General features: G+C 38.5%; 7 protein-coding genes across 7 annotated transcripts; 1 reads left to right on the top strand and 6 right to left on the bottom strand.

Annotated features, from left to right (window-relative positions):
- Positions 1-6,276: 6,276 nt before the first annotated feature.
- On the bottom strand, positions 6,277-8,460 carry LOC125479583 (probable phospholipid hydroperoxide glutathione peroxidase). The gene is made up of 6 exons (XM_048589078.1): positions 8,307-8,460; positions 7,708-7,784; positions 7,563-7,624; positions 7,198-7,316; positions 6,677-6,844; positions 6,277-6,560 (listed from the first exon to the last, which is right to left on the bottom strand). The coding sequence occupies exons 1-6, from the start codon at positions 8,355-8,357 to the stop codon at positions 6,528-6,530; spliced, it is 510 nt and encodes a 169-aa protein (XP_048445035.1). The 5' UTR covers positions 8,358-8,460; the 3' UTR covers positions 6,277-6,527.
- Positions 8,461-21,032: 12,572 nt separating this feature from the next.
- LOC103932089 (probable phospholipid hydroperoxide glutathione peroxidase) lies at positions 21,033-23,420 on the bottom strand. The gene is made up of 6 exons (XM_009341640.3): positions 23,264-23,420; positions 22,669-22,745; positions 22,273-22,334; positions 21,929-22,047; positions 21,389-21,556; positions 21,033-21,265 (listed from the first exon to the last, which is right to left on the bottom strand). The coding sequence occupies exons 1-6, from the start codon at positions 23,315-23,317 to the stop codon at positions 21,233-21,235; spliced, it is 513 nt and encodes a 170-aa protein (XP_009339915.2). The 5' UTR covers positions 23,318-23,420; the 3' UTR covers positions 21,033-21,232.
- Positions 23,421-23,966: 546 nt separating this feature from the next.
- On the bottom strand, positions 23,967-25,886 carry LOC103932090 (probable phospholipid hydroperoxide glutathione peroxidase). The gene is made up of 6 exons (XM_009341641.3): positions 25,617-25,886; positions 24,964-25,040; positions 24,717-24,778; positions 24,483-24,601; positions 24,222-24,389; positions 23,967-24,122 (listed from the first exon to the last, which is right to left on the bottom strand). Exons 1-6 carry the CDS (start codon positions 25,869-25,871, stop codon positions 24,090-24,092), a joined length of 714 nt encoding a protein of 237 aa, XP_009339916.2. The 5' UTR covers positions 25,872-25,886; the 3' UTR covers positions 23,967-24,089.
- A 3,383-nt stretch (positions 25,887-29,269) lies between these two features.
- Positions 29,270-31,423, bottom strand: LOC103932091 (xyloglucan-specific galacturonosyltransferase 1-like). Its single transcript, XM_009341642.3, has one exon. The coding sequence runs from the start codon at positions 31,004-31,006 to the stop codon at positions 29,270-29,272; it is 1,737 nt and encodes a 578-aa protein (XP_009339917.3). The 5' UTR covers positions 31,007-31,423.
- A 1,281-nt stretch (positions 31,424-32,704) lies between these two features.
- LOC103932092 (FT-interacting protein 3) lies at positions 32,705-36,828 on the bottom strand. The gene is made up of 2 exons (XM_009341643.3): positions 36,703-36,828; positions 32,705-35,941 (listed from the first exon to the last, which is right to left on the bottom strand). Exon 2 carries the CDS (start codon positions 35,917-35,919, stop codon positions 32,884-32,886), a length of 3,036 nt encoding a protein of 1,011 aa, XP_009339918.2. The 5' UTR covers positions 35,920-35,941; positions 36,703-36,828; the 3' UTR covers positions 32,705-32,883.
- A 1,764-nt stretch (positions 36,829-38,592) lies between these two features.
- Positions 38,593-43,437, top strand: LOC103932093 (glutathione S-transferase T1). Its single transcript, XM_009341644.3, has 7 exons — positions 38,593-39,416; positions 39,571-39,644; positions 40,287-40,347; positions 40,439-40,492; positions 41,010-41,089; positions 41,916-42,121; positions 42,916-43,437. Exons 1-7 carry the CDS (start codon positions 39,313-39,315, stop codon positions 43,126-43,128), a joined length of 792 nt encoding a protein of 263 aa, XP_009339919.2. The 5' UTR covers positions 38,593-39,312; the 3' UTR covers positions 43,129-43,437.
- Positions 43,438-44,298: 861 nt separating this feature from the next.
- LOC103932097 (probable copper-transporting ATPase HMA5) lies at positions 44,299-53,267 on the bottom strand. Its single transcript, XM_048589206.1, has 6 exons — positions 53,010-53,267; positions 46,120-47,511; positions 45,745-45,999; positions 45,526-45,648; positions 44,946-45,425; positions 44,299-44,843 (listed from the first exon to the last, which is right to left on the bottom strand). Exons 1-6 carry the CDS (start codon positions 53,265-53,267, stop codon positions 44,424-44,426), a joined length of 2,928 nt encoding a protein of 975 aa, XP_048445163.1. The 3' UTR covers positions 44,299-44,423.
- Between the last annotated feature and the right edge of the window lie 17,484 nt (positions 53,268-70,751).

Genomic DNA, 70,751 nt, shown 5'->3' with positions numbered 1-70,751 from the left:
CTCTGCTCGTGAACTTTGGGAAAAATTAGAATCGTGACTTGCGACGGCTTCGCAATCGCATGTTCATGAACTTCGATCTCATTTTCATAGTATTTAAAAAGGTGATTCCACTACTGCAATCTATCTCCAATAGATTGAAGAGATCGCTGATGCTCTTGCCCGTGTTGGATCTCCAATTGATGATGCTGAACTCATCGCAGTTACTCTTCATGGCCTTCCTCCTAAGTACAAATTGTTTTTGGATGTGATTCAATTTCGTCTTGGATCAACTCTTATCAATGAACTTTATAGCTTACTTCTCAGCAAGGAGATTCAGTTGGCAAACAAGAAGAAATCTTCTTATTTTTCTAGTTTCCAGGCCTTCAATTCATCTACTGGTTTACTACCTACACCAATAATATGTTCCAATTCTCAAGCATTTGTCGCTCAAAATGCTCATTCTTTCAATCCACAACAAGGTCATAGAAATTTCTCAAACCCTAGAAACAATCAGAATTGTGGTAATTTCTCCAACTATCGTGGCAACAACAACAATCAGCGACACAATCAACGATCCAATCAAAGGTACAATCGTGGTGGTCATGGTGGATTCAACAATTATGCAAGAAGGCTCACTTGTCAAATCTGTTAACAGATTGATCATGGGGCTTATGGCTATCCACACTGTATGAATCCTACCTATGGTAACAAGAATGGTCCTTCTGCTATGTGTGCTACCACTTCATTTGCACAACCTACTTGGCTGTTGGATTCTGGTGCTAGTTTTCATATGACTAACTTCATGGCGACTCTGCAAAATCCAGAGCCTTATGCTAGACCTGAGCAAGTCTTCATTGGTGATGGCAAAGGTTTGCCTATTTTACATTCTGGTTCTTCTACCGTCTCTACTCTTACTCATCAATTTGCTCTTAAGAATGTCTTGCATGTGCCTCATTTAAATCAAAATTTGCTTTCTGCAAATCAGTTTAGTCTTTATAATTGGTGTTCAATTCACCTATATCCTTTTCACTTCACTATGAATGATCTTTCTTTGGAGAATATGCTCTTTAGAGGCACTGTGAGAAATGGTTTCTATCATTTCTCTGTTTCTCTTCCATCTACTGGACATCATCATCTCTATGCTACATCTACTAAAGCTTCTTCAAAGATTAGGCCATCCTTCTTTCAAGATTTTCAATAAGTTGACTTCTAATTCATGTATTCCAGTTATGAGTAGTTATGTGAAATCTTTCTGATCTAGTTGTGTACTAGGCAAAAGCTCCAAGCTTTCCTTTGTATCTGTTTTCAGTACAACTTGTAAACCTTTAGAGCTATCACATACAGATGTATGTGGACCTTCACCTATCTCATCTCTCACTGGTCATAGATACTACATAATCTTTGTCGATGATTACACCAAGTATTGTTGGTTCTTCCCTCTAAAGTGTAAATCATAGGTGTTCAAAACCTTTGTTCATTTCAAATCCATTGTTGAAAATATGCTGAGTACTTAGATAGTTATTATCCGTTCTGATTCTGGTGGTAAGTTTGTCAATCATACAATGTATGAATTCTTAAAAGACCATGGTATTCAACACTAACTGAGCTGCCCTCACACATCTGAACAAATTGGGTGTGCTGAGTGCAAGCATAGACATTTGGTAGAGACTTCTAGGACACTTTTAGCAGCTTTTGGGGTTCCTCATGTGTACTGGGTAGAAGTGTTCTCTACTACTATATATTTGATCACCAGGATGCCTACAATGTCAAAACCTTCTCCTTGGGAACTTCTCTTCAAGAAATCACTAGATTACTTACCTCTTAGGATTTTTGGATGTAGTTGTTTTCCTTGGCTAAAACCCTATACCACATCAAAGCTTGAATCAAAAAGCAAGCCTTGTGTCTTTGTTGGTTACAGCTTAATCCACAAGGGTTATAGGTGTCTTGATCCCAAACCAACAGAGTTTACACATGTAGGCATGTTATCTTTGAAGAAAAACCTTCCCATTTAAACAATTTGGTTCCTCAATCTCTGTCCCAATCCAACTCCCTACCTATGTTCCCATCTCCATTCCCACTACACTAACCTTTTCCTAGAGTCATTCACCAACTTCATCCCTATCTTCAAATTCATTACCTATCACACATTCTAATCCACAACAAGCATTCGTGTTAGCCTCTGTGTCTTCCAATCAATCTTCAGACTTACATGTTAATCCTCCATCATCTTTACCAACTCCAATTCAATCATCTAACACTCATCCCATGCAAACAAGATCAAAATCTGGTATTTCTAAATCCAAAGCTTTCACAGCCACCAAGCATCCTATTCCACAACATCTCATTGAAGATTATGTCCCAACTACTTATCTCCAAGCATCTAAGCATGCTCAGTGGAGACAGACAATGCAATAAAAGTATAATGCTCTTCTCAACACTGGTACATGGTCTCATGTGCCTTTTTCACCCTCTCAGAATCTTGTAGGCTGCAAATGGATGTTTTGAATTAAGAGACAACTTGATGGGACTATTGATAGGTACAAAACGCGTTTAGTTGCAAAGGGTTTTCATCAACAAGAAGGGTTAGACTATACAGAGACATTCAACCATATTGCCAAACCAGTTATTATCAGACTTCTACTCGCATTGGCAGTTCAACATGATTAGTTTTTAAACCAATTGAATGTTAGCAATGTCTTTCTACATGGCAATCTCTCAGAAAATGTCTTTATGAAACAACCATCTGGTTTTGAAGATATCACAAGGCCTCACCATGTCTGCCAATTGCATAAATCACTCTATGGTATAAAACAAGCTCCCAGAGCTTGGTATGAAAAATTATATACTGCCCTACGCTTTCTTGGATTCAAAGGCTCTTAGAATGATCACTCTTTGTTTGTCAAAAAAGATCCATCACTGGTCTTTGTTTTAGTCTATGTGGATGACATTGTTGTGACTGGTCCTTCTTCCCAATCTTGTCAAACTATTATCTCTCAGCTCAGTACTTTGTTTCCTATCAAAGACCTTGGGCCACTTCTTTATTTTCTTGGTCTTGAAGTCAAGAGATCTTCCAAATGAGTGTTCATCTCTCAGACTAAGTATATTCTGGATCTTCTCAAAAGAGCAAAAATGGATTGTGCAAAGCCTTGTTTAACTTCACTTAGTACTTCCAAACTGGATCACTCAAGTCCTCTACTTTCCCATCCTGCTAAATATAGGTCTCTTGTTGGTGGGCTGCAATATCTCACATGGACTAAACCTGACTTGTCTTTTGCAATTAATCTTGTATGTCAATTCATGCATAATCCAAGGGAATCCCACTTTCAAGTAGTTAAACAGATTCTGTGATATCTCAAGGGGTCTTTGGATCTTGGACTTTGGTTTTCAAAGTGTTCAACTCCACTAAGTATTAATGCTTTCTCAGATGCAGATTGGGCCGGATGTTCACTTGATAGAAAATCAACAAGAGGTTTATGTTTGTTCTTGGGTAATTCTCTCATCAGTTGCAATGCCAAAAAGCAACCTACAATGGCTAGATCATCTACTGAAGCAGAGTACAAATCCCTAGCTAACACTGTTGCAGAACTTACATGGATTTGCAAACTCTTAGTTGATATTGGTTTAACTCTTTACTGTCCTCCCAAGCTCTGGTGTGAAAATATTTCAGCAACATCCTTGGCCAAAAATCCTATCTTTCATGCCAAAACCAAGCATGTTAAGATAGACTACCATTACATAAGAGAAAAGGTTTTGTCCAAAGCTGTTTCTGTTCTATTTGTTTGTTCACATGATCAAATTGCAGACATTTGTACTAAGTCCTTGTCCAAGCTCAGATTCTTGCAACTTCGAGACAAACTTACACTTCGAGTTCCTCAGTTTAATTTGAGGGGGAATATTAAGGACAATTCTTTTGTAAAAGATAAAACTTAGTCTTGACTAATTTTTTTGTAATCTGTTGATAGTGGTGTGATTAGTTAGGCTAAGTTTGTTATGGTAGTTAGGATGAGTTGGCGGCGCAAGTATGTGCGCTATGCCATTGTATAAATACCAAGTGTAAGCTTATTATTTGTTATCAATGAAAAGATATTTCTTCAATATCTACTACTTCCCCTGCCACCCAGCAGCAGCGCCCACTGCGAGTCTATACCCGTAGACCTAAGCCTATGTCTCATGTCTTTACTGTCTAGCCACCACCTAATCATGTCCTTCCCTCAGCCCTCCCTCCTCGGCACCGATTTCATCTACTCTAGAGGTAAGTACTTCAACTCATCCCATGGTTACTCGATCAAAGGCTGCACTTAGTAAATCTACTTCGAAATATGTTTTTGCTACTACTATTGATCACGATTTGGTTGAGCCTACATGTTTTAGTCAGGCTAATAAAGTTTCAGAATGGCGCATTGCTATTGCTGAGTAGTTCAATGCCTTGCAATGGAATGGCACTTGAACTTTGGTTCCTTTTTGCCCCAATATGAATGTTCTTCCAAATAAATGGGTTTACAAGATCAAGCGGCGTTCCGATGGATCAATTGAGTGCTACAAGGCACCTTTAGTGGCTAATGGGTTCCATCAACAAGAAAGATTGGACTACGGCAAGACGTTTAGTCCCGTCATTAATTATGCCATTATTAGGTTAATTCTTTCCATTGCCATTCACTTCAATTGGCCTCTTCGGCAACTTGATGTACAAAATGTGTTCCTTCATGATTCTTTGACTAAAGAAGTATGTATGCGACAACCACAAGGATTTATTGATCCTCGATGCCCCTTCCATGTCTACCAATTGCATTGGTCTCTATATAGTCTCAAACAAGCTCCTCGTGCTTGATTTCAGTGTTTTTCTCAACATATTCAAAATTTGGGTTTCATCTCATCTCATGCTGATTCATCATTGTTCACCTTCTTTGATGGCTCTGTGGTTATCTACTTGTTGATTTATGTGGATGATATTCTGATCATCGGCAATAGTATGTCGCATATTACTCGCATGATAAAACAGTTAGGCACATTGTTTTCAATGAAGGATCTTAGGCCTCTTTAGGCCTCTTCATTATTTTTTGGGCATGGAAGTTCATCGTACTACAACTAGTCTTCATCTCACTCAAACGAAGTATATCACTGATCTTCTCAAACGGACTTAGATGCTAGACTGCAATCTGATCTCTACTCCTGCAATAAGTGGTCTTCGCCTAAGTCTGCATAATGGCGAACCATTGTTTTATATCACTGAGTTTCGTAGTGTCATAGGTGCCTTGCAGTATCTCCTCTTTACTCGTTCTGATATTGCGTTTGCCGTCAACCAAGTTTGTCAGTTTATGCATAAACCAACAACGGCACATTGGGTTGCTGTTGAGTGTATTTTGCATTATCTCAAGGCGACTCCCAGTCATGGCGTTGTTTATTGTCCCAATTCACTCACACTAATTGCTTATGCTGATGCGTACTATGCTGGCGATCCTGATGATCACCACTCTACTTGTGGTTATTGTATTTTTCTTGGTGACAACCTAATTTCTTGGAGCTCCAAGAAACAGCGAGGTGTTTCTTGTTCGAGTATACAAGATGAATATCGTCAACTTGCTTACACTGCCGCTGCCTTTCTTGGTATCATACTTTATTCCGCGAGCTTCATCTTCCTCTTGATCCTTTGCGGTTATGGTGTGATAATATCAGTGCCATCTCAGTTGCCTCCAACCCAGTTTATCAATAACATATGCATCATGTTGAAATTGACTATCACTACATTCGTGATAAGCTCACTCGTAAAGAAATTTTGGTTGGCTATGTCTCTTCCACAGATCAGTTGGCTGATCTGCTTACCAAGGGCCTCTCTGCTGTTCGTTTTGCCTTCCTGCTGTCCAAACTTCCCGTTTGTTGTTGACCGCTCAGTTGGCGGGGGAGTGATAAACCGACTGTAATACCACCTGCACAACTACAGTCCTGTCCCAATACGGATTCCTCAGACCATGCGGCTGCTGCAGATCAAGTTCAATCTTTATTCTGTTTTATATTTAGATCACATGCTGCTATTTATTTGTAACCTAATTCTACACGCATATCAATTCTACTCATATAAATATCAATGCAATCGGCTCACTCATTAATTGAGTTGAGTTCTATAAACATATTAGATTATCTTTCATATATATCCCTATGTTTTTATAGCACTCATCTTGATAGGAAGTCACCTGATGAGTGTTATAGAACACAGGGATATATCTCCGGAGAAATAGACAGCTAAGCCTTTCATACATGCTCAGAGAATGCAATCTGTGATCAAAATAACCAACATCCAGATTAGGAAAGATCTTTGAATCCTGGTTAATTTTCATCATCCCACAAGGAACATAAATGGTTTAATCAAGTTTAAAAAACAAACAGGGACTGCAACTGCTTAATGTTTTCTTAATTAACACCATGCCTCCATCCTTAACAAGTCTTGAAATCACACTGTTATGATAAACATACACAAAAGCAAGCTTGAACTTTTTATTCCAGTTTGATACACAAAAGACAAGCATATGTTGAAATCTTCACATCTCAGCAACTTATGCGACTCCCAACAGCGTCTTGATGTCATGCTGCGGAAAATGTATAATGTCAGAAGGCCAGAAAAATTGACAAATCTACAGAGCAAGATGATTAATCACAGTAAACAACAGAGGCAGCATAACATGATTACATTCGAGAAACAGACCTCGATGCTAAGGGGGGGAGTGGTTGGGTAATAGCGGTGAGACGCTTTGCCTTCTTTGTCAACTAGAAACTTGGTAAAGTTCCACTGAATATCGTCTCCAAAGAATCCCCACTTGCCTTCCTTCAAGAACTTGTATACTGGAGCAGTATTATCTCCGTTTACTTCAATCTAACACAACAACAAGGGCGGATTTAGAAAGAAAGATCTAACATTACTGCAAAACCGTCCTAGCTCTTAGATGCAGTTGAAATATCTGTGTGGAATAACGCATGTGAAAGTTCTAATTTGCAGGAGTTCAAATAGAATTAAAATAAGCACTCATTACTCATTAGATAGTTTTTTTTTTTCACTTCAACTATTAAAGTTTCAGTAGCCTAAATGTATCAAATTTGAAAGCCTTGAAAGTTGGAACTCAAATTTGTAAACACAGAGATCTTCAACCACCTGCTCATAACTTATTACAAAAATGAGCTGCTGGAAAATAGATACAATCAAACATAATCTATTGTTTCGGGATCTACCTTGTCAAAAATGGGAAACTCCGATTTGAAACGAGTGCAGACAAAATCTTCAATCTCCTTGTTACTTCCTGGTTCCTGACTACCAAACTGGTTGCACGGAAATGCCAGAATTTCAAAGCCTGCATCAACCTCCCAATATATCATACAAAGGGGAAAATAATAGAAAAGGTAGGATTTCTGCAAAACTTTTGAGGGAATTCATGTTTTTCTAATACACATTAGATCATTGCATATGCAAGACAGTATATTAATTTGAAAGCAGCAGATTAGCATGTACCAGAACTCAACTTGTAAGAGAAGTAACTAAATTGATAGATGTCAGCTCAAGAACATGTAAGAATACAATACAAGTTCTATATGCAAACCTTGATCTTTATACTTTCGATACAGTTCATTCAGCTCATCGTAATTTGAGTTGGTCAGTCCGCTGCCAGGAAAATCAGTAAAAAAAGCAATGAATGAAAGCATAAAACGATAGGGACAAAAAAGAGGGTGTATAATGTATATTACCATTTGGAAGCAACATTGATGACCAGCAGAACTTTTCCCTTGTAAATGCTAAGATCGACATCATTTCCCTTAACATCCTGCACTTAAAAAATTTAAAACCCCATCACAAGAAGTACAAGACCAACACACACGAATCATATTTCTCAGCTGAATCTCCAACATGGGTTCAACAGAAATTAACATATCTTCTGTTCCCAATATTTGTCTAAACTTTTAACCTTTCAGATATACTTTTTTTCTTGGCATCCAAACAGGACAAGGAAAATTCTCAAAACATGCCAAAAATGAACACCCAAAATTCCCATATGCTCGTTATTTTAATTTTGAACACATTCAACAAAATCACGGTACTCAAGAAACTACTCATCTTCTGCAAGTGGTGGATTGAAAATCCACCTGGTGGTTAGGACATTCATCCTTAACCAACTGCGTCCCGGAATTCAAACCATCCCCTCCTCCCTTCCTCCCTTCCGCCCCTCCTCTCCTTCCGCTTAATATAGTTTAGAGTAGTAATATCGCCTATATTACGAGAAAACTTACCGATCTGCTACAAATTAAGAAAATTAATCATAAATTAATTGAGGATAGAAATGATTTACCTTGACAGTAAAGTCATAAAATGATCCAGTGGCTGGGCGAGGACTTGCCATTCTTTTGTTTTTCTGGTATCCACTGTTTGTCAAGCAAAGCTCTCATGTATCAGTACCAGACCAGAGCAGGGTATTTTATAAGGAAATATTTTTGCTCATCACTATTTAGTATGATTTATGTTTATCAATCTATTTATTACCGTTAATTGAGTTTGAATTTTAAGATTCGTCTAGTGGATAAGCATAAATCTCAAAATTCAAACTCATCTAATAATGATAAATAAAATGATGAACATATACTACATAAAACAATAACGAGCAAAAATGCACTCATTTTATAAAGGAATGAGAAACAAGTGACGTATGGATAGGGAATAAAATGATGAACATATACTACATAAAACAATAGTGAGCAAAAATGCACTCATTTTATAAAGGAATGGGAAACAAGTGACGTACGGATAGGGAATCATTGGTGCGTGACTTTGGAATGATTGGTCTCTCCCTTGGTTATTTACTGTTTTACACCTCTGGATGGGCTAGGGATTTGCTTCCTTTGGGGCTTCGGTTCAAACTTTTGTTTACAAACCTCTAGCAACCTGGAAGATCTTGTTGAGGGTATCTTGGCCCAAAGAGTTTCTAGTGCTTCCATACAAAACTCAATATTACGGGATGGTTTGGAAATCCTTATTTAGAAAACACTTTTACTCATATCATAAACGCTTTTGAGATAGACGTCAATGTAGAGTAAAAAATAATCTCAAAAATCATAGAGCTGACACGTGGATTATTTCTCAAGAAAGACAAGATTGCCCCTATTAAATAAGCAGATAGCAGCTGAGGTAGAGCAAGTAGAGATCAACAACTGCTCAAGGCATCCCTGCTCGTGGAAAAAGTCAAAGGTATTTATGATAGAATGGTCCCATATTCTTATCATAAATACATTCCTAATAAGAGAAAACCTCTTTCAAGTAAGTAATTCATTCCATTTATTTAGGATATTTACCTAATTACTCCAAGATATTTATTTACACAAATATCTTGTAATTTTCTCACCCAAAAATATCACATAGGGCCGACCACCCTTAAACCCTAGAGGGCTGGCCCATCTCCTCCTTTTTTTCCTATAAATACACACTTTATCTCCAAAATTTAGTAAGTTTTAGCACCCTTAAATAGGCTTTTTGCTACCCATAAATACTCAAACACATTCTTCTCAAAATTCTAACTTTGGCATCCAAGATTCTTCGGCCAAAGCACCTCCCCCATAATTCATTGTAGGCACGTGAGGCTTTTGGCCTTAATCTTGCAGGTACAGATTTTTCAATCAAAGGAAGGCGAAAATTTGTATCCACAAATTAGTGCTTTCATTTAGGGCTCTGGTTCGAAGACTCGAAGAAGACTCTTACTTTCAACTTCCTTCGTTCGTAGATCCACAACTACGATGGCAGGAAATTCAGAAATGACAACCAATGGGACCCTTTATGTTGAAGGACTTGGACTAACTGACGGAGATTGCGATGTGGCTCCATGCCGTCGCTCTTCAAGGCTTACCATGACAGTGACCACTCATTTGCCTCCTCTAAGAGCTATCGTGGCCATGCTAGTAAAGGTAGCCGCTGTTATAGTGGCCCACGGGGCAGCCTCCACTCAATGCGAAGAAACCCTAGGGCATGAAGCCCATGGTGCAAGCAGCCAGCAGACATAGGCTCAGGTAGCTGTTTGCCCTCACCAACAACCCTTAGCCTACTACCTTCACTTGGATGCGAGCTGCACAAACTGAGGCAGTCCAAGCCGCACTAACCATGACGCAAGTTGTAGCCCGGAGTGAACCTAACATGCCTCCAACTTAAGGCTAAGCAGGACAAACTGAGGTGGCCCAGCGCCCATACGCCGGACTTGCTCCTGCGGCCCTCCAAACGATCCAACACGGTCTTATACCAGTTTAACCAGCCCAGATCTAGATTTCGAGGCCAACAGTTAAACTAAGGGTATTTTTCACTTCACCTTACTGCCGATTTGACCAATCATGGCTCAAGCTTTACACCCGGAGTCCATTACATTTCCATTACTCAAGCAGATGTCTACTATTCAAGCTATGCCACTCCAAATGGCGAATAACACTTATCCCGACAGGTCGTCAAACTGGCAAGCATTCTCGCGCAACAAACTACCCTGGTGAATCAGCTCCTGTAGTGTGCCCTAAACGAGGTGTCCCAAAATAGGACAAATGCAAGTGATGGCGTTTCTCTCCAGTAGCGTCCAGGTAAGTAAACCCTCGACCAGTCACGAACTAAGCATTATGGCAGTGTACACTCCCAATTTGGCTCCCGAGATAACGTATACATTCATCTTAGCGCGTGGAAGAGCATGCATTCTTGATTAGGTATCCGGACGAGCATACATTCACGGTTGGGGCCATACTCCTATAATTAACATGGACAAACTTCCAGGCGAAGCGTTCATTTGCGGTTAGGCTCGCAAAGAGCATCTTCCACCTCACATTGAAGTAGGCATCACGACAAATGGAGAAAAGCAGCCACTCAATCTGGCTTAAGTTCAATTGGAAGCCTATGAGTAATCTGCTTACCTGTCAGGAACGTACCACATGCACTGCAACTGCAACATAGACGAGTCAAGCATAGAAAATAGCAGTCGAGACCAGCAGGTCATAACCGGGGGCAGCCAGAAGCCCCACTGCCCCGACAAAGGCAAATTGAAGAAAAAGTATAAAGGCTTCTGACTGAGCGATTGCGCAAATTCCAGCGCATTGAGACCACAGACAAGGCCCTTCGTAAGAATGTGGCACACATGGGTAGATCACCATTCACGGACGAGATCGAGCAGACGGAGACCCAGCGTAAGTTCAATACGCTATATTTCACTTTATTTAAAGGAAATGGAGACCCGAAAAGGCACTTGAAGCACTACCACAGCGTGATGATCCTATACATAGCTAATGACGCTTTAATGTGCAAGAAATTCGCCATTACTTTGCAGGGTGAAGAGTAGGATTCGTTCCATACCATGCTTCCACAGTCCATTTGAAGTTTTGACAAGCTTTCTGTAGTTTTCACTAAGGAGTATGCATCCTACTACTCGATTAAGAAAAAGTACAATTATCTTTTCAAAATAAAAAAGAATCCGAAGGAGTTGCTTCGCGACTATATGAAGTGGTTCAAGGCAGAGAAGGTGAAGATAGTCGGCTGTAACGACTCGATCGCTAGTGTAGCCTTCCAAAAGGGACTCCCATCATATCATCCCTTATTCGGAGAATTGATCATGAAAGAAAACCTGACTTTGGTAGACTCATTCGCTATAGAAGAGAAGCATGTGCTTTGGGATGAGGCTCGATGAGTAAACAAAGCACCTGAGCAGCCTTAGAATAAGTCTAAGACAACTCAGAATAAGGTGGGCAAGAAGCAGTCTAACGACCGAAGCAGGCGGGGGGCCAAGCGCAAAGATTGGTCCCCGATAAAAAAAGGTCAGGCTACCAAGAACTATACCAAGTTCTCGACCTCAATCAACCAGATCTTCCACAATCTCAATAGTGAGCCTTAGTTGGTTCAAGCTGCCAAGATAATCCAAAAGAGACACCTCCAAGCTGGATCACACAAGTATTGCGCGTTCCACAGAGGTCTTGGTCACACGACCATCAACTGTTATACCTGGAGGGATTACCTAGAGATGCTGGTGAAGGAAGGTAAATGCGATAAATACTGGGACAAGCCAGCTGCGCAACCTAGGAGGTACGTAGATGCAGACGAGGAATCGTCTGCCAAGACCATCAAAATCAACGACATCTTCACCAAGTCCGAGTACTTAAGGGCCATAAACAACTTCAAGAAGAAGAAGATCCAGCAGGCTATATCAATCTTCCAAGTTTAGGCAGCTGACACCAAACCTGGGCCTATCTTTGGTTTCACCAAACAAGATGCTAAGGGAGTTGACTTCTCACACGACGATGCTCTGGTAGTGCCCGTTTAACTAGCACACACTATAGTGGACAAAGTGATGGTGGACAATGGTGGTTCAGTAAATTTACTTGAGTTATCTGTCATTCAAAAGATGGGTCTGGAAAGCACGATAATATGCCAAGCAGAGGTACTCACCGGATTTAATGGATACACCTCAACTATTATTGGCAGCAGCACACTCGATGTGAGAACACCACTAGTAGTCTAAAAGAAAACATTCATTATAATCAGGGACCCGTCTCCCTATAACGAGATTCTAGGAAGGCCCTGGCTGATGGAACTGGGTGCCGTAACCTTTGTCGAGTGCCAAAAAATTTGATTCTGCATCCTAGGAAGAGAAGTCGGAGAGATCAAATCTGACCATGTCGCATCCCGACAATGCATGGTGCAAATGTTGAAGCAGTCAAAGAATAAGTCTTTTACCCCCGTAGAAGCTAAGGTTCAGAAGGATAAGTCTGCTATCAAATAACAACCATAGCAAGTGGATCAAGATGATGACATGCAAAAGGACATGCTAACAGAAAAAAAAACGATGGAAGCCAGATGATGACGCTGAATACATCAATTTTAATCCTAAGTTGCCGAAGAAAATAGCTAGAATCAACTCACGATTGAGCCTAATCTCACTCAACTGTTTCCTCTCGCGCTCAACCAATCGATACAAGCCATTTTTCAACACCATCAAGAATGCGCAAATAGACAAGTAGGACGACGAGTGCAAGAAAGCATTTCAAGACTTGAAGAAATATCTAACTTCCCCTCCGCTGCTATCCAAGCAGGAAACAGCCGAGGAATTATAAATCTACTTGGCAATCTCAGACATAGCAGTAAGCTCTGCCCTCATACGAGAAGAACTCAAGGCCCAACTAAGAATTCACCACAATTCTAAAGCTCTCCTCGATGTGGAAACAAGATACCCGAGGATTGAAAAGCTAATTTTGGCGTTAATCATTACAGCTTAGAAGATCAGACCATACTTTCCAGCACATACGGTCATCGTTTTGACTCAGTATCCCTCACGATCTATCCTACATAGTCCAGATGCTTCTCAAAAAGTGATGAAGTAAACATTGGAACTTGGCCAATACGACTTGGTTCACAGACCCCACACGGTGATAAAAGCTCAAGCTTTGGCAGACTTTATAGCAAAGTTCACTCCCGACCTAGAAGATGCAACAACACAGCCCAAAGACGCCCTCAAGCACACTCTGATCGAACCAACCTGTTTTGACAAAAGCTTTTGGCGCCTGTACGTCGACAGTTTTTCCAACTACAAAGGTTCTGGACTAGGCTTGGTTCTCATTGCTCCAGAAGACTCAATGCTCGAGCAGGCAATCATTTTAGCTTCAAGGCATCAAACAACAATGCAGACCTTATTGGCAGACCTCCGAATGGCACAAAATCTGGCAGTCAAGAAGTTCACGATCTATTCTGATTCTCAGCTCATCACTAGCTAGACTATTGGGGAGTATGCAGCAAAGCATCCAAAGATGGCACTATACCTCGATGTGGTACGAAAGTAGCTCAGGCATTTCAAACTTACACTCTCACACAAGTGCCACAAGCAGACAACACTCATCTAGACGCCCTGGCAGCCTTAGGCTCTGCTTTGGACTAGTAGTTCAAACGCTCCATCCTGATCGGCTATTTGGGAAAACGGAGCATAGAAGAAGAACCAGTAGTCGAGGTTTTACAAGTCAATATAACCCCAAGCTGGCAAGATCCCATCATTTACTACCTAATCAATATGATACTCCCTGTAGAAAGATTGAAAGCTAGAAAGCTCCAGATAAAGGTAGCACACTACTATATGTGAAACGACATTCCTGTCCGAGTATCATTTTGAGGCCCATATCTCCCCTGCTAGCGCCTCCCGACGACTTGAAAGTTTTAAGCTCGATCCATGAAGGCAATTGTTGGAACCACTCAGAAGGCCAATCCTTAGCACAATAGGTCTTCAACACCAGCAATTACTGGCTCATCGTGCATCAACACACTAAGGAATTTTTTCAAAAGTGTGACAGCTTCCAACGCTTTAAGCTTATACCCGCACTGCCTATTAGCGAGCTCCACCCATAGACAAGCCCACAACCATTCATGCAATGGGAATCGTCCTGGTAGGGTCCATGTCGCCCACTACTAGGGCAGATGCATAATGATCATGGCTACCAACTACTTCACCAAGTGGGTAAAAGCCGAGTCCATGACCATCACTACTCAATCAGACATAGAGCGCTTCATATAAAGGAACATCATCTGCTGGTTCAGCATCCCTCAATTTACCATCATCAACAACGGCCTATAATTTTTGGGCAAAAACTTAGCGAAGTTCCTCCAGAAATATGGAATCAAGCAGCACATGTCTATGCCTAGATATCCCCAAGGCAACGGGCAGACAGAGGCATTCAACAAGAAAATCATAAACAATCTCAAGAAATCCCTCATAGATAAGGAAAGAAAGTGGCTAGACGAACTTCCTAATGTCCTATGGGCGTATCGCACAACCAAACAACGAGTAACCGGTGAAACTCTTTTCTCCTTGGCATTCGGTTCAAAAGTAATCATCCCTCTCAATGTCATCATGTCGAGCATCAGCACCATACTGCTAACTTTGGAGCATAATATAAATGAGATAGCCACAAATCTAGATATGGCAAAGGAAGAACGCGAGAAGTTCATCACCCGCATTGCAACTTACCAGTAGCAGCTTCTCTTCAGACAGTTTCAGCCTGGAGATCTAGTCCTAAGAAAAGCATTCATCACTACCTAAAGAGAAGGCTCCAAGAAGATGAATCTTATTTGGGAAGGTCCGTACAAAGTTAGCATAGTAGACGGCAAGGGTAGCTACACCCTTACTAACATGAACGACAAAGAGATCGACAAGCAGTGGAATGTCTATAACCTGCGGAAGTACTACATATGACCTCTCACTTCTCCTTAAGCCATGCTCAAACAAAATAAAGCTCAAAGACTCAAGCAGCTTGACGAGCACTACCTTGCAAGCCTACGACTATCCAGTTGTTAAGTAGTTTTTACCTTTCAGCTAAGTTTGATATCATTCTTCTCATTTTTTAACGCCCTAGAAGATCAAAGCTAACAACTGAGCAGTAACGCAGACTTACCTGCTTTTATAAGTAAGGCGCTTGACTGTTGGCTCTCTGGTGAACAACTTCGCAAAAGTCCTAAGCCTAGATTGGCAATCACATTGGTCATGCAAACCTGTCTGCTTATTAAAAAGCAACACGCTTCGCTAACGACCTTGTGATTAAAGATCTAGTGGACCATTGATACGAGATATACAACTACGGAGGTCATTCGGCCCTGCAAGTTAGAAGTTTCAAAAGATGCCTTAAGCAAATGAAGATTCACACCCAACAACCCGAAGTTGACGCCTAAAGCAATGAAGATAGGCTTCATTGCTTTGTTCAAAGCAGCATGCTCGATTGTTCATTCTACGGCAAAAACTTGAAGCAAGGCAAAAAGACGGGGATGAAATAAAACGAAGAAAAACAGTTTATTAATTTCTAGCAAATTGGTAAATTGGCATGAAGGCCAACAGAGTTCAAGCATAAGAAAAAACAAAGCAGGAAAGGCAAAGAAGGTAAATCCTAAAGTTTATAAAAAAAAACTACTCATCAGCAGCCGTATCACTCCCAGCAACATCAGCTGCCCCATCCTGGGTAGCACTATCATCAGCCGCCCTTACCTGGGCGACACTACCTTTTGCCGTACATGCCTTGGCAGCTTAATCCTCAAGTGCTCCACTAACGGCGTTCTTGAAGGAAAACTTTGGCAAATCCTAGGAAGAAATAGCAAAAAGCTCGAGGTCTTTATCAAAAAATGTGTAGTCAAACGGCATGCCAAGGAAATGAACTCTGTAACCAAGCTTGTAGAAGTCAGCTTGACTTTGGGCAAGGATAACCTAAAGACCGGACTTCTCGCTCTTCAGCTATTTATTCTCCTTAGTCAGGTCAGTATGAGCACTGTAACTCTTCTAGTTTATTCTTCAAGTTCTCATTAACAAACAATGCTTCTTGCAGCTCCACTTCCTTATACTTAAGTTAATTGACGGCCTTCTTAAGTCGAACAACGTCATTATGCATGGCGAGCAAATCTACATCCTTGGAATCATGGGCGAACCAAAATTCTAAAATGGCACGCTCAAGGTCATGCATTAGCAAAGCTTGAACTTCAATCTCCTTCTCTGCAACGCCATACTTCCCCCGGATCGCGTCAAGCTGAGTCTTCAAGTCATTGATCTTTTGGCGAGCAGTCTTAAACTGTTGAGCAGTGGGGGCAGAGATAACAGATCTTTTCAAAAAGACAAGTTCAGACTCGAACTCTTTAATTTTCTCAACAACCGAGCAAGTTTCTGCTACCATGGCTGTAGCTATCTCCCTAGTAACCTTGGCGTCATCCTGCTCTATATGCATGTACTCAGCTGCCAATATCACAGATTTCTGCATCATAGCAAGTAAGGAACCTTTTCATGAGTGAGCTGCATTCCTTACGAAGAAATGAGAGTCGACAACCTTGCTTACGCCATCAACAAACTTGGCATATGCTTCCGTGTCCTTAAGAAGATCGAGCTTTAACAGCGCATGGATCTCAAAAAACTCTCCTAAAACTAGTTTGGCAGGCTGTTCACGGCTACTCATATAGGCAGAGGCTTCATTCTCAGCATAAGACGTCGACCTTGGCACCACCTTGATAGTGAAATCACCATCATCGTTTTTTGTTGTTGCACGCACTTCTGGAATCAGATCGAACTTGGTCACATAATACTGTCTTAGAATAAAACCAGGCATAGGGGGCAAGGCAGAATTCGTCCACTGAACAATTTTGTCAATAACTATTATAGCAACCTTCAGAATAACAGGCTTCACAGGCTCAGATCCAGCAGCCTCTTTCTTCGCCTTGGAAGAAGTTAAGTCAATCACAAACCTCCCAGCAGTGGACGTACTTTCGCGAGCAGCAGAGGAAGTCCTCAGCTTTTTCTCCACTGGTGGTTTTCTAGCAGACGACAAAGATCTTTCTCCCACCTTCATTTGCAACAGGCTCCACAGTGGCAATTAGACGAGAAAATGTCTCACCCTTGATCTTCCAATAGGGGCAGCCAACCTTTCTCCTTATGAAGAAGACTGAGCAGTCAATGCCACTCGCGATATTCAGCAGGGATCCCCAAAGCGATGTGCACCTTCTTCATGTCGGAAGGAGTCTTGGGAGTTGAACAAAATTTTGAATCTACATAAACAGATGAAGACAAGTCGAAGGCAACTCAACAAAAGTATAAAGTAGCTTAGAGACTAATCAGCCTACTTACCATCGATGAAAGCAGTCGGAATGCGAAGCCCAGGCCAGGAGTCAAATTTCATTTTCGCTGATCTCTGGGGTCTTTCTAGACCAGTCATGATCCCCTTTGCTCAAGTGATTGAACAGCCTATGACGGGTCCTCAGTTACCCAACACCATGATGTGGCTTTTTTCAAAAAAGTACCAAAACTCATTGGCAGTCAGGGCCAAGTCAAAGAACCTGCTCAAGTTGTGGAACCCTACCATCACGCAGACCGCATTTGGAGAGCATTGAGTAGGAACACACTTAATGGAGCAGATCAGATCTTGGAAGAATCGAGGCATGGGAAAGATGAATCTTAACACAAAGTAGTAGGGGTGAAACTTGATAGCTTTCCTAGACCCATACGGTTAGCGGCTGCTACCATCATTGGCCTGCTTCACGCGAACCCCAAACGGAATTGTGTGCTTACACATATCGAGGAAGTCTTTGAATTCCTCATCAGAACCTACCTTGACATGAGCAGCCCTGAAGTAATCTAGCTTACTTGCAGATCCGCCATGGCGATACAACAACGGCATAAATTCATCACTCATATGGCTTAAGGAAGGCATGTTCAAAAATCCTACAACGCGCAAGGAAAAATTATTAGAAGGCTGCTTGATGAAAGAAAAAATAGAAAAAATGGTCACAGAACCTAGCGCACCATGCAGCAACAACACCGCATCATGCCGCAACACACCATCCCAAGTCCTCGACCCCTCTTGAGCCAAAAATTCAAGCCCTAAGGCTCCACAAAATCAAGAAGAAGGAGAAAATTTAGAAAATTGAAATTTTCTTACATTTGGAAAAGAAGAAAAGCAATGGAACACATTACATGGCCAAGCGAAGATGATTACTAAAGAAGGGGGAACAAATATCCTCTGGCTTTCTCTCTTTCTGTGGGGTTTTAATTGCACTCCAAATTTATTTAACCCCCTACTTGACGCAGACTTAAATATGTTTTGGTGGCAATTACATTCCCTTTCCTAGAAGAATTTAAATTCCAAGTCAAAGTGGAGATCTACATCAAATTGGAACACAAACTCTGTTGCAGCTTTGGATTCCTACACCTCTTGCCCTTTTCTGCGAGTAGCCAAGTAGGTGTAGGGGCATTTGTGGAGCCAAAGATAATCCCATAAATCATGGACCTAACATGTGAATTATTCCCCCAAAAAGACAAGACTGCCCCTATTAAATAAGCAGGGAGCAGTCTCATTCACCACATGTAGCTGAGGTAGAGCAGGCAGAGATCAACAACTACTCAAGACACCCATTCGCGTAGGAAAAGTCAAAGGTATTTATGATAGAATAATCCCTTATTCTTATCATAAATACATTCCTAATAAGAGAAAACTTCTTCCAAGTAAGTAATCCTAATCCTATTTATTTATGATATTTACCTAATTACTCCAAGATATTTATTTACACAAATATCTTGGAATTTTCTCACCCAAAATACAACATAGGGCCAACCACCCCTAAACACTAGAGGGTCGGCCCATCTGCTCCTTTTCTCCTATAAATACACACTTTATCTCCAAAATTCAGTAAGCTTTAGCTACCCTAAAAAGGTTTTTTGCCACCCACAAACGCTCAAACACATTTTTCTTAGAATTCTAACTTTGGTCTCGGAGATTCTTTAGCCAAAGCCCCAATTCATCGTGGGCTCGTGATGCTTTTGGCCTTAATCTTAGGTGTTATTATTTTGCAGGTGCAGATTCGTCAATCAAAGGAAGGCGGAAATTTGCATCCACAGTCAAACTTTTAATAAAAATTTAACCTTCCTAAAGAATGCTAGATTGTTCATGTGCCATTAGGGTTTAGTTTAGGGGAGTTTTAATGACAAGGGCTTCTCCTAACTCTTTATTAACCAAAAATCATTTAATAACTTTATTTAATAAAAAATACTTAAACTTTAATGAAAATAACAAAATAATTTAATACAAAAAAAAAAACTGACATGTGGTTCCACTCAAATCACACACACACTCTCTCTCCATCCCTCCCTCACTTCACCCATACAAATCATATTATTTAACTATATATATCTCTCTCTCCTTCCACATATTCCTCCCATCAACTTTCTTTCTCTATTCTCCTCTCTCCCAACCTATCCACATCAACTTTGTCTATCATCTCTCCTTTCACATAATCCCACCCTCTCATGTCACCATAAATAACATATATATTTTTTTATTATTTATCCACGCGTCAAATCACTCACTCACTCTCTTTCTCACTCTCCACCTGTATAGATCATATTATTTAACTCTATTTCTCTCTCTATTCTTTTACATTTTCTATCTCCACTCTCCTCTCTCCGCTCCCATCCACATCAACTTTGTCTATCACCTCTCATTTCACATATCCCCACTCTCTCATGTCACCGTAAATAATATATTTTTTATTTTTTGTTTATTTCAACATTGTTTCATGATTTTTTTAGAACAAACTAAGTAGTAATATTACAAGACCAACAAAGAAGAAAATTTTCATTTTTCAGTTTTATTAACTATGCTAATTTTAATTTCGAAATAGTGATTTTAACTTTAATTTGGATAAATTATTCAGTTTGTGTCTTGGATAAGTTATTAAGTTTATATCATGTCGTATGAACAGTGACTATTTTTAGAACTGAAGATTGATTATTTCAAAAATTGAACACGAATATTTTTAAGAAAATTAATGAAAAAGGCTTCAAAACTTTGAATTTTATCCAAAAATCATCCAACAACTTTAGGTGCGCGCCACTCCGTGTTTAGTTTCAGAAATAGTATTCATGTTTAGTTTCAGAAATAATATAACTCTCACGTTCAGTTTTAGAAATAGTGATTATACTAGTGTTTAGTTTAAGAAATAATGATAGTACATGTATTCAATTTTTAGAAATAGTCACTGTACAGTTCAAAAATAGTGTGGTACATGTGTTCAGTTTTAGAAATAATCAGTGTTCAGAGATCAAATGCAGGGTTGGTTTTTTATTGTGTTACTATTTCTTCACTACAAATAAATGCAAAAATGTTCTTTATGTTAGAGAAAATTAGAATTCACGCATTCTCCAACATGACTTCGCATAGAAAGCAAGACGTAAATTTGTACCTTCCAAAAATGTTTACCGTAAGACAAATATTTATACCTGTAAAGTGGGATGAGTTTTCGCTTTTGCAAGTACCATTGTAGCATAATATCCAGAATAATATTTGGATCAAATGAACTCGAAAGATCCCTTAATAATCTTGAAAACAATGAATATACATTCGGTGTCCATATAATTGAAGGGGGCTTGGGAAATGAAAACACAAATATTTGTACTTAAAATAGTGCATTTATGGAGACTTTTTGTCCACTCTAATTACTTGATCACCACTCCAGTGTATGGTTGCATCATCTACCTTACTCATCTATCATATAGAAAACAATCAAATAGACAAGTTCAATCTCACGGTGACATTATCATTTAAAATAAGAAATTGGTCTTGCTCAGTTTATTGAGCATAATATACAACACATCGGCACGACGTTAGGTCCTAAACCAGTCTTGGAGGCACAACAACACACAAAAGCAAGGCTTTTTTCCCCTCCCGCTGGAGAAAAGGAAAGCATATGCATACCAGCATTCAGCATTCACAGGACTCCCAATAGCTTCTTTAAATCCCGCTGCAAAAGAATTATGTAAGCAGAAAGCTAGCATGATTACACAGATCGAAAATACAACAAACATCAAAGGTAGCACAGCACAATTATATTTGAGAATCAAAGTTCGAACATCCAAGTTTTTACCTCAATACTAAGGGGGGGAGTGGTCGGGTAATAGCGATCAGAAACTTTCCCCTCCTTGTCAACTAGAAACTTGGTAAAATTCCATTGGATATCATCTCCAAAGAATCCCCACTTGCCTAACTTCAAGAACTTATACAAGGGAGCAGCATTATCACTGTTTACTTCAATCTAACACAAGAGCGAGAGATGGTGAAATTACAAACCAAATTTCACATATTACAATACTCCATTCTCTCAGATGTAGAGGAAATGGCCATGGGGAAGAAGATATACAAATTCTAAATTGCAAAAATTCTAAACTAATTTTAAAACTGCATGTAACAATATAGCAGTTAATTTGACTAGCCTATCATTATCTCAAATCTTGAAACTAAACTTGTAATCTAAATATGGAATACCCTTCTCCATCGTTTTACAAAGAGAATAAATAATAGACAACCTTGTGGTTGAACCCTTTTGGCCGGCCTAAAAGTGCAATAGGTTTAACAGTGTAAGCTGTTTGAAAGTAGATACAAACTAATCTACAGCTGCTTGATTTACCTTGTCAAAAATTGGAAATTCAGATTTGAAACGAGTGCAGACAAACTCTTCAATCTCTTTATTACTTCCCGGTTCCTCATCACCAAACTGATTGCATGGAAACGCCAGTATCTCAAAGCCTGCATCAATTCCCCAGTATATCACACAAAGGCGAAAAACAAAAGGGTAGAATTATATGTTGAATTAGTCATATTACATTGATCTTTCTCTTATTTATCTTTAAGAAAAAAGGACTTCTGTATTTTACACCGAGGAGTACTTGTTTCTATGATGAAAATGAGACTGCCACTATTGGTTACCAAAACGATAGGCGTGAAAGAACATTTTGAGATCAAAATGCAAACCTTGATCTTTATACTGTTGGTATAGTTGATTCAGCTCTGTGTAGTTTGAGTTGGTCAGTCCACTGCCACAATTAGTGAAAACCAGCATCGTATAGATACGTTTAGAAAGGAAAAACAAAAACAAAACAAAAATAGTTTCCCGTATTAGCCCTGAATAACATCACACCTTTAGAGAAACACTTCAAGCTCAATACTTAAGAGAAACACCCAATTGAATATGCAACGGGAGAAGGGCACCAAATGAATTTTGCAACCAGCAATCAATCAGAACATGACAAGTGACTAACTGCGGGTTTATATCTCCAATTAAGCTCTCTAAGTGTTTATGTATGAAACTTATAGTTGTCAGGCGCAAAAAAGAAAGAACAAAGAAAGTAAGGAGACGAGGAATAATACCATTTGGAAGCAACATTGATAACGAGTAGAACTTTTCCCTTGTACAAGCTAAGATCCACATCATTGCCCCTTGCATCCTATACAAATATAAACACAACTATCAAAACCAAGATTCAAAAACAACACTTATTCATTAACCGAATTAATTCCGACATAGATTCAACACAATAGCAACATTTATTTATTTATCTATCTTTTTCAGAAATAGTGGGGCAAGCCACGGTTATCCACTGCTTCCAGGCCGAAGAGGCTATGTTTTACAATATTCCTTTTGTTTTTCTTGGCAACCAACCAGAGTCCAGAGTCCAGAGTCCAGACAAAGGAAAAATCCCAATTCTCCAAACAAGCCAAAAATAAGTAGTACCCAGAATTCAAAATTCCTTTAAATTGATTAGTATTGCAAGAAAAGATGAAAACTTATAACACAACCAGATGATTCCAACACTACCCATCTTCTACTTATTATTTAAACAACAAATTTTTGAAGAATATGTAGAGTCTTTTTACATCGCAACCTAAAAATTGAGCAGAAAAAGCATAAACTAATTGAAGATATGCAATTATACATAGATGAATGACATAGATGGGGAGTTACCTTGACAGTGAAGTCGTAAATTGTTTTTGGGTTCTCAGTTGCCTGGCTTGTCATCCTCTTCCGCTCTCAACTCTGAACAAACTGAAACACCTGAAGGTCCACAACGTTGAAAAATGCCGTTCTTTCCATATTCAATGTTGGAAGCTGACCTGCTAACAAAATGTTAATGACGCTTAGGCCCTCATGTTTCTCCTTGGGCCTTGGTCACAACCGTGGGCTAGGCTATGCTTATACTCATTGTTGCTCGGGGTTCGCTATAGTCTTACATGAGTGGATAAACGTAACTTACGATCAGTTTTTTATTTTTGCAGGTTCAAAAAAAACAAAAAAAAAACATTGATTTTTGAGTACGGTGATTCATTTTTTGCAGACATTTTATTTTTACTTATAATGAATTTTCTTCAACCAAATGGAGAGGGGTGCGGCTAGATCAGATGATTATGCAGAATGATTCATTTTTTTTTACAGGCATTGTGATTTTCCGTTTAATGAATTTTCTTCTAACCAAGTGGGGACGAGTGCTGCTAGACTAAATGATTGTGTAGAGTGATTCATTTTTTACAGGCATTGTGTTTTTCCGATGAAAGCGCGACGACAAGGGGCAGGGGAGCAGGCGCCACCACACAGGGTGACTCCGAGGGTAAAAAGCCACCACAAGAGTCAATAACAAACGAAGCTTAAATGCATAATCTTTCCTTAAACATCAACAGAACGCAACCCTTACAAGATGCCCAATAATACAAATAGATGCATCTTATTACAGTAAGTGCCTTTTATTCCACTATTAATTTACTCTCCTCTCATTTCTTCATATAGAGCTGCCCGTTCATGCGACCCCCAGCAGTTTCTTCACGTCCTTCTGCAAAACAAGAAGCAAGACAACAAACCAGAAATTCGTTAACCTAATTCACTTTCTCAGTTCAATGTAATTGTCATGAATGTATGTACGATTTCGCACCTCAATGCTAAGAGGAGAAGTTGTAGGGGCATAACGGTCAACGACTTTCCCTTCTTTGTCAACCAGGAACTTGGAGAAGTTCCACTTGATGCTGTCACCAAACAGTCCACCCTTGCTAGACTTCAAGAATTTGTAAATCGGAGCGGCATTGTTGCCATTCACATCCACCTAAAATTGGAAGAATGTAAATCTCCAGCTCTAGTAAATGAACGAAATGAAGACGCTTTCGCTGCTGATATGACATCCTAAGGAGCTCTTTACCTTGTCAAAGATGGGATACTCAGCCTTGAAGCGAGTGCAGGCAAACTCGACTATCTCGTCATTTGTCCCTGGCTCCTGAGCTCCAAACTGGTTGCATGGGAATGCCAAGATTTCCAAACCTGCAAGTCCACAGAAGCAAGTGTGAGCTACAAGCCTACAAGGCAACCGAAAGACTCGGAGTTTCTACAAAAACAGCCACGGGATGAAGTACAAACAGGCAAAAGGAAAGCAGACCTTGAGTTTTGTATTTCTCATATAACTGAGCCAACTCTGTGTAGTTTGCATTAGTCAAGCCACTGCATCAAAATAAAAAACCAAATTATATAATACGCTCACACTTCAGATTACGAAAAACAAGAGCGGCAAAAAATGCATCCCATTACATGAGAAAATAACCATATTTATCAGATTTTCATTCCATTTGGTAAGTATGTATGGATTGCACATAGAATCTCAGAAGAAGAATGAAGATATAGTGTACCATTGCGACGCAACGTTAACGATCAGAAGGACCTTCCCTTTGTAGGTGCTGAGATCAACATCATTACCCTTGGCATCCTGAAAGTAAACGGATTTACATTATACGCATTCAATTCTCAGTTTGCGGATGAAGTTTAAACAACCTACAGCCCCTATAGCACATGTCACTTTTGCAACTCAATCCCATCAATTTTTTTTGGGTCAAATTTAAAATAACCCAAATTCATTTTCTATTATAAATAGTAAAGGCGATATTCTTCACTAATCTACGCTACGTGGTCGGGGTGGTTTGCACCCGGGACAAAGCGGATTGAAGAGGATGACCCTAACCACAAGGGCCACCCACCAATGCGATCAGAACCCAGATTCTAACATGATCAATTAAACCCAAAATAGATTAAAGAACGGACCTTTACATAAATTACCCGAATTCTAATACAATAGGGGAAAGCCAAGTCAATACCCCTAATTTTAACATTTTTTTTTGGACAACCGATAGATTTTGTTAGATCAGATGTTAAATTAGCCACCGACGAGGTATGAATCTATGCCGTCCTGCTAAACAAACAAAAATCCCCAATCCCAAATGGAAAATGAAAATAGTCAAAATTGACGCAAAACTGTAAAAATAATCAAAATTCATGAAAAGACCACCTTGACAGTGAAATCATGGATTGATTTACTCTCGGACTGGCCAGCCATTGTACGATTCAACAGCAAAGTAGATGCAACCGGGCTTGAAAACTCGACCTTGATAGACGGCGAAAACAGAGAAATCCGCGACCGTGGCAAAAGGGTCTGCAAGGAATCGGCGGAGAAGTGCTTTTGCAGACGCTGAGACGCAGATGAAGCGGCAACGGTGAGTTTTCGTCGGAAGAGAAAACGAGTAGAATTGCAGATGCAGGGCATTTGGAGATTCAAGGCAGAGAATGGGCCTTTATTTATAGCTGTGGAATGCGATGATCTGTGAGCGCACACGTGGAGGAGACTCGGTTGACACGTAGGTGGTTTTGTATGCGCACACGTGGAGGTGTAAGGACAAAGCGTTTGGAAGTGGGGAAACGGCTGGGATTTTGCATCAGGGAATACGTCATGGGTTTCAATGGTCAGATTTTAGTTGATTGTTGGACTTAAATAAGTGTGAATGGTGTGAACTGTGTATGTTTGGATATTTGACATATTTTTGGTTTTCTCTTAACTGTTTTGTACTTTTGTGATAATGCAAATTCTTATTTGTCTTTGATTCTTTACTTCTGGATTTGGTTAGTTTTTTAGCGGACAAGAATTGTTTGCCCTATCATTTTCGATGATCTCTTGTATCTTTCTATTTGTGTGGTTACGATTAAGTTACATCAACATTTTATATTACTATTCATTTGTATCTTATTATCTTTTAAAAAAATAATATAAAATATTGACGTGATTTAATCGTGACCACACAAAACAAGAGGACGCTGAAAGTTGAAGGGCAGACAATCATTGTCCTTTTTCAGCGGATCTCTTGAAAGTTACAGTTTTCTTTATATATATTAGATGGATGTTGTGAAACTGATGTGATGTGTGGGTGGAATAAAATAAATAAGAAACAATATTTATAATATTTGACAAATGTGTTTACTTCCTTAGAACAACAGTAGTAAAAATAATAAAAATACAAAATAATTCTAATTATTTTCCAGTCTTCTTCTTCTTTTTCTATCTCTTCTTTCTTTTCCTTTATTCTTCAATACTTTATATGCAAAAATCAAGACCTAACAAACCCATCATATTTTTACCCAAAAAAAAAAAAACCCCTATCATATGGGTTATTTTAATACATTACTGGGAAGCACAGTCATCAAGTGAATAATAAATTTTAATGATCTTTCAAATTCTTCATTAATATTGTTTTTTCAGTGAGCATTCACACTGCTTTTATTGTCCCTGGTCTGAAGGAAACAAAAAAGATATTTTGCTTATGTAGCCAATGTCATACTCTCAGATGCTCTACCTAATTATAATAAACCTAGATTAACTACCTTGTCATCAAGCGGATGTGTGTCGATGCAAGCTTTGAACTTCTCAAGTGAAGACTTTGGAAATATGAATTTTTTTAACTAATACGAAGATGTACCAACAAATGTTTGTTTTGTTGATCATTGTAGAATCAATCTATTTCCATTTGTAAGGAGGATCTCAATGAGTTGAGCAAAGCAATTCTCAATTGTTGGCAAATATGGAATGAAAGAAATAATCTGGTGTTTTTGGGGGCATCAATCTTATCCATACTCGCTGCCTTGCCATTGCAGCTAGTGTGGATTCTTCGTTCTTCACCGTTAATTGGAGCAGCCCCCTTGATCAAGACGTTATAAAGTTAAATTTTGATGATTCTGTCATTTTGAAGAGAGGTGTTGCTGCCTTCATGTTAAGGAATTTTGAGTGTCGGGTTATTGGTGTTGGTGCCTTCAACCTGGACGGAGTAACTATTTCAATGGCTGAAGCTATAAGTTTGGGGGAAGAATTAAGGTTTGCTAGACATGAAGGGCTTCAAAACATTCTGGTGAAGGGAGATTCAAAGCTAATCATTTGTGCAATTCAAGGAAGATGAGATGTCTCTTAGAACCTAAATTCTATTATTGAGGATGTTCGTTGGATAGCCTCAGAGTTCAATCACATCGAATGAAACCATGTTTTCGAAGAAGCAAATTTTGTGGTTGATAACCCGCATTTTTGGGATCATTGTCTCTCTTTTGTAGTGTTTAATGCCCTAAACTTTGATTGTTTGGGCATCAGTTGTTGCAAAGGTTTTTTTCCTTTAATAAATTTATTTTTCTTCATAAAAAAAAAAAAAAAAAAAGAATAGGGTGTGGTTTTGGGTCTTGCAGAAGGAGCTTAATGCTGATCGCCAATTAGTGACATCAATTTGGTCACCCTATTAAATAAAAATGCTTATGCAATTCAAATTTTGAACTCTTCCATTATAAGTACCTTTCTAAACGTAATTGCTTTGTTTTCTTGAAACAATTGTTTGTTCAAGTTGGTGGGATTTTTTGCTATAGATTAAATCACCCACCACATTTACAATGAATTTGAGCGATAACTATATATGAGATTTGTAGGTGAATGGAGGCTCACTGGTTGTATTATGTTTCCACCTGTATCTAATCCCAAATTAATTTTTATTTTTTGGTTCTTTTTCAATTTTTGAAGAATTAGGCTGTTTTGTAACGATAAAATGAACGATGGTGTTTTTTTGTTGAATTTCTCTTTTGCAATTTGGGGTTTTTCTTTTTTCTTTTTTTTTTTATTTTTTTTTATTTTTTTATTTTTTATTAATTCTATACCATCCTGTGGTGGTTCATTGCACGACAAGAGTTTGATTTTTTAAAAAGTAAGCATTAGAATGATGTGACAGTAATTACAAGTTAAATAAAAAATACGTATTGTTCTTGTAGGACTCAAATATTCCTTTTCCCTCTCCACAATGCTTTGTTTATGAGTAGGGGTGGGCACGGTGTGGTTCGGTGCGGTTCTACCCCTAAATTGGAACCGGAACCGAAATATATTAACGGTTCGATTCGGTGCGGTTCCACTTAAATTTATGACTAGAACATTACGGTTCGGTCTACACCGGTTCCGATTCGGTTCTTGCCGGTTTACGGTTCCTAATAATAAATTATTTGAACACCAAATCATTATGCATTCAAATACATCTTCTAAAACTGATTACATAAAGTTGCATACAACACATCTTTTTTAATGCAAATGTCTTTGGTAGTGGCACCAAATCAACAAAAAGAGACAACTAAAATACATATGCACTGGTCAATCAGTCAACAAACAAAAAAATGATGAAACAAATTGCAAGTTTTCAGACTTCAGAGAGCAAGCAAGAAGCAGCAGCTCCTGTACACAATTTTTCAACCTATTTTTCAACCTATTATACCATGACATGTGTGTGTGTATATTATTTATTTATTTATTATTAATAAAACGGTTCGGTTCGGTTCGGCCGGTTCTTGGTCATTCGAAACCGGAACCGGAACCGGTTTGAACGGTTCGGTTCGGTTTTTCACTCAAAGTTGACTTTTCCGGTCAACACGGTTTTTTTTCTTACGGTTCGATGCGGTTTTGCGGTTTGGCGGTTTTTATGCCCACCCCTATTTATGAGTTCAAAAGTGAGACAAAAATAATGAAAGAACCAAAAAAAAAAAAAAAAATTTGAATCTTTAAATTTTGGTGCAAAACAAAGCACATCGGCGTTGTATGATTCATAACCGACCCCACTTAACAAGATAAGGGTTGGTTGTTGTTGTTGTGTTCTCAAATTATACATTTAATTTCAATTTGGTCACCCTCTCCATGAGATTACTCATTGTGATGGAAAATGCATCCTCAAACTTTTCAAATTTTGCATTTGAATCCCCATACACCAAACCAGGCAACAATTCATACACTATAAACCTCCTCATATCATCCCTCTTCTCCTTCGAAATCTTCATCAACATCTCCACCACATTCACCTTCATTCCCCTCACTTCCTCTTGATCCACAAACACAGAATAATTTCCATGATCCTCCGGCAAATGCCACGGGTACTGGTAATAAGCCGTGAAAGGATCAAAAAGCACGGGAATGCAGCCCGCTATCAGCGAATCAAATAATGATTTTCTAGTAGGGCTGTCCCCTGGGGGCTGCAGGCAGAATTCAGACTCTAGGAAGAGGTCAATGACCGTCTCTGGCTGATCACATCTGCCCGAACCACAGTCAAGAAATCGGCATTGGTTTCCATTTTTGGAGGATGGATTGCACTGTTTGATTAGCATAGACCTTATGCTCTCAGCTTGACCAGGCCTTTCTGCACCAGCAAAGCCCACTAACTGTTTTCTGTGCGAGCTTATAATTTTCCATTGCCATGCTATGATGTCGTCGTCTGAGCTTGGATGGAAGGATGTTGGGTGTGGGATTCCTATGTCATTTGGCTGCCATGGCTGCCTCTCAATCAATAGCTTTACCGGGTTTTTCATTTGATCAATCTCCAAGAATCTGGTTCCCCAAGAGCGGTCCTTTCTCCGAAAATCCCATGAAATTTTTCCCAACACAATGACATGATCCTTGCGAGAATTCTTAGTCCATGATCTTTGTTTCTCAAGCCATGTTATGAGCTCCAAACTCAATGTGTCTTTCACGTCGCTGGAGACATTCTTGAAATGCCATCTCAGAATGTCCAAACCGCCGTAAAATGGAATGTAGAAAAGCTTGGCTTCATCCTCATTATAAACCCTGCAAGGATGCTTCATAACCCTCTGATGAAAAATCGGCTCCAATGAGTACTGATGTGTCTGGTACCAACCGTTTCCGAATTTTGGAATTGGTTCTCCCATGGCTTCATTTTTGAAGTACTTGCAGAAGTCCATCCATGGAACCATGTCTCTGCACTGACCAATCAAGTCAAAATTAAACTTGGATGGCAAGTCATACACATATACTCCCCTCCCTTCGCACCCGGCTTGCTTCTTATCCGAAATCCATGATCTGTGCAGTCGCATCTGTTCTTCAACGTCCTTCTTTGCATTCGCAACCTGCTCTTCTCCGTCTTTGTTCTCGCCATTCCTCATAGTTACCGGTTCAGACTCATCTCGGATAACTTCAGCGGTCTCTCTCACCTTCTCACCATTGACAGTGGATTGAGGACTAGTGGAACCATTGCCGCGGTACAAAGGAGGCGACGAGGGAAGAGGCAGGTTCAAACTCTTGTCAAGAGTGTAGAGGTAAATGGAACTATGATTGACGATCGGAATTGGGATTTCAAACTTGGGTTGGGTTTTACCAGCAGATAGGCAGTAATGGTCGTTGAGCTTCCGGGAGGAAACACAAATGTGGACAATGTTGCCGGAGAAAATGGTGGCGGAGGAGGACCAGAGGTAGATAAGAAAGAGAATGAAAAATGCAACCGGGACTCGATAGAGAAATTTGAAAAGAAAAAGGAAACAGTTACAGGATTCTTTCGGGGCCGGTTGCCTGGGGAGTTTTGGTTTTCGTTTCGACATGGAAACACCGACCATTGTGAGAAAGCTTGATGTTTGCACTTGCTCCGCCTCTGGCTTTAAGTTCTTGCAAGGGGAAGGTCGGATCGTGTTCTTTCATGGAAGCACGTTTGAGAAGTAGAATCTGATTTGGTTGCACGTTGGAATGCAATATTTTCTATTACTTTTTTTTTTTTTTTTGGTCAAACTGTTAAGTATTAGTTTTCCAATACTTAATTCTTTGTATTTGTCATTGTATTTTCTAATTAAAAAAATATTTAGGTTTGCATTTGACTGAATTCCAATTATTATATAGCAATAAAGGATTAAAGATGTACCGTACTTATCAAACTGGCTTAGATTTGAGCCAAATTCAGAGCAGGGCCGCCCTAAATTTTAATAACTTTCTGTATATTAATTGTTTAAAAACGTGAACATAACTAACAAATCCGTCCTACGGAGTGGGAAGGCTCTGGTTCTTCCAGTTAACTAGCTCATATTTTTTGTCATAATAAACTAAAATCCTTAAAAGTCTCTACTATTTTAATTTCATTGGAAAATTATCTAGTCATCCATATATATCAAAAAGAAAATTATAATGCAACTTTGCTCACTTCCTTAAGTCATAGACACCACACCATGCTTCATTCTTTTTTTTTTTTTGAGTTATATCAATTTATACACAATAAAAATATAAAAGAAAATATAGCAATCAAAATTTTAGACCATATAAGGGTCTCTGTTTGAGTCTCACACAGGGTCTCCAAAATCTCAGGATCGGCACTGTTTGAGATTCCCACATTGATCGGCCATTGAAAGGAGAATCTAGTCCTTTATAAGGAATGATACCACACACTTATTGTCGAGGCCTTTTGGTGAAACTTCATACCTATTTCTCTTAGGTGGTTAAAGTGGGGGGAATGTCGGCCATACCAACTCATGTATGTGGGACCCATCAGTGTGCTTCTGCACAACAATTGGTATTCGAGCCCAGCAAGGCTTGGTGGATTGATGACTGTCACAGTCTTTGAAATTGGAGAGCTACAATTGGTATCAGAGCCAAGCAACGCTCGGTGGATTGGTGAGTGTCACAATCTTTGAAGTTAGAGAGCTCATTTGGAATTTGATTGCATGTGGTCAAGGTGGAGCTCTATTTGAATTAGGATTGTGAGAAGTGTCTTTGAAGGTAGAGAGCTCATTTGGTGGATTGGTGATTGTCACGATCTTTGAAGTTGGAGAGCTACAATTGGTATCAGAACACAACAATGCCTGGTGGATTGGTGACTGTCACAATCTTTGAAGTTGGAGAGCTCATTTAGAATTAGGTTGCATGCAGTCAAGGCAGAGCTCTATTTGAATTTGGATCATGAGACGTGTCTTTGAAATTAGAGAGCTCATTTGGAATTTGGTTGCATGTGGTCAAGGTGGATCTCCTTTATAAGAAATGGTACCACACACATATTGCCGAGGGTTTTTAGTAAAACCATATACCCGTTCCTCCCGTTGGTGTGTTTCCGCACTACACATAAGGGCGGGATTAACGATCACTTTGAACTCAGCTCATTTAGAGATGTGATTTACAATGTGATAAAAAAATTAATGTTCTTATTGAACACAAACCTTTATACAGCGGGACTAACGATCAGGTTGAATTCACAACGTTCAAATATGTGATTTACAATGTGATCGAAAAATGATATTATCGTTGGTGTTTTTAGTAGACAAATTATAGAGAACGCAAGAATTTTCTTGAAAATTTTATTTTACTTATTCATGTTCCCACATCATCTCACTAGTGGCGGAAAGGAGGCAAGAAACAGGAAGAAGAACAACAATGTCAACAAACATTACGTTCATTGTTCAGCAATTAAAGTTAATAAAATGATCCCAGCAGCGACAAACATTTGAGCTTTAGTTTACAACATACTGTCGGTCCTCGAAGGCAGCCTGCGGAAGAAATTGATGGGTGCGGATGGTAGCCTATTGCGAAATCTCGGATGCCTCATCATAAAGAACCCTGCAAATGCTGCCACTACCTGGAACGGTGTAACGTACATCACCAAGGCAGCTATGAGGCAGAATGTGACAAAAAGTGCCGAAGTGCGTGGATCGCGCCAGCTTAACAGTGCCTGAAACCGCTCCCCTTGGGTAGCTACATCACCAACAACAGTCTGAATTCTACCAGCTACGCTCCTTAGGCGATCATACCTCATTCTCACCAGCTCTGGGTTCTTGCTTGTTGGGAATGTGTCGAACTCCTCATCTAGCTCATCGGGGTGCACTAACTCGGCTTGTGAGATCTTTGTGTTCATGTGGGGAGGATATCTGGGCCTGTAGCGGAAGTTCCATATCCCTATCAGAAACATGTAAAGAAACACTGTGGGCAGAATTAATTCCGGGAAGCAAACAAGCATAAGGAAGAGAACATGAACAAGCACTGTTGTGATAGGATTCTTCCACATGCATATATCAGTAAACCATTTGCCTACAGCAAATACTCCTGAGAAAACCGTCATTAGCCTGAAGAAATTCGCTTTGCTCCGCCTCATACTCCAAAGATGCGAGTCCACGTCAGACATGTATTCCACCACTTCCTTCCTAAGTGGTGGCTCTGCTCGGCCTAGCCTTGCTGCAACTATGTTGACAGCCTGGTGACGTAACATGTCAAGCTGCATAATGTTGAAGGGCCTCACATAATGCATCTTTGGCAGCAGCGGTTTTGAGTATACGAACATCATGTTTACAAAAGAAGTGCATGAAAACCGAATTGCCAAATGCAGCTCCCCCATCTTCTTAACACCAGTTGGGTGAAGAACCAGCAGGGGATAAGAGTGTGTGTATATACGTCCTGCTTCAAGTGTTGAGATACGAACGCGAACCTTCCCAATCTTCAGGTCCTTGTTACCATAGGAATCCTTATCCCCGAGCTGACTGTTGTCGAATACACCTACAGTAAGAACTGTAGCAGGGTCAAATACTTCCCATGTGTACTGCTCATTGTATTTTGGACTCAGGTTATCAATGAGGGTTCTTGTCCGGACCCATTTATGACCATACTTTGCCACACAGTATGTATCTGATGTGCCCTTTTCGTTGCGTGTTTTCATTGGGTGAAGCCCTGATGCATTCAAGATTCCGAGCTCTAGTACCCCAATTGATGGCCTCCAGAGCTGCTTCGCTGTAGGGCGTAAATCACTACTGTAATGAGTTGATTCATCAAGAACATGATAACCTCCATCAAGACAAACTCGAAGATGAAGGCGGCTGGAGAACTTGTCCCTTTTCAACTGATCTATATCAACAGCAACTGGCTTTTCCAGATTAAACCATCGGGAATGGATCATACGATCATCAGCGCGCCTATCTACAGCATTCAGAGGTAATATGACTCTCCCAATGATTTCATCTCTTCCAGGGCCCACACGATCCTCAACTGAAATGATAAGATGATCTTCAAAGGGTTCAGAAGCAACAAACAAAAGATCTTCATTCCAAAGGGGGTTTAGATTCCGAGCCTGAAGTGTCTTTGTTTTCAAAACCTGGTTTCCAAGCTGTACCTTGACATATGATTCCGGAAAGCGATTCTTCTCTGCTGCAAAAAGGTCTTGTGCCTCGATAACATTGACACGCACATACCACAACCTTGGTGCATGATAGACCTTTGAACGTATTAGCGTGGAGGCAGCTGGTGTGCTATCAACAGGAGTAGCTGCATCAGAATGCCATGCATCAGAAAAGGCCTCATCTGCTTGCGTTCCAATCCAGACTGCGAGCATCAGCTCGCTCTTAATCTTTTCTCCCTTCTTGTCCTCAAGCCGGTACCATTCTGGAGCCAGAGGACTATCTGGTGGGACTCTCATCGGCACCTCATTGATGTCGAATCTTACAAGCCCCACAAAATCATCTTTAATTAGATCCTTGTCCTTAATCACAACTTCTAATACAGATGCTTGCATTCGATCCTTTGAGAAGGCAAAAACCTGATTCCATGTAGGATTTTGCTGCTTCTCAAAGTGCTTTGTAATCCCTCTGTAGTTTCCAATTCTGACTTCAACATACGGATCAAGACTCCCAGTGACATCCATGGCAGGAAGCTCGCGAGCCTTAACAACCCTTACGTATAAAAAATACATGCGTTCCACGAGATCATAGGTGCTTGCAGTCTTGTCTCCGTGAATAACACGGCCACCAACAACTCTTCCACCTCCAAGGTAAGGGCTAGTCTCTTTTAGTGCAAAATCAACCGGTTGTGATGATGCAGCAGAGTGCATGCGAACCAGCTTTGCAGGCTGCGGTTGTTCCTGTTTCATTTGATCAGCTTCGTACTTGGGCACATAATGCTCATCAGGTGCAGAAGAAGCACGATGCTGATGTTGTTCGTCATGACTTGGATGAGGAAGATGATGAAAGCTGTGTCTGGTCCCAGCTCTCTCATTTTGCAAAGCATTCATGACAGAATTTGGAACTCCTTCGGCGTGTCCATGAGCTGCACGTGGATCCGCATTTGCGAGGGATTCGGCATTAGGGACTGGGGTGGAAGACCTGATTGACGGGTCATCAGTAACATACACCTTGAGGCCAAGCTCTCCTCTTACACGGGAAAAGATGCCGCGCTTTTCCAAAGGGTAATGCAAGACAACAGCATCTGCATAGGGAACAAATGAGTTTCCGGTGAGGCTAATCTTTCCAAGGAAGGACCTGGAGTAGGTAGCTTTGACATTATTGTAGACATAGGCCTCTAGTGTAAGATAATGCAGGTTTGAAGGATCAGAAATGTTGAAATAGAAGCTCTCGTTCCAAACGGGGTTTAGATCCTTTTCTTTGATAGTGGTGCGGAACCTTTGACCATCAAAGTAAAGCTCCACAAAAGCATTGGATGAACCTTGCCCATCTTTAGGCAAAAGATTGTGCGCGCCAACTACATCTACCCCGAGCTTAAGATTGTTCATCATAGTAACACAACAAAATAAAAAACTACAGGCACCTACAGAGAAAGGAACAATATAAATTTAGACACTGATATAGATGTGTAATTAAAATCTGCTAACTTGCAAAATACAAAAAGTGGGACTTAAATTAAACAAGTCATATGGATTGGATTGGGAAAGCAACAAAGTCAGCAACTTTTTAGCACAAGCATGTGCAGAAGTGGGATGTTAAACACAAATTAAATAAAGTAATTAAGCACAAAAAATAAAGCAACCCTAATGAGATCCAAAAAGCTCGCTTAATACACATGATCTTTTCATTGAATATTCACCACCTAATCAGTCAGGAAAGTACAAAAAGTCTAACTGGGATTTGGGCTTTGTGAGATCTGTTTGGTGATCAAGAAAATGCAGGAAAATGTAACATTTTAATATAAGTCCAGATAATTGAATAGTTTTAAAATGTGAGGTGCATGGTTCAACTATTTTCCTTCCCTTTCTTAGCAACCAAACAGGATCATATCTCACAGAGTTGTAAAGTCCTCAGTTTTTTTTTTTTTCTTTCACACAGAAGCAGAACAGCAAAAATATAGAATCAAGGGGCCTAAAACTCAAAATGCAGGTAAAAATTTCTGACTTAATTTCTCACACATACATGCACTTTGACAAACCAAAATAAAAATTCATTGAAAAAAAGAAGACAAGCAGAGAAGTAAAAGTAGAAGTTAACAAAGCTAGAAGCTTTTTAATACAACGTGTAATACTAAGAGAGTGGAAAATTTGAGAGTTTATAACTTAATTACTTACGTGGTTTGAAGCTAAATGCAGCTGCTTTCAGATTTTAGCCATTTTCTTTCCAAGTTCTGAGAGAGGAAGGAAGAGGAGGACAATGCAGTAAGGTTTGATAGATTTTAGAGAGAGAGAGAGAGAAGAAAGCGAAGTGGCATTTGCTTAGGAGTGAGTTATATATTTTTAAAAAAAAAGTATAAATAGTGTTTGTTTCTATGGAGTGGTGAGTAAGAGACTAAAAGCTGTGGGTATCGGTACTTGTTTTTCTCTTCCCATTTTCTTCCCTCTGAAGCTCACAACTCTGTCCTTGTTACTCTCTTCGGCTTCTCAGTTTGATTTCACTCTTTAATGTTTAAAATTAGAGTAAATTGCGATTTGACCTCCTGAATTATTACTCTAGTTAAATTTGACCTCCTAAATTTTTTTTTGATAAATTATTCACTAAAACTCCTCGTCACATGTCCTAGTTATGTATTGTATGTTCGATGAGTTTTGGTAATGAGAAATATTAAGAGCACTCTCTCAAAGTGAGATTTTATATGAATTTTCAGTCATTTTACGGTTTAACGTTAATTTTCGTATCAACATTATAAAATATTGTACAAAAAACTTGAAATGACAGAAAGTACATGGAGAACCAAACTTTTGGGAGAATTTTATTCATGAAATTTGAACTTAAGATAATCTCTAACAAAATAGAAATTAGACGCAGGTCACACAAAATAAGCTGTTATTGCCTATATTCATGTAATTTTCATGATTAAGTCTCAACATTTCAACCATGTCACATTGCCACCCTCTTGCTCCTTTCTCATGAGTGGATAGCTCATATATCTATTAACAGTATGTAAATGATGATAAAATGGTCTGAGAAAAAAGAGTACTGCTACATTTACTACATTTTTCATATTATATTTGTTCACCTTTTTAATAGAGATAGAGCTTATCGATATATGTGGGTTTTATCTTTATTAAAAAAATAGTACATATATGATGTGAAAAATATAATAAGAGTAGCATTTTTAGAGAAAAAAGAGGTAAATGGACGAAATGTATTTGCCAATTGATAAATTGTATGCAAAATGGCATACCATGACTTCATATTCATACATGCATCTAATATCAATGGACTATTAATTGCATTAACTACAATGCTACTGTATGTGGACTTTTGATTTCTCTCTATCATCAATAATATTTTATAAACACGCTTTTGCTTTCAATTTTTCTTCTCAAGTGACTTGTCATATGAGGAGAGAGATGAAAAGAAACAAAATCGTGCAAGTTTTTCGCAACTATCATCATCAACATAAATACACCATTAAGTAGGGAAAAAAAAATAGCTTATCCAGATTTATAACTCTCTCATGTTTCTTTAAAAATTATCAAATGACACAGTATGTATGACGTGAGTAACATTGTTAAAAAAATGAGATAAACTATGATTATATCACATAATGAGTGCTAAAGAGACATGACAAATTGGTGATATACACCCAATTACTTAAACTAGCTAGTTCTTCTCCTAATTGTAGTTGGACCTTTTGCCTTTGAGATTGATGTATTTATGCATCCCTAGTGGCACCATGCCACCAGTCGTTAGGTTTGCTTAGCTAAACAGCAACAGAAAAGCATGGTGGAATGGGGAAGTGGCAAGTAGCTAAGTTACTAAAAGCTCTGATTTCCATGCGGATGCAGGCCTGCCTGCGTAGCGTGAATACCGTGCACGCTAGTCAATGGCACCCACATCTACTTCCTCTGGCAGCTTGAACGTTCCTGATATTTCCACGTGTCGACTGCCCATATTGTCAGGTTCCTCGCAGATCGAGGCTCTTCATCACTGGTCGTCACTTACCAGCCAATGTGAAGCAGTGGTTTCAGTTTCTGGAAGACCGGTTGCCGGATGACTTCGTTGGAGTGATACGACGTCGCAGTGCGCGCGCTGTGATCAGCCTTCAGCATCAGATAAGACAAAATACTTATTACATAGCTATTTCGTTTTTAGTTTCTTTTACTTTGACATGATTTTATTCATTGTTTTTGTTCCGCACAATCTTTCTTCACTTTTCTCCATTCTTAACAAAACAGGAAATTAGATTTAAACATTCGATTACTGTTGTCACCATTTGTTAAGAGAGCATCAGATTTTGATCGAATTACTTATGAGGGTAAGTTATTTGAGATTAGCTCAAGCGGATAAAAATTTGAGTTGAATTTTTTTATGATACAAATTACAATAGGAGAGAAGGAGCGTAATCAAACTTAAGATCTTTAAAAGAATATTAATAAGGAATAAAAAGCTAGGCATCTGGGTTTGGGTTGGGAGTGAATTTGTATGTTCAGTTGTTTTCTTTTGAGTATGGTTGAAAAGAATGTTGTTAGAGACATTTTTGTTAATCAAACATTCTGTAATTAGTCAAAACCTTAATTCATTCCAATTTCCCAGAACCAAAACCAACCCAGTCCAACCCAGTCCAACCCAACCCAATCCAGGTCCATCTACTTCATCCGGACGATCCCAGTAATTGCCGCGAAGATATTAAACCAGATAAAGCTCAAGGCGCAAAAGGTCAGAAGCTACAGAGTCACTCATAAAGCTGATCAACATCAAAATCCTTGACCCGCGGCATGACAAAGAATCAAGAGAAAATTCACCAAAAAGAAGAAATGAAGCTGAAAGTATACGTCGATAGATTGTCACAGCCATCTCGTGCAATTTTAATCTTCCTCAAGTAATCTATACTTTCCTTTTTTCTCTTGTTTCCAAACTTTAAGGTTTTTGTTGTTATTTCTATAATTCGATTGATAAATCTCTTAGTTTTTGAATCTGGGTTGTTGTTTTTGCGGTCTGTTTTTTACACGTTTCTTTTTTCCCTGTTGTGAAAGGGTAAATGGAATAGAGTTCGAGGAGATTAAGATGGACATATCCAAACGTCAACACTTGTCTCCTGAATTCAAAAGTATGTCTACATATGTTAATTTCGATTCAATTCAGGTTTATGTTTGGTGATCAGTGGAAAATCTGAATTTATTTTGTTTTTTCTATTTTCTGGACTAATAAATTGGTTATAAACTTATTTGGGTAAGTTTTTTTTCTTTTGGATGGAGATGATATTCTAATCTAATCTAAACTACGGGGATGGGGATTCGAACTTGGGTGCAGACGGGGTACATGCCCTTAGTCAACTTGGCTACGTTTAAGTCTGCAAACGTATTTGGGACCCAATAGTTTTGAACTGATGTTTCTTATTGAATGATAACCATGTTGATGAAAAATGGAAAAACAAGTACTTGTGGGATGTACATGACTTTCGAGTGTAGAACAAGACCCAAGTCACTCACTTAAGAAGATCATTGAATGATCGGGGTTAATTCACTAGTAATGAAACAATATGTTTTAATCTTTTTACCATGTTTGAAGTAATGACTGCTTGTTTTTTATTTTGCTAATGTGGTGGCCCTAGCATAGTAGTAACGTACCAAAGTTGTTCACTGAAGCTTACAAGAAAAAGAGAGAAGGATTCTATGCTGGATGAGTGGGATGGTATCTGCTGAATGGCTCATGGTTTTTTGTTTTCTTTTTTGTCTTATGTGATCTGTAGAAATAAACCCTATGGGACAAGTTCCTGCTATTGCTGATGGGAGATTTAATCTCTTTGAAAGGTAATTAATTATATTTCGTGTTTTGTACACTGTAGTAACTATCTTAGGTTTTCTCTTTTCAATTTCTTCATCCGTTCATTCCTTTTGGCAGTCATGCAATTCTTGTTTATCTTGCTTGTGCATTTCCTGGAGTAGCAGATCATTGGTAAGTCTTGTTGCTTCCTTGGTGCCATGAATTCTTTTGACATAAATGGCATGGGTTTGGTTATGTAATTTGGATATGGACATGCTCAATACTTTGCCTTGTGAGTTTGTATTCAATTTAGTTTGATGAATTACAATACATACTGCTCTTAAACAAATAGAACTTACATTTTCTCACACTTCAGATCATCTCTGAAGATCCAAACTCCAAAGAAAAGGAAGCACAAATAGAAGTCGATTTTTTTTAGAATTTCTTATTGTTTTCTAATAATGTAGAGCAGAATTATAATTATGGCCAACAAAAGTTAGCAATGTAAGCTTGGTAATTATGATATTAATTTTAGTTACTTTATCAATTACTAAGGACACACTTACATTAAACCAAAATATCATTTTCCAAGGAAATATCGTGGCATCTGGGTTCATGCAGCTTCTGTTTCAAAAGTATTTGATACTCTCAAATGTTTATCATTTTTATCTATAGTTCTGTAAATAAACTTTCCTTTTTGTGCTTTCAGGTATCCGGCTGACCTTTTCAGGAGAGCTAAAATCAACTCAGTATTGGATTGGCATCACTCTAACTTACGCCGTGGTGCAGGTCTCTATACTTGTCTACCAAATTATGCTTCTGATTTCTTTAGTCTGGTCGCATTTGATTCTGCTTTCTCCTTGCAGCTTGCTGTGAGAAAAGTTGTTAATAATGTATATTGATGATTCTATTCTTCAGTGAAATAACTTCTTTCAATCTGATGAGCTGTTGCTAGGGAGATTTATTATATACCTATACAGTTATACATAAAAAGAACCTATGTGTTATACATAAAAGAACCTATGTGCAGTGTGCCAGTGACTCGGGTAGAAATTTGTGAGTATGAATTCAGTGATATATGACTGGTTAGTTTCAGACCCCAGAAGAGAAAAAAGCCTCAATTGTCTAGTCTTTGTCAGTGGTATTTGGTTCTCATTGTTGAAAATATATGCACAAAATGTGGAAAGAAATAAGAATAAGAATGATAATCATTTAGATTCAGCCATCTGCGAGTACCTGTCCCTCGTTTTCTGTTAACAGATTTGTATGTATTATTTTTCAACTTGCAGATGTACTACTTTCAGCCAGTTTAAATCTCAATTTATTTACTTTGTTGTTATTAAAGTGTTTGTTTAAATCACATACATTCTTCCTATGGCAGTGATAGATATGCAGTTATGGTTCATGCTGCATTAGATTGCATTTTTCATGGGCTATTGAATTTTCACATACATACATCTATCTTCAGTAGCGAGCAATATACCGTTGACACAATATAATTTCTGGTTATTCTTTGTTGTGATGTCGCCCTCAACAAGATACATATTTGAACGGTAAAGTACTTGCTTTGGTTTCCCCTTGTCTTATTTATTTTCCCTTGATGCTTCTCTTTCAGCACCATACGTTCTAAATACTGTACTTGCACCCGTGCTTGGACTTCCATTGAATCCACAAGCAGCTGCTGAAGCTGAGAAACTTTTGTCCTCCTCTTTGTCTAAAATAGAGTCGATTTGGCTCCAAGGTAATGGAAAATTCTTGGTGGGTGGACTCAAACCATCGATAGCAGATCTCAGCATGGTTTGTGAAATCATGCAACTTGAGGTAAATAGATGCGACTCATGCTTATAAATGTTGCTTTATGGGTCAATTTCATTTAAATAATTGGGATGGGTTTGTGGGTTCGGAAGGATTTTCTTCAACTTGTCATGTATAATGAACCAAATTCTAGTGATGAAGTAAATAGGTAAAAAGTAATACACGATGAGAGATGAAGTATTAACATTTACAGTTGATTGAAGCAATGGTTTCTTGGTGTGTTAATTATTTATGAAAAGTGGTAAATAACGCGTCATCCTTCCACCTTTGACGTGTTCTTAGTCTGCTAAATTTTGAATGTTGCTCCATTTCTAGCTTATCTCGTACTCTCAAGAAGGGAATCTACCAAGTCATACTCCTTATACATTCAAGATTTCTATTGGCTTGAGATAAATAAAACCATACTATTGTTGTCTACTGGATTTGTTCTGTTCTATTGATGTTTTGTGATATCATGGGAATTATGTAATCTATTGAGCTAAACTGGCCGTGGAAATTAGATACAGAAAATTATATAGGCAGTGCCTGTACCAACATCGTAAATTTATTGGGGAAACATTCAACTCTGCAAGTTTGAAATAATCTTACTCCACTTTATCGATGTTAGATTAACCAGTTGTGTTTCTATCTGAAGATAGGATGAGCCCCAACGTGATCTCTACCGGATTTTTACTTTGGTTGTGGAAGAGGATCTATTGGTCCGGTCATTCTCTGTAGTAAAAGATTATACATTATAAAGAAAGCAACCTTCATTTGCGGATGGCATCACGTGATATCTTAACGCTTCATTTTGTCTGTAGCTTGTAGATGAGAAGGACCGCAATCGTATACTTGGCCCGCACAAGAGAGTTCTACAGTGGATTGAGGATACTAAAAATGCGACAAGACCTCACTTTGATGAAGTACATGAAGTTCTCTTCAGGGCCAAAACAAGACTTCAAGAGCGGCGGTTGATGGGAGCAAGCAACAAGACCGATTCCAGCGATAGAGCAGCTGTGCGTTCAAAGATGTGATGTGATGTGAGAAGCCATGTATGTGATTCGAAGTGCTGTTAGAATAATGGCCTCTTCGCGTAGAAAACTTGAGCCTGGCCGGCAACGTTAAATGTCAATGTATACTTTGACATGTGCAATGTTTTACTTCACTATGAACGTCTGCATCTCTTCTTGTATCGTGACAACTCTATAGCGTAAACAAATGATCTACTCTCTTTCACTCTCCTTATCACAGCTCTATTCAATGGGGCTAGAAGGGTTATTTTTGTGTATTGAGTGTGAAAGCAGGGATCCTTGTTATATAGTAAAGGAGGTGGAATCCGAGTAGGGAACTTCCCATCATGTAATCCTACTCGTACAAGACTTTATCACCTAAACTTTAGATTCATATTTGACTAGGTTTACTAATCCTATCACAATTGTTTTAGCTATGAAATCCTAGTAACACACTCTTCTTATTAGCGTACAAGTATTATTGAAATCAATCTCTGTAATCCTTAGTCTATATGAGATGTTACGTATAAGTGTGCAACTCTAATATAGTCTTACATGGTAAACTTTTTTGGAAAAAGTGTTTTTAACAAAAAAAAAAAAAAAAAAAAAAAAACAAACAAACAAAAACAGTGCCCGAGTGGTTTGTAAACTTTTATATAAATTGATGTGAATGTGTTAAATGACTAAGAGCGATATCATAGTTAAAGTGATATAATAATTATCAAAGACAAAATGTAGGGTCAAAAATTGTAATTTTGCAAAAATATATGAGGGTATTCCTATCATTTGAAAATTTCATTAAATGTACATTGATTACTATGGTTTGAAAAAAAAAAAACACTTTTTTAGAAGCATGGCAAACCATACTTTTGCTTTTCTACCATCATTGACAACAGCTTTTTAAAGAAACACTTTTTTTTTATTTTTTTGGTCTAGATTAAGCTGCTTTTTTTAAAGCATCATAATCTCGCTACTCAGTACTACAGTCTGATGGTATTCCTTTTCATTTAGAAGTGAGAGGTATTAGGTTCGAATCTCGTGGATGGCGAATTTGATACCAAATTAGGTTGCCCATTGTATGACTTAACCGAACTCTCCCTTCCCTTAATATAAAGATATCGATATGCTCAGAAAAAGAAAAAAACACCATAATCTCAAACCCACGTTACTTTAGCAGACGGTGATATGCACAACTCTCTTTCTTTTATTGTCTTGGGGGTAATTAGTGCATAACAATTCATTGAAGATGAAGTCTGCCATCACAATAATATACACCGGGAGCCAAACAGTCGTCGTTCCAATGGAATCGAAACTAATATTTATGGTTCGATTCTTACTTCATGTATCTCAAGGACATCCAAGTTCTTGGGTCTCTTGTAGTTCTTCAACAACAAAGAGCAGCAAACGACGCTAACAGAGGACGCAGCCATTGCAGCTCCGGCAATCCATGGCGGTAATCTAAACCTGGTGGATGGAAAAAGGGCTCCCGCAGCTACTGGGATTCCGAGCACATTATATCCCAACGCCCAGATATAGTTCAAACGAATGCGAGAGAAGGTTTTCCTGGAAAGGTCAATGGCTGTTATCACATCTTCCAAGTTGCTCTTCATAAGAACAATGTCAGCTGCTTCAATAGCAATATCTGTGCCAGCACCAATTGCCATTCCTACATCTGCTGCCACAAGTGCCGGTGAGTCGTTGATCCCATCCCCCACCATTGCAACAACGTACCCCGTAGCCTGTGAATAAGAACATGAAGCTTATAAAATTCTAAGACCAGCTGCATCTTATTGTAAAATGAAATGTAGTATAATTAACGACTGTGAAAGTACACGACTCACCTGCAAATCCTTCACTTTCTCAGCTTTATGTTCGGGTTTGGCTTCTGCGATCACGGTTTCAATTTCAGTTTCCTTGGCAATGGAATTTGCTGTGCCCCAATTGTCACCTGTAACCATGATACTTTTAACTCCCATAGACTTGAGTATGGAAACGACTTCTTTGGCGCCGGGTTTCAGTGGATCGGATATGGCTACAACTCCTGCTACTTCCCTGTCTATAGCTATTAGAATCCCGGTTTGAGCTAATGCTTCAGCTTCTGCTAGTGCAGCTTCAGCCTCCACCGGAATGGCAATGTTAGAATCCAACATTAAACTCTTGTTGCCTACGATTATCTCCTTGTCCCGAACAACTGCCTTCAATCCTTGGCCGGTAATGGATGCAAAATTTTGTGCTTCAGGCCAGGAAGGATTGTCTTCTCCTTCTCTGAATTTCTTGGCATGCTCTACAATAGCCTTGGCTAGTGGATGCTCACTGTTAACCTAATATACACAAATGCATTGAAGAGCATCATACTTCAAAGGGAGTTTGTTTACCAAACTTCCGTTCGACAAAAATTGGAAGCGATATTGAAATGCCTACCTCAGTTGCCGCAACAAGTTCATAAAATTCATGAGGGAGCATATTATTGAAGATTTTTGTGTTTACAACCACTGGTTTCCCAGCTGTGAGAGTCCCCGTCTTGTCGAAAACAATGCAGTTCACCTGCAGTACTCAAATTACAGATCCATGAGAACTAAAAATGTGGAAAGAGGTCCTCTAGTTTAATGACAAAGTGCTAGATGAATATCACTTGCTAACCTTATGTGCGTTCTCTAATGCTTGGCCCCCTTTGATCAGTATACCTTGAGATGCACCAACTCCGGTACCAACCATAACGGCAGTAGGAGTTGCTAGGCCTAAAGCACAAGGGCAAGCTATGACCATGACTGAGATCCCGAACTGAAGCGCAAGCTCAAAACTGTCGATAGAAGACGGTATCCAAGACTGTGGGTAGCTACGGAACTTCCCTGATAAAAACCAGGCAAGCCACGTCGAAAATGAAAGAATGATAACCTGCAAATTTAGCCACATGCTTACAAAGTTATGCACAAACGTAATACTAATAGAAGTGCTTTCAAAATAATTTCAGAAAGACATATTATGACTGAAAATTCATGTCAAATAGTTGGTTACCGTTGGCACAAAGTATTTCGAAATGCGATCAGCAAACTTTTGTACAGGAGCTTTGGCCATTTGCGCAGATTCAACAAGTCGAACAATCTGCGAAAGAGCACTCTCGGATCCAACCCTTGTTGCCTTAATATGCAACACTCCATTCACATTCACAGTGCCTCCAATGACAGCATCACCCTTATTTTTACCCACCGGCAGTGCTTCTCCTGTTATCATGCTTTCATTCACATGGCTCTGCCCCCATACAACAAAACCATCACAGGCAACTTTAGCACCCGGAATGATTTTAATCACATCATTCTTTTGTATCAACCTACTATCGATTTCTTGTTCGTTTACCACGTTTCCATCCTCATCCAAACTCAGCAACGTTGCTGTCTCGGGCGCCAAGTTCATAAGCTTGGCAATGGCATCAGATGTCTTCCCCTTTGCCAAAACCTCCAGATACTTGCCTAACAAGATAAATGCAATAAGCATTGAGCTAGTCTCAAAGAAATCTGTACCCTTGAAATCTCTAGAGATTGCAGATCTTAAAACTATATAGACTGAATAGAAATAGGCTGCATTGGTTCCCAAGGCAATCAAAACATCCATATTAGCAGAACCATTGCGCAACGCTTTGTATGATCCAATGTAGAACCTCCTGCCTATGATGAACTGCACTGGAGTGGACAGCTCCCACCTCAGAATCTGACCAACTGTCAACTTATTCACAATTCTAACATCAAGCACCTTCTTAATTCCTGGGATATACATCAACACCATGGAGGTTAAAAACACGGGAATTGCGAAAAATAAACTCCATAAAAAGTATTTATAGTACTGCTTAACTTCCTCCTTTCTATGAGTGTCTCTCCCCCCTTCAGGGTATATCATTGCTTTGAAATGCGCGGACCCTGATGATTCGATCACTTCGATGAAAGTTCTTGGTCCTATGACATCTTGTTTATAACAAACCGAAATTTTGTTGAGTTCGGGGAATGTCTCTATGTCTTGAACCCCAGGAAGTGCCTCAAGGGATTTTGTTATTGCTCTAATGCTTTGTTCAGTCTTTATACCGTCAACTTTGAGCTCAATCTTGCTTATGTCGTCCCCTAGACTAATAAGTTTCGCTTCGAATCCGGTGTTTTCGACGATTTCCGACAGCTGATTGTAGCTTACAATCTTTGGATCGTAATGAACTTCTGCTTCTTCAGTTGCTAAGGCCACTTGAGCTCTTTGTACACCATGAACTGCTTGGAGGGCAGATTCAACAGTGGAGGAGCAAGAGGTACAAGTCATTCCATTTATGCTTATTCTGCATACTTGTCTTAATTTGCCATTAATTGTCTCCTCTTTGATCAATTTGGCTTCAAATCCCGCATCTTCCATAGTCTCGCGTATTTTTTCCTCCTACATATGCATTGGAGTAATTAGCTCTATCACTTTATGAATGTTGGTGATGGACTGTATGATTTGTTGTACCAAATTTAATGAGCAGTAAAATGGGATCTTTAAATTCCTACTCAAAAGCCAAGTGGCAATGGGTGCCGAGGCCTAGATAACATTAATATATTAGAGAATATTTTAATTCTTCAAAGATTCGCACTCTAAACATAACACTTCGTTATTTCAAACCACACATGAGTATGCATGGTCGCCCAGTAATGGGTTTGATATCAACGGTCAAGAATAAGTTAATAATTAATACACATTCAATTCTTTTAGTATCAACCTTTTTTATAAACTCAATGATTGACCATGAACCTTTGGGTCACTTTGTGACTAAAAGAACGGGACTCCACTTTGAAGATATAAGGTTACTTGCAAAATTAGACAATGAGTTCCTTAGTTCACTAGCAAATAATGTATTTTCATTGTAGAAATTTCATAATCGAAACTGTTTAGTTTGTCAATCCTCATTGCAAGATCATCTCTACAAACAATCATTTGAACCAAACAGTCGTTTAGCCCTCCAAATATATCAAAATAAATTGACGGTGTAAGTACCAAGTAACATAATAACGATGAACCGCCAATTTGTTCCATATATTTGGATGGCTAAATGATTTTCTATTTAGATGATTTTTTTGTAAGGATAAGCTTTAAAAGAAATTGAACGGTTTCGATTATGAAATTTTTACTGTAAAAATACGTTATTTGCAAGTGTGGAAATGAGCTATCCCCAAGAAAGAATGCAAGTATTATTCCAGGAAAAAAATTATCGGTATTAGTTACATGTAACACATCAACATTAACTGTTTATTTTCTATTTAAATTCGATGAGAAGATAGACATTGCATAAATGATAATATAAAAAATGGGCATTTAGATTTAGGTCCAAAAAATCAACATTTTATTAGATTAAGCTCAATTTGACCTTTTCTTCACTAGTATTTTTTTAGAACAATTACACACATCCAAATTATAAGACTATATTTTAGAGAGAGACCAAGTTTATTTATTTATTTATTTCAGAGACAAAATTTATCCATTTGGTAGGTGATGCCATGGTTGTTTTTTAATTACTTTTGCATTTACAGTTTCACTTAGCTATAAGATGAGTCTCTATCTCTTTATTTGTACTGTTTCTTTCTCTCTCATTTTTCTTCTTTGTCCATTTCTCTCTATTCCTTCTCCTTCCTACCTCTCTCTCTCTCTGTCCTCCTAATTGTTCATCGTCGTCGTCTTCTCTCTCTCTCTCTCTCTCTCTATCTCTCTCTCTCTCCCTCCCTCTCTCTCTCCCTCCCTCTCTCTCTCTCTCTCCTACTTCTTCGTCATCTTTCTCTCTCATATTTCTTCTTCACACTTCTTGATCTCCTTCCTCTCTTTTCTTTTTTTTTTTTTCATTTTTGTTCCCTAGATTTATGAGTGTTTTTTTTTTCTTTTCTAAGAATGATTGGAATTTTAGATTTTAGGTTTTTATTTTAGTATTTTTTGAAAGTATTTGATTTTGAGGTTTTGATCGATTTTGACTATGAATTTTGAAACTGATATTGTAGAAGTACATGAATTTTGAAACTAATCATGCAAAAATATTGAAAATTTGAAACTGGTTTTGTAGAAGTGCTAAATATTTTGAAACTAATCTAGAAAGGTTGAAAATTTTAAAATAGATCTTGTTGGAGTGATGAAAATTTTGAAACTGACGTTGCAGAAATGTTGGAATTCTGAAACTGATATTGCAAAAAAGTTGGAATTTTGAGACTAATCTTGCAGAAATACTGGAATGTTGAAACAGATCTTACAAAAGTGCTAAATTTCAAACTGGTCTTGCAGAAGTGCTGAAAATTTTGAAACTAATCTTGTAGAAATGCTAGAGTTTTAAAATTGATCTTGCAAAAGTGTTGGAATTATGAATCTGGTGTTGCGAAGTGCTATAAATTTTGTAATAGATTTTGTAGAAGAGGAAAGTTTTGAAACTGATCTTAAATGAAATGCTTTGCTGTTATTGCTCTTAAATGTTTAGCTTAGGATGATTAAAAATAGGATAATGCTAGAAAGAACAAAATTTTAAATCAAATTTGTAAATCAAATGATATGTCACTAATAAGAAACAAGCATATTAATCAACACTTAATTAATAATCCAATCATCTACAATCACATTATTTGGTATACATGGTTTTAAAAAATTTGTTCTTCCTAACATTACCGTTAAAAATAAGGTTTTAGCCAAGTCCTCACATGAGGTTGATGTTTTAAATTTTTGGAATCCGTTCTCTATATATACTACATTAATTGGCTATAATTGTGGATGCAAATTTCCGTCTTCTCCTTCTTGGACAAAATTGCACCTACAAAACAAATCACACCTTTGGTCAAGGCCAAAAAAGCCTCACACGCCCATGATGATTTTTTTTTGGGGGGTTGGGGGGGCGCTTTGGTCGAAGAACCTCCGATGCCAAAGTTAGAATTTTGAGGGAAGAGTGTTTGGAGAATTTTGTAGAGTTTTGCAAGAGACTTGGAAGTAGTTTTTTGAGAGAATGGAGAGCTATTTATAGGGATATGGCCGGCCCTATTAGGAGAATAGGGACCGGCCATTTGTGATAATTTTTGGGTGTAATTTGTAGTTAATTAGCCATTAATAGATTAATTAGGTAATAAATCCATTAATTGATTAATTAACATAATTTATAAGAAATGTTTTGGAGGTTATGGAATAATTACCTTGTGGAGAATATAAGATGAGGGTGGATGAAATAGTTTTGAATTTGTTACCTATTTTGGGCACTTTTGACTTGGTTGAGGGATGATTGCCCGCTACTTGCGCGTAGGTATCCCGGTATGCCTTAAGGGTATTTTTGTCCTCTTCTATCCAAAAATTCACGTGTCGCCTTATGATTATTTTTGTCTCCACAATAATCCTTTGAAATTTTGGCATTTTCATTCGATGAGGTTGTTTTTGTTTTGGATTGTGGGTCAGAATCACTGTTATAAAAATTCCCCCTAGCGTTGCTTAGGCACTAGGTGGTTGACCACCGTTTCGATTAATCCCTAGGCATTTCAAAATTAAGAAAGGTCACCTAGACCTGCTTAGGAGCCCACCGAGACCGCCTAGGCACTTGCCTAACCCGCCCAGACCCACCTAGGTACTCACCTTGGTTGCGGATCTTACTTAAACAAAAAATAGATAACTTTCATTTTGCATTTTATTTTTTTAATAAATTGTAAGAGACTTATTGAATACTTAGATGAACACATATTATATACTTGTCCCCCATATAATCTATATGTTATTCTATTTTGTAGTATATGTATCCTGAAGAAATTATGTATTTTTTAAGTATAAGCAGACACTTATTGTCTAGCCGCCTAGGCAGTAGGCCCCAACCCACCTATGGTTCAAATTCGCATTTGGCAAGAATTGAACATAAGACCTCTCATTTACAAGTGAAGAGGAATACCACTAGACCGTAATACTAAGAGCAACTCTAGTGGAGTCCATAAATAGGGACAACCACTGTGTAAAATAGGTATAAAACAAATATAGGGATAAAATAGATCTCCAATAGATCGGAAAGTGAGTCCCTAAAGCATAGGGAATCATCGGAAAGTGGGTCCCTTTTAATGCTTTTAATTAATTAAAACATGGATAACATAAACAAAAAAATGTGCACCTTGAATAGAAAAGGGACCCACAATCTCGATTAAAGAGTTAACGTTCTTGATGCTTTAATTTTAGGGAGTTTCAACCAAACACTCTTGGTACTATTCACTTTTAACGAAAAAGCACATTTGTATCTTTTTTCTGGTACTATTCGCTATACATTTAAAAAAGTTTTTTCATTAAAAGGGAAGTTCTTTTGGACTTTTCGTTAGTTTTCCTTTAATTTTAATGTTTTTAATTAATTAAAAAAGGTTAACATAAGCAAAAAAATGTGCACCTAATCAAATTATCATGTAACATCATAAAAACTTTAAATTTAAGGATTCTACTATAAGAACTCTACCATTGGAGGCTTTAAGTCCTCAAATGAGTACTCAAAAGTGGAATGAGAGTCCCTAAATAAGGACTTCCATTAGAGATGCTCTAAGTGGCCCAAGAATGCTAGTTGAGATAAACAGAGGAAACAATTCTTATTATTAAAGAGATAATTATTAATTTATTAAAGAGATAAATATAAAAAAGAGATAATTATTAATAATAAAATAATTCTAAACACAAGGGATATGATCTATTTTAATAAAATTGATTATTTCTAATAATGGTTCACAAAATTGGACTTAAATCAAGTTTTTTTATTAAAAAATTATTATTGTCACTTCAAAATCTAATTATGTACTTCAATTTTTTAATATTTAGAAAGAAAATATTTTTTTTTGAAGATGGAAAAAAAAATCTAATTAAAAGCGCACAACTAGATTTTTGAGGTGATAAAATTCGAGTTTTTTTTTTTTTTTTTTTTTTTTTTTTTTTTGAACAAACGATATTATCTAAAAAAAAAAAAAAAGAGTTCTATATTAATAAGGAAACTTCTCTGATTATGATTAAACTTATACTAGCAGCTAGCTAGAACATGATGTTATGCAAAAAGTCAGATTTGACTTCTGTATATTTCAAAATAAACTTTGTGGGTTAGAATTATGCTTCCCGCTAAATAAGGTCAGGCTAATTATTTAATAAATAGTTCAGTGCTTTCATAATTCAGTTCAATTTGAAAAGGTAATACAGGAAAAGGGAAATAAAACTAGCTTTTGAAACCAAGTTAAGAACACATATGATTGATTTTGGAACGAAGGGTCACCACTCTCCACTCAGGTTGGTTGAGGTTTGGGGGCTCTTGCCAGTTGCAACAGCTGCCAAGGTTAATTCTAAGTATTATTTTAGCTTTTTAAACATGGAGGATTTTACATTTTCTGTGAACTTATTATATATTATGAGTAATAGTTAAAAATACTCAGGTCGAGGTCAATTTGTGAACCCAAACTGCAGTCTCTCTAATGTGTTAATTATTTGTTATGTGTACATGGCAGATGAAAACTCGAATTTGAAACATTTTTTCAATATTAAAAACGCAATTATTCGTAAATGACTCACTATTCTTTGTTACCTTTAGATGATTTTAAAAGAAAATTGAATTCATAATATTTTAGTGGTAAAACAAGTATTTGAATTTTTTTATACCACAACATTTTCTTTTGGGCGAAAGTAAAACGATACTGAAGGCGTGGTTTGCCAAAGCCGCAATATACTAACTCTATGTGGACACTCCCAATCCATGAAAGTCCAACTTTTCTTGAAATATTAACTACACATAAAAATCTGCTTGATCGTTATGCTCCAAACAGGTTGTCGCCATTTAAAAAAATAAAAAGAAGCCATTTCCCTCTAACTATTTAGTCAAAGAAAGTAATTTCTCTTGCAATCAAGAAGGAAAAAAAGAGCAATCCAAAAAAGTAAGAACTTACAGTAACCAAGCTTGGATAGTAGAGAACATGGACAGTATTATTCAACACATCGACGGCAGCCTCACGGATCCCCGGAAGCCGCTTGACCGCCTTTTCAATCGATCCGGCGCATGCAGAACATGTGATGCCAACCACAGAGAACAAGGCCTTCACCTCAGAGCCATTTACATGCCTTGCTTCCGGCGACGTACCTTTTGGGTGCTTATGCATCGACGGATAGCGCGGCCGGGCCCAGCAGTCATTGCAAATGCAACCCATTCTAGCAAATTTAGTTAATAGGGTTTTCTTTTCTGGGAAGTTGGTAAGCTATTTAAAGTTGGGGAGGAGGAGGAGGAGGCACGGAGCATGCACTCTGGGAAATACTTTCTGGTAGTGGATATACGTGGGTTGCGTGTCTGAAGTGCACAAGGAAACCGTAAAATTAGGTTTTAGTGGCAAATGGGGTAAAACTAGTGTTGGGCTTGGCTTGTCATTGGACTTTGTTGAGTGGCATTACAACCCACTCAAAACTCGTCACGTGATAAGTCTTAAATATAATCTTTTGTCATTCTTTTATATTTAAATTTTTCATAATTATTTTTTCTACTAATTAATATATATATATATATATATATAATCTAATGTTTCTTTTTTTTTTCCTTGTCCCCCTATTTTTTTTTCTTCCCATATACCTCTCCACTTTCTTTTGCCGTAGGTCTTCAATATTCTCTCCCACTTCTTTCTCTCCCAGTTTGTTTCTTGCTTTCCTTCAATATATATATATATATATATATATATTTTTTTTTTTTTGCACCCACTCCAATTTTATCATGGAAAGCAACCAAGAATATGTAAGTTTCTTTTATTTCTTTATACAATAGTTCCTTTGATCATATGACATGAATAACCCACATATAGGCGTATTAGGGTTTTTTCTTTTCTTTCTTTTAATTTGGGGTTTTTGGGTTCGGGTGAAAGGTGTTTGCACTACAAAATGAAGTGTCATTAGCGAGGATCACATGTTGTCAAAAAGGCATTTTGCCGTCGCAAATACTTATTTCTGACGGGAAAAAGCCCTCGCTAGGCATCAGAAATTGTCCCATTGGAAATACATTTTTTTCCAACTAGCCGTCAGAATTAATTCATTTTCGACTTACCGGACTTGTCGTTAGTAGTTAGTATTTTATCATAAATGAATTTTCAAAATGGCAAACTTATTTTATTTTTGACATGGAAATGTGGTCGTAAATAACTATAGAGTTGTCGAAATTACTTTTCAAACAACGACAAATATTTTTTACGATGACTTTTTTTTCCGACCAAACAATTGTGTCAGAAAATCTTTTTCCAACAAAATAATCTTTATTTACGAGAGTGCACAATCATCGCAATTGCAATTACCGACCATACGAGGTTGTTGAAAATACGTAACCGTTTGACAAAAATAGGCACAAAAATATATTTGTGATGGTCAAGCGTCGTTGAACGTATGTACTTCCAATGGTGAAGCTTTATCGGTAATACATATTTGCAATGGCAAGCTTCGTCAGGAATATATATATATTTTCGACAAAGAAGCCTCGTCGAATATATATATTTGCAATGGTGAAGTTTTGTCGGTAATATATATTTCTGACGGTGAAGCTTCATTGGAAATATATATTATTGACCATATTTACTCGTCACAAATTTTTTCGTAACCAATATTTGGTTGAAAATGGGTATTTCCTGTAGAAACGTTTTTGTTAGAAATGTGCATATTAACGAGAGGAATTTACAATCGAAAAAGTTATTATTCTATTTATAATTAAATTATATATTGAGATTAAAATATGATAAAAATTGACACACCCCGACCTAGATCAGGGCGTACTGGCCGTCACGTGGAAGTGACGTAGCCATGTGCACAATGCGGAAGCTAATAAAATAGTAATGTAAATAGTACGAATAATAAAAACTAGCATACAAAAGTAATAGAAACAAGTGCTAGCGTAAGTGAGACACAAGTTCAGAGCATAAGCCTAAAGCAGTCCAAATGAAAATGATGCGACAACAGTACACCCGAAGGTGGCCCTACGCTGGTGATCGTCTGTCCGAAATGCCGGGAAGGTCCTCTGGGGAAAACCACCAAACCTGCTAGTCAACTAGAATCTGGAGGGGCGCAAAACAAAAGCTTGAGTGGGCAAAAACAAAGCTTTTCGAAAACCATTAATAAATACTTTCTAACCCCTCGCCGTAAAACCTGTATACTTCCCAGAAAATAGACATATATATATATATACCAATCATGCTCAAGAATATGCCATGCCAAAACCTCAGAATAAAATGCAAGTGCTCAGGTATAATCATATCACTATCATATAATCTGGCAGCCGGAGTCACCTAACGTGACCTGTACGGCTGAATCTAGAGCTCAAATCTCAACCTCACTAGCTGGACCTGCACACGAGTCGGAACCACCTAAAGTGGTCTGTACGACAGGCCTGGGTGTAATACATATATACGCTCTAGTGCTACGATCACGTGAAGGCTGGGCGAATAATCGCGGGTCACCTATGAGTCGGAACCACCTAAAGTGGTTTGTACGACAGAACTGTGCACCTAACTTGGATCCAAGCTGAGCGTGTGGTGCGGGAGGTGAACATCACGTGAAGGACTGTGCCCAACTCTGGGCGAGAACACTAACACCGGAGGTGCAGGTTATGAGCTCTCTATGCATCTCAAATCACTACTGAATATAAACATGAATAACATTTACCTGGCACTTACCTGTGCTTCTGCAGCACCAAATAAGCATATAAATATGTATACGATTAATATGGCAACTAACAATGCATAAACAACGATAATATAATGCATGGCCTATGGCAAATAACAATTCAAATCGATTTCTGGGAAAATATAAGTATATAGGTATATACGGAAAACCAAAAGCCCATTCACTGGTATGTGGAAGGGTCGTAGCCCCCCTGCCTCGAGTGACCACGCTTGTCCTCGAGATAGGAATCACCTATATGCGAAACAACTACAAAAACGTCAATTTTAAAGCACATAACCAAACCTTTAGAAATAACTTCTCATACAATACTCAAATGGGGTGTATGAATACACCAACGTGATCTACTCAACCTCAGGAACATCCCCATATTTTTAAAATAATTTTTCACCGTCCCACGCGCCGGCCACGCGCAGGCACGTGCCTGGCACGCTGACGGCGTCAGGAATTTTTCGTCAGTTTTAACAGATTCTGTCAACGGCGTCAGGAATATTCTGTCAGACTTGACGGAATATTCCGTCGTCTTCTCCGGCGAGCCTCCGGCGCCAGAAAACTGGGAAATTTTCAAACTTTGATATCTTCTTCGTTTTTCACCCAAATTTCACAAAATTGGTACCAAAATGAAGCTTAGAACTAGAGGAACACAATCATACTACTTTCAAGGGCTAAAATCCACGAAATCTCACCTGGAAAATCACCCCAAATCTGGCCAACCTCGAAACTCACTATCTCGACGTCCAAAACCTTCAAACGAACCACCCCGAGCCTCCTAGGGACTTCACCAAGCTTCCTACAAGCTTGAAATTCCCTAAAACGTGAGAAATCACGTGAGCATGAACAGTATCAAAGTCGGGCTTCGTGAGTTCGACGTGAAAACGAGGGTATTCTCACCTGGAAAAGGTATGGTTGGACTCCTACAAGCCTCACGAGCATGAATATGGCATTGGTTTCTTCGATCTATGGAGGTTTGATAGGTTTGTGGGTGTGTCCGTACGTTTCAAGAAGAATGGGAAGGAATGGGGACTCGGGACAGGGTGCAGGAAACATGAGGAAATGTGGTGTAGTGTGGGAAAGTGTGTGTGGCTCCAAACATGCCAACAAAACACAAAAAACGTAACACAAAACGTAACGGAAACAAACTTGGGGTAAAATAGTCTTTTCACGCGTACGTTTTAATATTTCTGGGACGGGTTGTCACAACCTACCCACCTTAATAGAATTTCGTCCCGAAATTCAAAACAACCAAACAACCCCTAGTGATCAAAGAACAACCGAGGATACAAATCCCTCATCCGATCTTCTGTCTCCCACGTAGCTTCCTCGACTGAATGATTCCTCCACAAAACTTTTACTAAGTTCACCGTCTTGTTCCTCAGAACCTTTTCTTTCCAGTCTAGTATCGTCACTGGCTCCTCATCATAAGTCAAATCTGGATTAATTTCCAAGGGTTGATGAGGTATCACATGAGACGGATCAACAACATAATGTCGAAGCATAGACACGTGGAACACGTTATGTACTCTAGCCAACTCCGGAGGCAACTCCAACCTGTAAGCTACCTCACCAACTCGCTCTGTGACCATGTATGGTCCAATGTACCTGGGACTCAACTTACCCTTCTTTCCCAACCGCACAACTCCTCTCCACGGTGAAAGCTTCAGAAATACCCAATCTCCGACCTCATACACTCTGTCCGTAGCATGCCGATCTGCTAAACTCTTCTGCCTGTCCTAGGCTGCCTTCAGGTTAGACTTGATCACCTGAAAATTTTGAGTAGTCTCCTCAACAATCTCCGGGCCCACTAAAACTCTTTCTCCAACCTCTGACCAACACAACGGCGTACGACAAGATCTACCATACAATGCCTCAAATGGTGCCATGCCGATACTCGAATGAAAGCTATTGTTGTAGGCAAATTCCATTAAATCTAACCGTTTGTGCCAAGCATCACTAAACTGTAGTACCGAAGCTCGCAACATATCCTCCAAAGTCTGAATGGTTCTCTGTGACTGTCCGTCCGTCTGAGGATGATACGCCGTACTATAAAGTAGTCTCGTACCCAAAGCTTCCTGAAAAGCCATCCAAAACTTGCATGTAAATCGTGGATCACGATCCGAGACAATACTTACAGGAATACCATGGTATTTCACAATCTTCGAGATAAACAATTCCGCTAATCGGCCCAAGGAATACTTCTCCCTCACAGGAATAAAATGTGCTGACTTAGTAAGCCAATCAACGATCACCCAAATGCCATCAAAACCATTATGTGTACGCGGAAGCTTGTACAAGAAATCCATAGTGATATTTTCCCATTTCCACTCTGGAACGGGAAGCGGCTGTAACAACCTAAATGGCTTCTTCCTTTCCGCCTTAACTTGCTGACAAACAGCACACCTACTCACATACTCGGCTATCTCCCTTTTCATACCCGGCCAATAATAAAAGGGTCGAATGGTATGATACATTTTAGTAGCTCTTGGATGCACAGCGTAAGCTGAGATATGTGTTTCATCGAGAATTTCTTTCTTCAAATCCAAATTATTAGGCACGAACATTCTACCCTCCTGCATTAACATGCCATCCGATTCACGAACTCTGAGGTCTCTCGTCCTTCCTCGATCTCGAGCTTGGATCAATTCCTGGGTTTCTCGATCAGCTACTTGAGCTTTAAGCACCCAATTAACTAAAATTGGTCTAACTTGAAAATTAGCAAGTAAAGCCACATCTCGGTCTTCTGTTTCCAACCTCACTCCTATAGAACATAAATCTGCCAGAAGAGGAATACGACTCACATACAACGCATTAATGCGGCCATGAGACTTCATGCTAAGTGCATCAGCAACTACATTTGCACGACCAGGATGATAATCAATCGTGCAGTCATAATCACTGAGCAACTCCAACCACCTCCGCTGACGAAGATTAAGATCTTTCTGCGTAAAAAGATATTGAAGACTCTAGTGATCTGTAAAAATCCTACATTCTCTCCATAGAGGTAGTGTCTCCACAACTTCAACGCAAAGATAATAGCTGCCAACTCCAAATCATGTGTAGGGTAATTCAACTCATGAGGTTTCAACTGTCGTGAAGCATAAGCAATCACCCTACCATGCTGCATCAACACACATCCCAGACCATTCAAGGAAGCATTACTATAAACCTCGAAGTCACCACTATCGTCCGGGAGTGCCAAAACAGGTGCATGAGTGAGACAATACTTCAACTGCTGGAAACTCTGCTCACACTTATCATCCCACTCAAAACAGGTGCCTTAACAAATCGCCGATAATACCCTGCTAAACCAAGGAAACTCCTCACCTCTGTGACGGTTCGCGGTTGCTCCCAATTCTCCACCGCTGCTACCTTCTGAGGGTCCACCAAAATACCCTGAGCCGAAATGATGTGCCCCAAAAACGCAACTTGGTCTAACCAAAACTGGCACTTGCTAAACTTAGCATACAGTTGGTGTTCCCTTAACCTTTTCAACACCAAAGTAAGATGTCGAACATGCTCCGCCTTTGATTTGGAATACACCAGAATGTCGTCGATGAAAACAATAACAAACCTATCCAAATATGGATGGAACACCCGATTCATCAAATCCATAAATGCAGCTGGTGCATTCGTCAACCCAAATGGCATAACCAGAAACTCGTAATGACCATAACGAGTCCTGAATGCCGTCTTAGGGACGTCATCCCTACTAATCTTCAGCTGATAATACCCAGACCTCAAGTCAATCTTGGAGAATACACAAGCACCTCGAAGCTGATTAAACAAGTCATCAATACATGGCAACGGATAACGGTTTTTAATCGTCACCCGATTCAATTGCCTGTAATCAATACATAGCCTCAAGGTTCCGTCTTTCTTCCTCACAAACAATACTGGAGCACCCCAAGGTGAAGTACTGGGCTGAATGAAACCCTTATCCACTAATTCCTGCAGCTGAACTTTCAATTCCCTTAACTCAGCGGGAGCCATACGATAAGGAGTCAAGGAAATAGGATTAGTACCTGGAAGCAACTCGATAGTAAACTCCATGTCTCGGTCTGGTGGTAAACCAGGTAAATCCTCGGGGAAAACATCAGGAAAATGTCTGACTACTCTCACATCCTCAACTCTACTAGGAGCGGCCTCATCCAACACCATATGAGCTAGGTACCCCTGGCAACCTTTAGATAACAACCTTTTCGCTCGCAAAGCCGAAATAACACCATGTCTCACCCCACTCTGCTCGCCCACAAAAGTAACCACAGGTAGTCCAGGACGATGGAACGTAACTATTTTCCCGTAACAATCAATATTGGCACGATTGAAATGCAACCAATCTGTGCCCAGAATCACATCAAAGTCAACAATATCTAACGGGATAAGATCAGCTGGCATAACCACATCCTCTACTATCACTGGACATCCTGGGTACACACGATCTACAATACATCTCTCTCCTCTAGGCATAGCGAACTCTAAATCATACCCTAGAGGTGTGGGGCGAGGTTGCGTCACTTGAGCAAATGTATGAGAAATCACAGAATGTGTGGCACCACAATCAATTAATACTCTAGCAAAATAACCAAGGATATTTAATGTACCCATGATCAAATCCGGATTGTTCTGAGCATCCTGCAGAGAAATATTATGAATACGCCCCTGGGTCTGCTGTCGTCCACCTCGACCTCTGCTCGCCTGGCCACCACGACTCTGAGTGCCACGCCCCTGACTGGGCTGACCAGACTGCCTCGAAGACCACGCACTACTCGTAGCAATCTCCCCCTGCTGGAACTGTCCTCCCTGAAACCACTGAGAACCACCTGCTGAAGCTGGAGGATACGGCATATAGCCGCCAGAATACGGAGGATAACCACCCTGGGAATAGGGGTCCTGGGGATACTAATACTGTCCCGGGGCATAAGGAACAGCATCGCCCTGATAGTGGTAGGCACCACCTCGACCTGCCTGTCCATAACTACCCGGACCCTGAATCTGCTGAATCGGCGTAGGTGGTGGCAAGAAAGTCTGCTGAGACTTCTGCTGCTGACTCTGGGGACAATTTGCAGCCTGATGTCCCATCTGCCCACACGTAAAACAACCACTGTTACCACACCTGCACTCACCAAAATGCCGGTTATTACACCTACGGCAAACTGGGGCCCTGCCTCTACCACCATCACCTTGTCTCTGGCCTCTAGCACCACCAGCAAACCTACCTCCTCGTTCCTGACCAGTGGCACTAAAACCACTGCTAGAAGAGCTAGAACTAGTGCCACCCCTCTTAAAGTTCTGCATCTTACGAGGTCCGAGCGACGCCTGACCTTTACCCTTATCATCTTTCTTCTGATTACCATCATTCTCTTCCTCCTCACTCTCGCTCAGCATGTTCTCTGAATCCTCAATCCTCAACAATATCTCATAGAAATCCTGGTAGGTATCACAGTGGGTAATGGTCGCCATCGAACGCCACTTCTTCTTAGTACCTAGGCGGAAACGACGAAGCATCTCCGCCGGATTACCCGCAACATCTGGATGGTAGCGAGACAGATCAGTGAACCTCCGATAGTACTCATTCGCCGTCAACTTCCCCTGTCTCAACTCGGTGAACTCCTGCTTCTTCTGATCAATATACTCAGGAGGCACAAACCTTCTCCTGAACAACTCTTGAAAAACATCCTAATCAGTCCTCTCAGCTGGAGTCAAACGACGAGATTCCTGCTCCCACCAGGCTGCAGACTCCTTACCCAGAAACCATGATGTCGTCTCAACCCACCTCTCAACAGGAAGGTTCCCCTAATTGTGCAACACACAAAAAGTCTTCTCAATATGCTCTAACCATCTCTCTGCACCCTCATGACACTCACTACCTTCGAACTTATCCAATTTCAAATTGTACATAGTCTTTAGAGGAGTCCTCTGGGGAGGGCGGATCGTCGACTGAATGGCTGTAGCAGTAGCTTCCCCCAGCTGAGCAATATCGGGGAAACTAGGCTCAGCAGAGCGACGTGGTTCCCGACGAGGCGGCATAATTCTGACAGAAGACACCAAAACCATTAGAATATTCACAAAAGCATAGGACTGCTAAACCTAGGCTCTGATACCAAACTGACACACCCCGACCTAGATCAGGGCGTACTGGCCGTCACGTGGAAGTGACGTAGCCATGTGCACAGTGAAGAAGCTAATAAAATAGTAATGTAAATAGTACGAATAATAAAAACTAGCATACAAAAGGTAGAAACAAGTGCTAGCGTAAGTGAGACACAAGTTCGGAGCATAAGCCTAAAGCAGTCCAAATGAAAATGATGCGACAACAGTACACCCGAAGGTGGCCCTACGCTGGTGATCGTCTGTTAGAAATGCCGGGAAAGTCCTCTGGGGAAAACCACCAAACCTGCTAGTCAACTAGAACCTGGAGAGGCGCAAAACAAAAGCTTGAGTGGGCAAAAACAAAGCTTTTCGAAAACCATTAATAAATACGTTCTAACCCCTCGCCGTAAAACCTGTATACTTCCCAGAAAATAGACACACACATATATATATATATATATATATATGTACCAATCATGCTCAAGAATATGCCCTGCCAAAACCTCATAATAAAATGCAAGTTCTCAGGTATAATCATATCACTATCATATAATCTGGCAGTCGGAGTCACCTAACGTGACCTGTACGGCTGAATTTAGGTATCACCTATATGCGAAACAACTACAAAAACGTCAATTTTAAAGCACATAACCAAACCTTTAGAAATAACTTCTCATACAATGCTCAAATAGGGTGTATGAATACACCAACGTGATCTACTCAACCTCAGGAACATCCCCATATTTTTAAAATAATTTTTCACCGTCGCACGCGCCCCCACGCGCCGGCCAAGGCACGGCCACACGCGCCGGCCACGTGCAGGCACGTGCCTGGCACGCTGACGGTGTCAGTTGACGCCGTCAGGAATATTCCGTCAGTTTTAACAGATTCCGTCAACGGCGTCAGGAATATTCCGTTAGACTTGACGGAATATTCCGTCGTCTTCTCCGGCGCCGTCGCTGGCGCCAGAAAACTGGGAAATTTTCAAACTTTGATATCTTCTTCGTTTTTCACCCAAATTTCACAAAATTGGTACCAAAATGAAGCTTAGAACTAGAGGAACACAATCATACTACTTTCAAGGGCTAAAATCCATGAAATCTCACCTGAAAAATCACCCCAAATCCGGCCAACCTCGAAACTCACTATCCCGACGTCCAAAACCTTCAAATGAACCACCCCGAGCCTCCTAGGGACCTCACCAAGCTTCCTACAAGCTTGAAATTCCCTAAAACATGAGAAATCACATGAGCATGAACAGTATCAAAATCGGGCATTGTGAGTTCGACGTGAAAACGAGGGTATTCTCACCTGGAAAAGGTATGGTTGGACTCCTACAAGCCTCACGAGCACGAATTTGGCCTTGGTTTCTTCGATCTGTGGAGGTTTGATAGGTTTGTGGGTGTGTCCGTATGTTTCAAGAAGAATGGGAAGGAATGGGGACTCGGGACAGGGTGCAGGAAACAGGAGGAAAGGTGGTGGAGTGTGGGAAAGTGTGTGTGGCTCCAAACATGCCAACAAAACACAAAAAACGTAACACAAAACGTAACGGAAACAAACTTGGGGTAAAATAGTCTTTTCACGCGTACGTTTTAATATTTCTGGGACGGGCTGTCACAAAAATAGGTATGTAATCATTAATAATAAATTAACCAAACTATTGTATTAAATTTCTCAACATCCAAACAAAATTATTCATAAAATTATTTAAAAAATAAAATAGACAATACTTAAATTGGAAAAGAAAAAAAAAGCAATACCCCACGAATAAAACTTAACAAGTTCAGATATTTGATAATATCAAAATGAAAGTATGATGCACTACTGATCTTTATGTTGAGCATCTGACCAACTTTCAACATTCTCCAGTCAAACAAACAATAAAGAGAGTACTTAATTAAAGAAATAACATATTATTCAACAGTAAGACAAACAATAAGAATGAAATAAAACAATTTACCATAGAAGCAGATGGTCCTGAGCGCGCATAATTATTTGAGTTGCTTGGCATCAGTCTTTCAACTAATTCTTGCAAAGAATTCAACTTATCTATTAAAGTGTTGACTTGGTCCTTCAATTTCACATGGCTTTCTTCACGTTCTAAGCATATACGTTTATTACAACTTTGGCTATTTGAGGGATATGCATCTTTAGTACTAAAGCCAGCACCTACACCAAGAAGACGACCATGACTTGGGCCACCAATCACCTCCTTGTATATGACCCAATCATTTACTTCATTTTGTTCTTCCATAGCAGTATTCTTTTTGTTGTCCATTTTTTCCTTTAATAAAATTGTAATATGTAAGCATAGGTAATACATACAATATCATGTAAAAAAAAAAAAAATTGAAATTGTGATAACATACATAAAATTCTTTAGCCTTTTCACTTGCCCAAGTTTCTTCACCTTCACTCTTACGCTTACTCACATGGAATTTTTGGAAACAATCAATCGGGCTAGGTTCAATTCCACTATGATCAAGCTATTAAGATTTAAAAAAGAAAGTTCATTAAATAAATTTTAAATATGCAAGAATGACGGTATGAAAACAAAGCATAAACATAGTATTTTTACCTCATCTTTTATGTACTTTGCCATTGGAACCGAACTTGTGGTGTGCACAATTGTGGGCTGCTCCCTATTGCACGTGTTTTGCACATTTTGTTTCTGCATGAAAAAGAAAGCAAAGTTAAAACCCAATCATCTCACAATAAGCATCTACATGTAAGGAAAATAATACATTAACCATCATAAGATGATATTACTTAAATATAACTTTTACCTTCCATTCATGCGTCTCCCTTTTTTCAACCATTTTACACCAAACATCTTTAGATACATTTGATGGGCAGTTAATGTATCTCTCCCCAATAGTCTTGTACTTATGAAAAACCGAATTCCTCAATGTGCTCATCTAATCAGCATATCTTGTTTTAATATGTAGTTCAAAAACAGCCCTCATCTCTTCTTCAGAACACGTGTACGTGTATCCAGTTCCCTTAAAACAACCATACAATTCATCCATTTGCTCTTTTGGATAATCTTTAAATGTAATCCAAGGCCATTAATAACTTGATTAAAGAGCACCCTTATAGTTCTTGTAGCATTTGTAGTTACAATCCTATAAAATTAAAATTAGATTAAAACAATCACATATCTAAATAGTTAACTATTTGACAATCATGCTTTTAGTGACTTGTGCTCATTACCTGTTATCATGTATTACAATCGGAGTGCCATTCCCATCTTTACCCTTAGCCTTCCCTCTACCTTTCTTTTCGGTAGGACCTAATCAATAAAAATAATAATGTGCTTGTATGTTTTATGTCCTTGAGGTTGCCAAGTTTTATGTCCTACAAAATTGTGATGAATGTCTACCTTTTATTTCGTAAGAAATCTCTCATACCATATGAACTTTTAGCATTTAATCTTTTACTACTTATTTTTAGGATTACAATATTTTAATATATTAATTTCACTAACTCCTTGTTATAGGTGCAAAGAATGTAAGAATGTAAGAATATTCTAGTGCATTATGGTGCTAGAAATGTGGAGGAGTCACATAGGCTTCAATTTTCAAATTGGCTTCATGAGAGGGTATGTATAATATTTATGTGAAAACTATTGATTATTAGATATATTGTTTCTACAATATTTTCCTTTCCATATATGCAGATCAAACAACTATACTATGATAACAAAGTTGATAAGCAAATGCTTTTGTTAGCTCGCGGTTCGGAAAGGCGAGTAAAATATTATCCTGGTTACTATATAAGTGGGTTTAGGTTTCATACATTGCAACGTGACGAGAATAAAAAAACATAAAATTGTGGAGTTATGGTTAAGGGGGAGAATCAGACTGATAGTGTGCCTTGGTATGGAGTATTAAAAGACGTGGTTGAGCTTCGTTACACATAAGGCAATAGAGTTGTATTGTTCAACTGTGAGTGGTATGACATTGTGTGAAAAGGAACAAGTTGTAAGATAGATCGTTATGGAATAATTAGTATTAATACAACTAGCAAGTTGAATACTAAAGAGCCATTTGTGCTGGCAAACCAAGCAACCCAAGCTTTTTATGTGAGAGAGATTAAAAATAAGGCTTGGAGTTATGTGGTGGAAATGAAGCCTAGAAATGTTTATGAGATGCTTAATGTTAATGATGATGATGAGCCATACCAAGAAGAAGAGGCGCATGGGGGTATTCAAGGCAACCAAAATGATGACGAAGATGATGAAATTGTGGGATAAGCTCTCATTGTGATTGTGTGTGGTTTTTTTTTTTGTCTGAAAATTTAGTTGTGGAAGTGATGTGGTTATACTTTGTTCAATGTCCATGACAAATGTTATGAGTTAACAAAGGCATGCAAATTATTTCTTTATCATAGAATACTATATTAAGTTATACACATTTTTGCTCAACGGTTTTATTTTTAATTTTAAGGTCCAATCTTCTTCATATGTATCCTAAATTATATGATCTATTTATTGTGGAATTTAAATTAAGCATCAAACTTATTTCAAGAATATTCCTTGTAAATAATTGATTCCAACAAAACCACATGCCTTAAAATTTATTCTGACAAAGAAAAAATTTTGTCAGAAAAAATGTGATTACTTCCAACAACAACTAATCACCCTCGAAAATATAAAAGTATTACCGAGAGGACTTTGTTCCCTAAAAAATATAAAAATATTACTGAGAGGACTTTTTTTTTCCCTCAAAAATACTAAATCAATTTCATCAACATGAGTAAACCTTCGGAAATAACCATTCTATTTCTGATAAGAACTTTACACATCGTTAATACAACTAGCGTCAATTCTTCCCGCCAAACAAAAATGCATTTTCGACGAAACTTGAGACTTTTTTCCGAGGACATTATGTGTGTTGGTAATAAAAACTTGTTTCATGCCATGTTACCGACGACCCATATTTTATGGTCGCAAAATGTGTTTTTTAAGACGGTTTTTTGGGGCCCTCAGAAAATCTTCGTCGATAATGACTATTTCTTTTGTAGTGTTGGTTTTTTATATTATAATATGAATTAGGGTATCTACTATGTTTGCTACCTTCTTTATTATTATGAGTCTTTAATTAATATGTTAGTCTAATCTTTGATTTTTTTTAATTTTTTATTTATTGATAGGTTGGTGGAGACAATGGAGTTTGAAGATGATCTGAAAATCGAAATGGTGGTGCATTCAAATGGACACCACCCCATAAGAGTAGTTAACCTTTGATTATTTAGTGTTGGCCATTGATATAGAAATTTGGACATTGTACTAAAAAAATCCGAGAAATTCAGTATACGATATTTGGAAACTAATATTCTAGCCGCTTCAAGCATTCACGTTTATGTATGTTTATTTATTTATTATTTTATTTTTTATGCTCAAAAGAAGAGAAGTCATGGGTATGCATGCTCAATATTGTAATCCCTTATTAATTAGTTTAGTTATTAATTTAATTAAAGTCCTTATTAATCTAATTACCTTATGCAAATTGGAACATGGGATCTTTCTAATATTAAGAATTTGAAACTTGGTACCTTTTCAATATTAAGAATATTAAGAAGAGAAGTAGCAACCAATAGAAAGTTTTAAGTACAGGTGAGATGTATTTAGGAGTGGAGAGTCAAACTCATAACCTCGAGTGATAGGGTTAATGATCTGCACCAACTACAAAGCTTGCTTAAGTTAATATTATTCAAGTACCTTAACTACAAAAAAATTATCCTTTTTAGACGAAAATATTTTGTTGAGACAAATAAGGTTTTGTCACCTATAGTTTTGCCCCCACGGACATTCTTGGGCAAAGGTCGTCACTCAAACTTTTATCCGATGTATTTTAAAAATCCGATGGGCAAATTTGCCTACCGAAATTACCAACGACAGTTTCGTCGAGCCAAGTACGTTGACCAACTTGGCCAGACAAATATAACTTGCTCGGCGTATAATATTTTTGTCAGTAAAACCCATTGTTGAGCTAGAATAGAATCCTAGACGACTAAAATTGTAGCCTTTGCTCAACCAATTTTTCATAATTTTATCGGGCAAAGTTGTATTTTTGTATATTAAAAAAGGAAAAAAAAAATAGGCAAGGTTTAAAAAAAAAAAATAAACACGTACACACACATGCTAGACGAATGTATATGTCGGGCAACCTTTTAATTTTTTTTTTTTTAATAAATTGTTAATTCAAAATTATAATTTATTTAACTGATTTAAACAAATTAATTATTTTTAATTATATTCATCACAAAAAATATTCAATTTATAATAAAACTGAAATATTCGTACAATTTATTTAATTTATATTAGTTTTAAAAGACTGACAGCTAGCACTATAGGAAAAAATATATGATGAAACGAAAAAGCTTCGTCTGCAAAAATTTGGACGACTGAGGATCGTTGGTCAAGTTTCGTAGGTCAAGATCGTCGCACATAGTTTAAACCGACTTACCTTACGATTACATTTGTCGTGTAGGAGCAAAATTATGCAACGGAGGTGATCTCAAAGAACAAATTGTACCTAATCGTCATTTTATATTAAAACAATACAGTGAGAAAATCTGATGAACTCTGTCGCGCAGAAAGAGCTTAAGAGACGACATTTTCGTCGGGCAAGATAGTATGATATTAAAAGAAAATATCAATTTTGTGCTTCATTAATTAATTAAAAAAATAATTACAGATAAAAGATATTAAATACGAAGATTTAAAAAATATATTGTAAAATTGAAACTAAATATATACAACCCAAAAAAAAATTGTTCGTTCAAATATATTACTAAAAAAAATAGGAATAGTAAACTACGGGAGGTCTTGGTCAATGCTGGGGCGGCTTATCGAACGGCTACACAGGGGGCTCTTGGGATGATGAATGGGGTGGCTCGTGGGAAAGTGGCATAAACTCGGGCGGTGACGATGGAATCATAATGACATAAGCTGATAAGTTTTGGGATACGACCATGAAGTACTGGGGGGCTAGTTCCCTTTAACGTGCCAGCTCCTCCTCCACTTGTTGAAGTCAAGGTTCGGTCTCGGTCGCTGCATTGGAACTCGACGAAGATCAGGACCCGACTTCCTCGACTCGACCCGCCCTAAGGCCGTGGATTTCTTTGCCCTTCCTTTGGCCGACCCCATTCATCACACTTCTGGATCGGGTGTCAACTCCTCCACAAGCATGTTAAGATGCTGATGGGAGAGAGTGGCGAGGTACTCGTCCTTCTTCTGTACCAGTGAAGCCTACAAAAAAAAAAAAAAAAAAAAAAGAATATGAAGTTAGTCAATTGGAATTTAAACCATAAATAGTAATTAAAAATAATATACAAAGTTATGGAAGAATATATACTTAGATAAATCTCATCCGCAACATTTTGCCATAGTTGTCATGGGCCTCCCCCGAGACCACCACATCTGGTAATTTCTCCCTAGCCTCCCACTGTTACTCAACTCGGTTAGATAGGGGTCAAGAACCTGAGTGGCGCTCCTACGGCTTCTGCTCTCGGCTTCCCTTACTTGCCGCCGATACTTTCTGCACATTAAAAAGTGTTAGCTTAAATGAAGATAAAAAAACAAGGGGAAACTTAATATGAATCTAATTTTATGAGCCATTATTAGTTATAGTCCAATTTTATTTAATTTTTAGGTTAGGTCCAGTGATTCATTGTCCACATAAGCTTATTTGTATTCTCTTGCCAAATTTACCCTTAAATTGACCAATTAAGTAATTACTGTTTTTTTTAAGTTTGTGATTAATGTTAATCTTATCCTTAATTATAGGATTAGGGATTTAAATCTCCTTTTTTTTCTTCTCCTTCCCCAAATGTTCATTTCTCTTTTCTTGTTTCTCCCTCACAATATCTTTCTCTTCCTCTGTTATTTTTTCCAGTAGTCTTCTACCATAATATTATTATTTTGCTCCTCCTTTCATAAGGATGATCAATATACATTTGATTGGTTTTTTTTTTTTTTAAAAAAAAAAAAATTTGTATTAGTCAATCTTTGGGTTCTTCGTCTCATATATATATTTTTTTGGGCTTCATTCTCCTTTATATATATATATATATATATATATATATATATATTTTAACTTTGAAGTTCTATCGAATTAGCATTTTCTCTAGTGTTTCCTCCCTCAATATCATTTTTCTTCACGATGTTTTTTGGTTTTTATCTACCTATATCACTTGTCCTTTATTTATTTATTTTATCTTTTTATATTATACTGTGCCTGTATCATGAATAATTGTATTTATCTACCTATATATTACATATTTTGTTGATAATCTATATAAGATTAATTGTGTTTATCTACCTATATATCACAAATTAACTGTGTTATCTACCTATACAATAAGTTTTTGTTCATAGTCTATCTGTATCATAGATTATTTTGTATTATCTATCTATACAATAGGTTTTTGTTCATAGGCTACCTCTATCATAGATTCTACCTACATCACAAATTTTTTATCTACCTCTAGCAATGTTTCTTTTAATTTTTGATAAACTTATAAGATTTGTAATAATGTCTTTTTAATTAAAAAATGGGTAGATAAAGGTATTTGAAAATTCAAATTTTAAAAATTCAAATTTAAAGAATTAAAAAAAAAAAATTCCAGGGGCAAAACAGGTGTAATAGAAAATGAAATAAAATTGGACCTAATTCAAAAACAGCTGAATTTTTTGGACCTGAATCAAAGTGCCCCAAAAAACAAATATAGCATGCAAATGAAATTAATATAAAATTTAAAAAAAAAAATTACCTAGAACTTTTCACTCAAAGCTAGTGCCACTTGTCCACCCTCTCCAGGAACTCCTTAGGCAGGTCCGCTTGTGTTGCATGTAGTGTCGGACATGAGTCATAGTACTTGTGGAGCTCGTACTT

The sequence above is a fragment of a genome, unplaced genomic scaffold, assembly GCF_019419815.1.
Source record: "Pyrus x bretschneideri cultivar Hongxiangsu unplaced genomic scaffold, Pyrus_bretschneideri_v1 Contig3, whole genome shotgun sequence".
Taxonomy (NCBI): Eukaryota; Viridiplantae; Streptophyta; class Magnoliopsida; order Rosales; family Rosaceae; genus Pyrus; species Pyrus x bretschneideri.
This window is presented reverse-complemented; position numbering and strand designations above follow the sequence as displayed.

What these genes read in the sequence shown, in the direction of transcription:
- LOC125479583 (XM_048589078.1), bottom strand. Translation starts at nt 8,357, where the DNA reads ATGGCAAGTCCTCGCCCAGCCACTGGATCATTTTATGACTTTACTGTC. An exon ending in TCGAAAGTATAAAGATCAAG is followed by an intron (nt 7,317 to 7,562) that starts GTTTGCATATAG and finishes AGGTTGATGCAG; the next exon opens with GCTTTGAAATTCTGGCATTT. An exon ending in AGTTTCCCATTTTTGACAAG is followed by an intron (nt 6,845 to 7,197) that starts GTAGATCCCGAA and finishes TTGTTGTGTTAG; the next exon opens with ATTGAAGTAAACGGAGATAA.
- LOC103932089 (XM_009341640.3), bottom strand. Translation starts at nt 23,317, where the DNA reads ATGACAAGCCAGGCAACTGAGAACCCAAAAACAATTTACGACTTCACT. An exon ending in TTTACGACTTCACTGTCAAG is followed by an intron (nt 22,746 to 23,263) that starts GTAACTCCCCAT and finishes ATATTTGTATAG; the next exon opens with GATGCAAGGGGCAATGATGT. An exon ending in CTCCCCCCCTTAGTATTGAG is followed by an intron (nt 21,266 to 21,388) that starts GTAAAAACTTGG and finishes ATTCTTTTGCAG; the next exon opens with CGGGATTTAAAGAAGCTATT.
- LOC103932090 (XM_009341641.3), bottom strand. Translation starts at nt 25,871, where the DNA reads ATGCCCTGCATCTGCAATTCTACTCGTTTTCTCTTCCGACGAAAACTC. An exon ending in GTTAACGTTGCGTCGCAATG is followed by an intron (nt 24,779 to 24,963) that starts GTACACTATATC and finishes ATTTTGATGCAG; the next exon opens with TGGCTTGACTAATGCAAACT. An exon ending in TGAGAAATACAAAACTCAAG is followed by an intron (nt 24,602 to 24,716) that starts GTCTGCTTTCCT and finishes GTGGACTTGCAG; the next exon opens with GTTTGGAAATCTTGGCATTC.
- LOC103932091 (XM_009341642.3), bottom strand. Translation starts at nt 31,006, where the DNA reads ATGGTCGGTGTTTCCATGTCGAAACGAAAACCAAAACTCCCCAGGCAA.
- LOC103932092 (XM_009341643.3), bottom strand. Translation starts at nt 35,919, where the DNA reads ATGATGAACAATCTTAAGCTCGGGGTAGATGTAGTTGGCGCGCACAAT.
- LOC103932093 (XM_009341644.3), top strand. Translation starts at nt 39,313, where the DNA reads ATGACAAAGAATCAAGAGAAAATTCACCAAAAAGAAGAAATGAAGCTG. An exon ending in GCAATTTTAATCTTCCTCAA is followed by an intron (nt 39,417 to 39,570) that starts GTAATCTATACT and finishes CTGTTGTGAAAG; the next exon opens with GGTAAATGGAATAGAGTTCG. An exon ending in GTGAAATCATGCAACTTGAG is followed by an intron (nt 42,122 to 42,915) that starts GTAAATAGATGC and finishes TTTTGTCTGTAG; the next exon opens with CTTGTAGATGAGAAGGACCG.
- LOC103932097 (XM_048589206.1), bottom strand. Translation starts at nt 53,267, where the DNA reads ATGGGTTGCATTTGCAATGACTGCTGGGCCCGGCCGCGCTATCCGTCG. An exon ending in ACTATCCAAGCTTGGTTACT is followed by an intron (nt 47,512 to 53,009) that starts GTAAGTTCTTAC and finishes ATGCATATGTAG; the next exon opens with GAGGAAAAAATACGCGAGAC. An exon ending in CGAAATACTTTGTGCCAACG is followed by an intron (nt 46,000 to 46,119) that starts GTAACCAACTAT and finishes CTAAATTTGCAG; the next exon opens with GTTATCATTCTTTCATTTTC.